Genomic DNA, 60,520 nt, shown 5'->3' on the forward strand with positions numbered 1-60,520 from the left:
GGGAACTTAGGTTGATCATAAGTTGGGGTGAGTTGATTGTTTTAGGGTTAGGAATTGATTAAAAAAACTAAATGAATAATCATGCTTTATTTAAACTAATTTGGTGTTTTATTTACAATTTAAAGTTACGTGTTGAAACGTTTAAGATCCATAGTTTAAATTTAAAGTTTAGGGTTTAAGACTATTCAAATATATCAGGATAACATTCAAATAAATATGTTTATAGTCTAAATCACACAATATGCATTTTAAATGATTTCTTTATTTAATATATGATCAATTGTTTTACAAAATAATTCTTAATAATAATAATGTTGTTGCATGAATCTTTAACTTGTATGTTTTAGTGGGTAAAGTTTTTTCTGGTATGAAATTAAATATCTATAATAAAGTTAGCATTTGGTATGAATGCACCTTCAAGTTTCTAGACCACAAAAGGTTCTTGCATGTTTGTGCTTGTCGGTTATCAACACCACAATTCATTTTATACAAAACAAAAAGAAGGTTTTTTTTATATATTTTAAGGTTGATATTCCTGTTGGTTTTTTGGCAAAGTCTCACATTGGTTGTGTATAAGGAGGAGGGGAAATTCTTTTGTTATAAATAAAATCATACTCCTCCTTACTTTAGCATCCCACAAATATAAGTCTTCTTCACTATTAAAGGCTATTTGTACTCTTTCTCTCTTTGTAATATTTCTTCTACTAGTGAAATATTATTTTAGTAGTGTTCGAGGAGGTAGGCATAAATTTTGGCCTAATCTCGTTAAATTTTGGTGTTCTCTTTATGTCTATTTAATAGCTATTGTTGGGTATAGTTGTTGTTAATTATTATCCTATTAAAATTACTTGTCTTGGTAGTTCTATCTAAGGAAAGTGGGTTTTAAGAGGGACTATTGTGACCCCTCCTCTTTCCTGGGAATCTATCTTGGTGTGATTTTTAGTACAATCGTTTTCACACTAGTCACCTAGATAATAGTTTTCAAGGTGAATTTGTTATTATTGGTGGAAATTAACCCGAATTCCACAACAATTGGTATCAGAGCTCTTGGTTTATTTTAGTATGTGGTTGCGGCTTAGGCTGATCTTCCACATCAGAAAAATTTTCCTTAGGATAATTGACATTCCGCATTGACAGCTATTAAATAGAATTTGTAGTAGAAATGGCAGACGCAATAAAAACATCCACATCGTCATCAATAGCTGTGACAAATGTTAGATTTGCAGTGGAGATTTTTGATGGCACCGGTCATTTTGGCATGTGGCAAAGTGAGGTTCTAGATGCCCTATTTCAGCAGGGTCTAGACATTTCTATTGAAGGAGAGAAACCATATGATGTTGAGGAAAAAGAATGGAAGATGATCAATAGATTGGCATGTGGTACTATTCGATCGTGTCTTTCTAGAGAGCAGAAGTATGCATTTTCTAAGGAAACTTCTGCAAGTAAATTATGGAAGGCACTGGAGGAGAAATTTTTGAAGAAAAGCGGTCAAAACAAGCTCTACATGAAAAAGATATTGTTCCACTTCAACTATGTACCAGGTACCACTATGAATGATCACATTACTAGCTTTAATCAGCTGTGACTGATCTGATGAATATGGACGTGACTTTTGAAGATGAAGATCTGGCTCTGATGTTGATGGGATCACTTCCTGATGAGTTTGAGTATCTTGAAACTACTCTACTTTATGGGAAAGTTGATGTATCTCTCAGTGAAGTAACTGCTGCCTTGTATAGTTATGAATTGAGAAAGAAAGACAAATAAGAAAACACAAGTGTCGAAGCAGAAGCTCTTGTTGTTAGAGGTCGTTCGAAGAGTCAGAATAAAGGAAGGAGAGGGAGATCGAAGTCAAAGTCCAGATTGAGCAAAGATGAATGTGTCTTTTGTCGAGAAAAAGGGCACTAGAAGAAAGAATGTCCCAGGCTAAAGAACAAAGGCAAACCTGAAAGGGGAAAGACTGTCTCAGAATCAAATATGGTCGAGTATGATGATGCAGATTCAGATTTCGCATTCGTTGCTACGCCATCAACCAGCTGTTCTAGTTCATGGCTGTTAGATTCAGCTTGTAGCCACCATATGACCCCAATAGAGAATGATTCTTTGATTTTAAAGAACTAAAAGGTGGAATTGTCTACACAGCAAATAATTCCCCTCTTGACACACTTGGGATTGGTTCAATTCGCTTGAGGAATCAGGATGGATCAATCAGAACATTAACAGGTGTCCATTATGTACCAGATTTAATGAGAAATCTCATCTCTGTGGGAACCTTAGAGTCAAAAGGTTTAGAAGTGAGGGCAAAAGATGGGATTATGAGGATTATCTCTGGTACACTGGTGATAATGAAGGGAATCCGGAAAAGAAACAATGTGTATTACTTTCTGGGTAGTACAATTGTTGGGACGACAACAGTGGCAGCTTCTACTGATGAAAAGGAGTCAGAAGCAACCAGGTTATGGCATATGCACTTGGGGCATGTTGGTGAAAAATCTTTGAAATTGCTGATAGATCAAGGATTATTGAAGGGTGCTCGGGCTTGCAAATTAGCTTTTTGAGAGCATTGCATCAAAGGGAAGAAGACGAGGGTGAAATTTGGAACAACAATCCATGATACTAAAGGTATTTTGGATTATGTTCATTCAGATGTATGGGGGTCTTCCAAGACAACTTCATTGGGAGGAACACACTATTATGTCACCTTTGTTGATGATTTTTCCCGGAGAGTTTGGGTGTATACAATGAAGACAAATGATGAGGTGCTAGGATTTTTCCTTAAATGGAAAAAGATGGTGGAGACTCAAACAGACAGAAAAATCAAATGTCTCCGTACAGACAATGGTGGAGAGTACAAAAATGATCCATTTCTAAAAGTTTGTGAAGAATAAGGTATTGTCAGACACTTCACTGTCAGATCTACACCACAACAAAATGGGGTGGCAGAGCGAATGAACTGGACATTAGTGGAGAAGGTTCGGTGTATGTTGTCTAATGCTGGGTTAGGCAAAGAATTTTGGGCTGAGGCTTTGGTCTATGCTTGTCATCTTGTCAACCGCTTACTATCGACTGTTATTAGTGGTAAAATACCATTATAGAAATGGTTTGGAGAACCTGCTACAGATTATGATTCCTTACATGTGTTTGGTTCCACTGCATACTACCATGTTAAGGAGTTAAAGCTGGATCCAAGAGCAAAGAAGGCGATCTTTATGGGGATCACCTCTGGTGTGAAAGGCTATCGTCTTTGGTGTCTAGAAAAAAGAAAATAATCTTCAGCAGGGATGTTACCTTTGATGAATCTACCATGTTGAGAAAGGTGACTTCAGAAAAATTGGAGCAGACAGATGGAAATCCCAAACAGGTGGAGTTTGAAGGAAGCAGAATTGACCCAGCCAGTAAAGAAACTGATGTTGACTCTCCTATGGTAGAAGAAGAGTCAGATGAAGAAGAGGTTCAGACCCAAGAACCTCCACAGCAACATGAATCAATTGCACTCAGAAAGGAAAAGAGGACCATTAGATAACCTGCTCGTTATGCTGATATGTTCTCTTTTGCATTACCAATTGTAATTGATGACGTTCCTGCCACTTTTAATGAAGCAGTCCAAAGTTCAGAACATAAAAAGTGGAGGATCACCATGAATGAAGAAAAGCAATCCCTTCAAAAGAATCTGACGTGGAAACTAGCTAGTCTTCCGAAGGGAAAGAAGATAATTGGGTGCAAGTGGGTATATGCAAAGAAAGATGGATTTCCTAACAAGAATAACATCCGCTACAAAGCAAGATTAGTGGCTAAAGGCTACGCTCAAACAGAGGGAGTTGATTATAATGAAGTATTTTCTCAAGTTGTAAAACATTCCTCCATCAGAATTTTGTTGGCTTTTGTAGCACAGTTGGATTTAGAACTAGTTTAGATGGATGTAAAAACTGCATTTTTACATGGAGACTTGGATGAGGAAATCTACATGACTCAGCCAGATGGATTCAAAGTTGTTGAAAAAGAAGAGATGGTGTGCAAATTAGAAAAATTGATGTACGGGTTAATGCAATCTCCAAGGCAGTGGTACAAGCGATTTGACAAGTTTATGATAGAGCAGAAGTACACAAGAAGCAAATATGATCATTGTGTGTATTTACGCAAGCTACAAGACGGATCATATATATATAATCTTCTTTATGTTGAAACTAAAGACTCAATTGAATAGGGAGTTTGAGATGAAGGATCTTGGTGAAGCGAAGAAGATTCTAGGCATGGAGATATCAAGGGATAAGAAATTGGGGAGGCTTTGTTTGTCTCAGAAAGAATATCTGAGGAAGGTACTAAAACATTTTGGCATGAATGAGAAGTCAAAACCAGTTAGTACACCTCTTGCTCCTCATTTCAAGCTCGGTGCATCCATGTCACCTAAGGATGATGCAGAACGGGAATACATGTCAAAGGTTCTGTATGCAAGTGTTGTTGGTAGCTTGATGTATGCAATGGTGTGCACGAGACCCGATATTTCACAGGCAGTTGGGGTTGTGAGCAGGTATATGCATGATCCTGGAAAGGAGCATTGGCAAGCTGTGAAATGGATTCTGCGGTATATTCTGAACACCGTAGATGTTGGTTTAGTCTTTCAGCATGACAAACAAGATGGTCATTGTGTAGTTGGGTATTGTGATTCAGACTATGCAGGTGATTTGGACAAGCGTCGATCAACTACTGGTTATGTTTTTACATTTTCAAAGGCACCAGTCAGTTGGAAGTCCACCTTACAGTCAACAGTAGCTTTGTCTACTACAGAGGCAGAGTATATGGCAGTTACAGAGGCTGTGAAGGAGGCAATTTGGCTTCAAGGGTTGCTTGGTGAATTGGGAATGGAACAGAAGCACATCAAAGTGCATTGTGACAGTCAGAGTGCTATTCATTTAGCAAAGAACCAGGTTTACCATGCAAGGATGAAGCACATCGATGTTCGATATCACTTTGTACGAGAGATTCTAAAAGAAGGTGGAGTCATAATCCAGAAGATTCGGACCACTAAGAATCCTACTGATATGTTGACAAAAGTGGTAACTGCGGTCAAGTTTAAACATTGTTTAGACTTGGTCAATATTGTTACCAATTGAAAGATGAATTTGCAGACACTACTGAAGATTGGATTTTTGAGAGATGTGTGTGGAATTTGTCAAGGTGGAGATTTGTTGGTTTTTTGGCAAAGTACCACATTGGTTGTGTATAAGGAGGAGGGGAAATTCTTTTGTTATAAATAAAGTCATACTCCTCCTTAGTTTAGCATCCCACAAATATAAGTCTTCTTCACTATTAAAGGCTATTTGTACTCTTTCTCTCTTTGTAATATTTCTTATACTAGTGAAATATTATTTTAGTAGTGTTCGAGGAGGTAGGCATAAATTTTGGCCTAACCTCGTTAAATTTTGGTGTTCTTTTTATGTCTATTTAATAGCTATTGTCGGGTATAGTTGTTGTTAATTATTGTCCTATTAAAATTACTTGTCTTGGTAGTTCTATCTAAGGAAAGTGGGTTTTAAGAGGGACCATTGTGACCCCTCCTCTTTTATGGGAATCTAGCTTGGTGTGATTTTTAGTACAATCGTTTTCACACTAATCACCTAGATAATAGTTTTCAAGGTGAATTTGTTATTATTGGTGGAAATTAACCTGAATTTCACAACAATTTCATCTAAATAATAATAATAATAATAATAATAATAATAATAATAATAATAATAATAATAATAATAATAATAATAATAATAATAATAATAATAATGGGGTTGTATAGGGATGGAGTTAGGTTAAATTAGGGATATGTTATAAAAAATAAAAATAAAAAATGAGATCTTAATGTTTTAGGAGAGTGTAATGTTTACTACTATAATCAATATTGATGATTTTGATGATTCTGTCAATATCGTGTACAATTATCAGCAATTTTCGTGTAGATGTGCGTAGTTACTAGTGATTTCATAGTTTTTTTTTTCAAAAATAAATTTAATATTTAATATTTATTTCATTTATTCAATTTAATCTTATCCTAAAGTCGTCGATATCTGTCGGCAATTTCCATGACAATCTCCTTATTTTATTTTCTTTTTCGTTTGATAGGTTAAATCTTCACATTCCATAAGTTTTTTTAATAATATGAGTGATTATAATATAATATATTTTTAATTTTTTTTATTTATTGATAATATACGTATATCCTATAAGCATAACTGTTCAAATTCATATATTCTAAAAATAATAATATTCTTTCTACTATTAAGATAAATTTATCTTCCATAAATTTTAATCACATATATAATAATATCATCAATGAATAGAATGAAAACAAAATCTGTTATGTGAAAGCTCTTTTCCCACATCGAGAAAAATCACATATTTTCATTTTTTAATAAAAATTAATAAAATAATACATGTTGGCTGAGCACACCCAGGAAAATCAACACCCTACACCTTATTGGATCCAAATCTTCTTCATGAATCTGTAACAGTTATTAAGATCAAACAAAAATAAATAAATTAAAAAAAATATCCACATGCTCTTTAAAATAATAATTGGCTTGAAACAAATTGTATATCTTTATTTGGATTCTCTATTGAGATATGGAAAATGTAACTTTTATATTCTTTATACAATACCTCTAACTATAATCTCATAGACCCTAAATCAAATAATAATTATATTTAATGTATTTAATTTTTAATCTTAAAAAACAATAATGATAACAATCATAATTAATATTGTGGAAAACTCAATTTTATTCATATTTGTATTGGATGATTTATTTGTAAAATAATATAAATGACCTATTAATAAATATTTATTTTATAAATATATATTAATTCATGATTTATAAATATTATAATTAAACATTTAGGTGTGATAGAAAAAAATAATCATCATTATTATCAACATTGCAAATATTAGTATTAATAATGTTCATATTACAAGTATCATTATTATTTTGGAAAAAAAAAGCAAATATTATTATTATTTGTTCAAACAAGTATTATAATTATTATTGTTTGTACTCAAATGACAATGCATACATCTACTATTAATAAATCAAATAATTTTAATAATATAAATTTGAATTTCGTAAAACCTAAATATAATAGGTAGAATTTATAATTGGTCTCAATGATTAAAGAGAAAGTTATTTTCTTTAGAGGTTCTGATTTCAAGTAGATGTGTTTACGAGTGTGTACGCGTTATCAATGACGTTAAGAAAGATTCTGAACATATACTATCTTGTAATCACCTTAGACTATTAAAAAAATATTATAATTATATTTTTATCTAAATTTATTTTAGTTTAAATAAAAAAATTTAATTTAAATTTGAATATATTATAACTCGAACATCATAATTGTTAAATTATATATAAAATCATTATGCAACAACTATTATTATGTATCTAGAGTGACCTCACTTATAAAGGGCAGTGTTGTTCTCCTTAAAGAATCGAATTCGAACATTTACATTTGCAGAATGTATTGTCAATAGACTAAAAAAATTCATAGATATTACCTTAAAATCAATTCATACTAAAATAAATTATATACTCCGTCTCTTTGATTATGATTATTATAAAACAACCTACCAAGTTGCCTTACATACTAAGTTTCTTTCTCAATCTTTCAGGTTTACTTCTTTTTTAGTTCTTCCTTGGCTTCTCCTTTTTCTCTCAATCCTTAGCTTTATATAAGCTTTTCGATGTTATTGCTTTGCTGCTCATATTTCCATTTTAATATCTTTATCAGTTCTTTATCGACCTTTTAAGTGCTCTTATAAACTAAGAATTTCGCCTGCTTATCACATATATATGTAGACTTGTGGGTTTCTTTAAGATTTTAAGCTGAATTTTGAACGGAAGGGATTTGGGTTGTTTCAGGAATGACAAATATTGGCGAAAAAGATGATAAATTGGATTTACCATCGGGTTTCAGGTTCCACCCAACAGATGAAGAGCTTATTTATCAATATTTGTACAAGAAATTCCTTGACATCAACTTCAGTTCAATAGCCATTGGAGAGGTGGATTTGAACAAGTCCGAGCCATGGGAATTGCCTTGTTAAGAGTTTTCGTCTTCGGTTCTTTTGTTTTTTTGGAAAAAAACTTTCCTAGATGTGTTTGTTTTCCAGGAAGATCGATTCTAAGTCTAACACTTTCTTATCTTCTGTTTGGTGTGATGGAAAACAGGGAAGGCAAAACTGGGAGAGAAAGAGTGGTATTTTTTCTGCGTTCGAGATAGGAAATACCCTACTGGTTTGAGGACGAATAGGGCCACTGATTCCGGGTATTGGAAAGCTACTGGAAAAGATAAAGAGATTTACAGAGGGAAATCACTGGTAGGGATGAAAAAAACTCTAGTTTTCTACAAAGGAAGAGCTCCTAAAGGTGTGAATTCAAATTGGGTCATGCATGAATATAGACTTGATGGCAAATTCTCAATCCACAATCTCCCTAAAACTGCCCAGGTAACTTTTACTTTTTTTCTCATTTTTTTATAAATAATTTAAAGTGTTTGTAAGATAGTATTTGTTTAGAATTTTTTTAATTAATTGATCAAGTATATACATTATACATATAATTATTTGAATCCTAATTTTAGAAAAATAATAATTTATTTTAACACCCAGATCATTAATAAATCCTTGGGATTCGAATTTAAATGTTGTTATTCAAGAGTGATGATATGAACCATTTGGCTAAAGATGGAGTTATATTTTGCAGAATGAATGGGTGATCTGCAGGGTATTCCTGAAGGGATCAGATGGGAAAAAAACCCCTATTTCAGGCCTCGTTAAGGCAAGCTCTTTCAAAAACGGCTTGCCTTCTGCTGGTTTACTACCGCCATTAATGGATTCTTCACCGTACATTAACGGCAGCAACACAACCAAACCGGTTCTTGCCGAGTCGCCGTACGTGCCCTGCTTCTCCAATCAACAAAACACAGTCGATCGTAATTTCAACAACAACAACAATCTCCACGTTCCATCGAATTCCTCCCGGGTCTTCCCACAATTGCCGGTTCCGAGCTGCTTTCACGGCGGTGATTCTCGACTCCCGGGCTCCGTTTCGGTGCAGGAACAGTCGGCGTTGAGGGCGCTGATCGAAAACCATGGATCGAACGTGAAAAGGTTTCAGGGTTTCGAAAACCCGGGAATCTCATTCGCTGTATCGAATCTGGAAACCGGGAAGGAGTCATTTGATGATCGAGACGCACCTTCTGCTTCTTCAGCCGGACCAGTGGATCTTGATTGTTTTTGGCATTACTGAAATGAAGAAGCATTTGATGAATCAAAAGGGGGGGGGGGGGGAAACTGCCAGGTCTACAAGATTAACGCTTTCTGCTACTGTTATTGTATGGTAAAGATGAGGGGTTTGAGTTGGTGCATAGATTTTTCTTAATGGAAACTCTGAATTGAAGCATAAAATTCTAGAGGTTGAGATAAATTTATATTTTAGTGAGTGAATCTTAAATTTTTGTGTTAAAATAGATTGACTGTATTTTGTTTTAAGGTTTAATTTGGTACATTAAGCTTTTGGGTAAAGCACAGGAATGATGTCTCGACTATAAGATATTATTTTTGTTTAGTCATTCGATTATTTAAAGTTACAAGATGATCTTTCGACTATAAATAGTTGATTTGTTAGGTAATTCGATTATTAAAAATTACAAAATGATCACCCGACTATTCATTATATTTCAAACTCGTCATTTTTCATTAAAAATTTAACGGTCGTCTGAGCTGGACGTTAACATGATGACTGAGATAATATTGTCGTTTAAGATTATGAGATTAGATTTTATCATATTTTAGTCAGCAGATTAACGTCCAACTCAAAATGTTGTTAAAATTTTAACGAAAAATGACGAGTTTGAAACATAATAAATAGTCGGGTGACATTTTTATAATTTTTAATAGTCAAGAGACTCAACAAAACAACTCTATATAGTCGGAGACAATTTCATAACTTTTAATAGTCTGAGACTTAACAAAACAATGCCCTATAGTCATGAGACTATTTGTGTAATTTTAGTTTTTATGATTCAATTAGGTTCATAAATTTGACTTTTAAGTTTAAATTGATTCATAAACTTCACTTTTTTTTGTATCGAGGGTGATACTTACAATAATAATTTATTTAAATCAATTTGAATCATAAATGCAAGTTTAAATACTTATGAAAATCTAAAAATTAAATTCAAATACTTAATTGAAAAAAAATATTGAATTAGCTACATTCATATAACTAGTTATATATATATGTGTGTGTTAAATTATAACTTAAAAACCAAAATTCATATATTAAAATTTATAGAATTTCTCAAATAACGCAGTTGGAAAAAAATTGTTCGAATAGGGCACTCTCGAAATTATTTCGTGAAATAGAGTGAATGTTACAGTAAACCCGAAGAAGCATTGAAGTCCAAGCGACTTACACACAAATTTGGGGGAGTGCAATGCGTCTCCCATATTTTTTCATCAATTTCATTGTTATGTAAATGTACAAAGGGTAAATTATACAACTAATCATTAAATTTTATTCTCTCTCCAAATTCACTCACTGTACTTTTAATTTTTTCAATTTAATCACTCAACTTTTATTTTACTCCTATTTTGATCACTCTACAATAACATGGATTATTTTAATCCTATTTTGATCACTCATCGACCATTGTTCAAGTTGTTATATTGAAGCCAATTTGATCCATCAGCTCTAGCATTGAATTTGTGTACCAAAGAAACCAACATCGTGCTCACATAATTTCTAATTGAAATTGGGTTTAGGTGGGAGTTATGACCCCCACTAATTTAGGGTATAATAAAAAAAATTAATTAAATGCAACTGCACTGTTTTAGACAACAATTTCAATTAGAAATTATGTGAGCACGATGGCGGTTTCTTTAGTACACAAATTCAATGCTAGAGTTGATGGATCAAATTGGCTTCCATATAACAACTTGAACAATGGTTGACGAGTGATCAAAATAGAAGTAAAACAAAAATTGAGTGATTAAATTGAAAAAATTAAAAGTACAATGAGTGAATTTGGAGAGAGTAAAGTTGGTAATTTACCCTTTGTACAAGTGAAAAAAAAATATGGGAGACGCATTGCACTCCATGCGTCTCTCATATTTTTTTCATGTACAAAGGGTAAATTACAAAATTAATCATTCAACTTTACTCTTTCTCTAAATTCACTCATTGTACTTTTAATTTTTTCAATTTAATCACTCAACTTGTGTACTAAAGGGTAATTTTTTCACTTTTTCATAAATGTACAAAGGGTATTTTTTTTTGGAGTCCAAGCATTGAATTTGTGTACTAAAGAAACCAACATCGTGCTTACATAATTTCTAATTGAAATTGTTTGTCCAAAACAATGTAGTTGCATTTAATTAATTTATTTTTATTATACCCTAAATTAGTGGGGGTCATAACTCCTACCTAAACCCAATTTCAATTAAAAATTTGTGTACTAAAGAAACCAACATCATGCTTATTATCTCCCTCTAGAATATTCTAGGTGGAGATAATAAAGTTGAATGATTAATTGTGTAATTTACCCTTTGTATTGAAAAAATATCAAATTTGTGTGTAAGTCGCTTGGACTCCAATGCGTCTTCGGATTTACTGTAGCATTCACTCTATTTCACGAAATAATTTCGAGAGTACCATATTCGAATAATTTTTTTTCAACTGCATTATTTAAGAAATTCAACCTTCATTAATTTATACATAAAAGGTTTGGCTTCTATGATTCACTAATTTCATGGTTCATGGATTTCACATTTGGAATTATTAACCTTTTTTAATTATTATGTAAGAATATGCTTATATTACTAAATTAATTTTTTTTTTTATATTTTATTTAAACATAAGTGCAAATTCAAAACAGCACGTGGAGTATTAGTTGTAGGCACGTGACAATACAATATCGCAAAACCTACTCCATGCTATATAAGTTCGTATAGTAGGATGAGGTATTAAATTCTTTAAGTAAAATTAAAGATTCGAATCCTGACGTTTGTCAATAGAGTAAACTAAGTTGGGTTGATCGTCTTTACCTCTGTAGTACTCGATTTAAATTAATTAAACAATACGCGACATGATACTTTAACCATTTTTCTAGCGGATTATGAGTTCTAAGCAACCAAGGGCTTTTGATTTTATTTTAGTTTCATCCATAATTTTTATTGGCGGATTATTATTAAATCGAAATATATTATTTTTTATCCTTTTCGATCTCCCACATTTGAATTTGGAAGGAAACACCACTGTTAGATGGAAAAAATTAAAAACTATGCTATAAAATAAAAAGAATTAAAATTAAAAAATAAAATCAATAATCAAATATATAAATTATCATAATAATAAAAAATTGGCTTAGATACAAAAATAGCATGTTTCCAAAATCTTGATTTTATTAAATTTAATATTTCCATCTAAAATTTTCTGAAAAAATCTCGTGAACCTTAATAAAGAGTATATCTCGAAATATAATTTTTAATTATATTACATTATTAAAAAATATAAAATAGGAATTATAGGAGTATTTCCAAGGGGCAAAGGGGTCAATTCCTTATAAATGGGTCCCAACATCAGCGCTTAAAGAGATTTTCTGTTTGGGTGAGCCCACAAGAGAGAAATGAGGTCGGAGTTAGGCGGCCATTTTTAACGGTCTACCCGTAATCAAATGGGCCCCACGAACGCAGCCCGCGTTTCAGGTCTTGATTTGTTGCGTCATAACCCAATGACTAGTCGCCACGTTGACATGATAGCAGTATGACCAATATTTCAATTCGAAATGATGCCGTGGACAAGCAAAAATATTTTAAGTTTTTTTATTATTAAAAGTTATAAAATAATCATTTTATTATTTATATGTTTCAAACTTATATATTATTTTTTAAAAATTAACGGTTATTTGAGTTGGTCGTTAACTTGCTAATTGAGATATGATAAAATTATATTTTAATGATATATGTTAGCACCATAGTTGCTTTCAAGCATTTTCTTGACGATATAATATTTCAAACATTGACTCGAAAATATAATGTAATAAAGAATTGATCCACAAAAGATAGTTCAAAACGATTTTAGGATCATAATTTATTATATCACAGTCAACATATTAACTGTCATCTTATGCAACCTTCAGTTTTTTAACATAAAAGACTAATTTTATAACTTTTAATAGCAGTGAGATTCAACAAAGCATTACCATATAACCGATGACTATTTTATAACTTTTAATAATCATATGACTCAACAAAATAAAACCATATAATCAATAAACCATTTATATACTCTGTCTTTTTTTTATCAGACCAAATAAGATGTACAAAAATAAATTAACACAATAATCTTGAAGGAACTTATTTATAAGTTCTATCTTAATTATCTGTCAATCTATTGATATCGCGTAAATTAAAATAAATTGATATACAAATATAAATATATATTAAGAATATAAATTATCAATATTGAATTTGAACTTAAAATTTATAAAATATCTTATATAAAAAATAAGTAATTGAGGCATACTCCGATTTCAGCTAAATTCTCGACTGTTTTCACGTAACATATTTTTAGAATGAGTTACATGCAAATGTATTTCATAGTTGGGAATGCATCTTAAGCCAACATAACTTGTGTTAGTGTAAGATAGGATGAGGTTGAAGCCTATCTCCAACTACTAATTATAGAAGCTTAATTGTCTTTTTGCAAACTTACAAGAAATGGTTTTGAATGATAAATCTTACTATTATTGACATGATTTTAAATGATTAATATTTGTTATTGTAGTGATTAAGATGATCTCATTGTTCATAAAAATATTAATTTTAAAAAATACATGAAATTTGAGATCTTCCCGAAATTAGTTGAAAACGAAAATAAGTTATTAGAAAGATGTGCATTTTATTTATATTAGGTTTTGTGGTTTGAATTTATTTTTATCTGGCTTGAAAATCTCATGGTACGACTTATTTGGTGATGCATTTGCTTAATATTTCCACGTAAATTGTTAACAATTTATCGGTGATTAAAAGCTTTCAGTTGTAAATAATGTGTATCAATATGAATAAAAAGTAATTACTTTTTTTAAAAAATAGTAAAATTCATTAACCAAGGAGAGTAAAAGAAAATATTTCATGTATGCATCTTATATAATTTTTTATATTATTAATAATTTAGATCATTAAAAAAATATCCTATGTAAATTCCCAAACTTTCAATATTAGGGTTTCGCCTCCTTCCCTCTATTTGATCTCACTTGAACCAACCTGGTAAGATTCCTAAATTCGTTAATGAATTACAATTTATTTATGTTATAATTTCGTTAAATATAGACTCTCTCTCATTTATTCCCAGGAATCAGGGGGAGAGAGTTAAAGCTTTGAAATTGTTGAAGGATATTTATATATAATTATTTTGAGAAATTTAAGTGGAAATATGGATAATGGAGAGGGAGGGGATCAGATGGAACAGTTCCATAGAAACGAAGCAATCTCAGCTGTTGCTGACGAGGGTTTTCTAGGCGAAGAAGATGATGATTATGAGGATCTTTATAATGATGTTAATGTTGGCGAAGGGTTTCTTCAATCTTTAAGAAAAAACGAAGATTTAGTGTTTAGAAATGAGGAAACTAAGGATAGTGCAAATTGGAACTATAGTGTTGGCAATAACAATAATAATATTGGTGGGAAAGTTAGGGTGCACCTGAATCTGGTGTTTCAAATCCCGGGGGTGCAGATGGTGTTGAAAGAGGGGCTTCTAGGGTTTCTTACAAGAGTCAAGGGCTCAGAGGTGATGCTTATAACGACATGAAGGGACTTAGTGCGGGTATCAGTTGTGGTGGAAGTGGGCTTAGGGTTGAATTGGCACAAGCGTCAAGTAAGTTGAATGATATGGCTGTAGAGAAGAGTAGGAATGATAACGACAATGGCTTAGTTGGTGTGGGTAGTACGGGACATCAGGGGCATGGTGTAGGGAATGTGGGGAGCGTTGAGAATGAGGGTTTGATGAGGCAAGGAGTAAGTGGTGGGAATTTGAATGTGAACGTTGGTGGTGGCAGTGGTCCTATGATTGGGAATGGCGTTGGAAATGTGAGTTTGCCTAGTGCTGTTCCTTGTTCTGCTCCTGGTGTTGGTACAAATGGGGTGGAAGTGGTGGTGGGACGATATTGTTTGTTGGGGATTTGCATTGGTGGACGACAGATGCTGAATTGAAGTCGGAGTTGTGCAAGCATGGGCCCGTGAAGGAAGTGAAGTTTTTTGATGAGAAAGCAAGTGGGAAGTCAAAAGGATAATGTCAGGTTGAGTTTTATGATCCAGCCACAGCCACATCTTGTAACCAGGGAATGAATGGACACATGTTTAATGGAAGGCCCTGTGTTGTTGCCTTTGCGTCACCATTTACTGTTAAGAAAATGGGAGAGGCTCAATTGAATCGGAACCAACAGATGGCACAGTCTGCTCTTTCACAAGCTAGGAGGGGCCCTGACGATGCTAGAGGCAAGCCCATTGGCAATAACATCCAAACCGGTGGGAATTATCAAGGTGGGGATAATAACAGAGGTTACGGGAGAGGGAACATGGGAAGAGGCAATGCTCAGGGCATGGGAAATAGGGGGCCTGTTGGTCCTATGAGGAACAGGGGTGGTGGGATGGGTGGTAGAGGTATCATGGGAAATGGTGGAAATGGTTTCGGACAGGGTATTGGTGCAGTGCCACCTCTCATGCATCCACAGTCTATGATGGGTCAAGGTTTTGGTCCTTTTTTTGGTGGAACTATAAGAAGAATGGGCAGTTATGGAGGCTTTCCTGGCACTCTAATGCCTCCCTTTTCTGGGATTATAAATTCGTTCCCTCCTGTTGGCAGTGTTGGTTTGCCTGGAGTGGCTCCTCATGTTAACCCTGCATTTTTTGGAAGAGTTATGGCCATGAATGGTACGGGGATGATGTCTGCAAGTGGTGTAGATGGGCCTAATATGGGGTGGTCAGATCACGGCATGGGAGGATGGGGTGGTGATGAGCATGGTGGTGGCAGAGCTGGAGAGTCTAGTTATGGGGAGGAAGCTGCATTTGATCGTCAACAGGGTGAGGCTAGTCATGATAGAGTAGGTTGGGAAAACCCTATGAAAGAAAAAGATAGAGTTTCAGAAAAGGAGTGGTCTGACTCATCTGAAATAAGGCATCGTATTGATAGAGAACCAGGATATGATAGGGACATGCCCGAAGAGAAGGATACGGGCCATGGTCATGATTCGTCAAGAAGAGGGCACCAGGATGATAGAGAAGTTGGCCGAGAACGTGATAGGGAGCGTGACAGGGATAGGGAGTGCTCTCGTGGTCGTGACTGCAACCGTGATAGGGAACGTGATTGAGACCAGGATCGGGACCGATATAGGGAAGACAAAGGCAAATATGCAGATCATTGTAGGTACAGGGACCGTGAACCTGAGCATGATAATGATTGGGATAGGGGACAATCATCAAAGACTCGCATCAAGTCAGGATTATCACAAGAAGAGGAACATCGCTCTAGATCTAGAGATGCTGATTATGGGAAGAGGCGATGACTTACCTCAGACTGACTTCTCTGATGCCTTCTATATCAGAATCTTTCTGTTAAACCTAATATCAATAGAAAAGAATTAGTAACTGCTGAAACCTTGGGTTCATCATTCACTTTTGATGTCTTTCTCAGCTGATTGTCTCATGGTTGTCATTTCATAGCCTTTCTTAGTATGGTCGTACATTGCCTGAATCTTCAACCCTGGAGTATGGTCTCGGTTTTTCATGGAAGAAGTAAGTTTTTTGACCATGTTTCCATCATTGTATTATACAATATTCATCCGCATAAAATTATAGTTGAATTTTCTTTTCTCTGAATTTGTGGGATTGCTGATGTTCAATATTGCTCATACATTTCTTTCTTTATAGTCATGTATCTTAATTGTTGATGATCTCAAAATGATGCTGTAGGCTAGCTAAGTTTCATGTAATGATGGTTTTTATTCATATTTTTGCTATCTTCGTCCGATTATGACTGTATACTACATCCCAAATATTGATTTGTGCAATGTTTATTGTAGTAGATCTCTTGTTTTACATACATTTCTACAGTACCTAAGAGATTTAATGTATGCGCTGAGTTGCTTTAATATGTAATTAGGGAAGTATTGGTCATTGCCCCGCATTTTATACATTGTTGATAGCGTATTCCGTCATAAGATTCTCAACTTATTTTCCTGAGATTTACTTGCAGATTTTCTTATAGGTGTTTTTTTTTGCTGTATACTTGCTTGCGTTTGTTAACCATGACGAAGCAATTGTTGTTCTGGTGTCGAGTTGAAAACTTTACTTAATCATGCATATCTCCAGTTTACTTCTGCTGCTCAAGGGAAACTACTGTGATTATACATGGTCTGTTATATTTTTTAAGAAAATGGTTCCTAATTACAACTGTTTATTTGATTTATGCTTGAAGGGTATTTAATCTTTGAGATTTGAAGCTGTCCAGTGAAAACACCGGCATCTCGGACATGAAGGATGATCTTGTTGCGAGAATTTGAGACAGTAACACATCGTTTTCCTTTTGACAGCCTCATTCATGTAGAAGTGAAAACTCATGCTTTTCTTTTCTTTTCTTTTTTTAGCATTTATGTGTTAGTTAACATTAATATGATGAAACCAAAACCGAAACTGATGTTGTGGATAATGATGTTTATAGATTGAAATCGGCGAAATCATCGGATTAATTTCCGAAACTTTAAAAGTAAGAGTTGGAATGTGATCTAATAGGGATGTAGTTTAAGGATGCTGATGCTGATGTGCATTTTCTGAAGTTCTTGAATCATCTACTTTTGTTCCTTTTTAATTATATTTTGGGGTTAGGGTTAGTTTTTAGCTTTATGGGTGAAGAGATTTGTGATTTGTTTTTGGATGAACAGATATGTAGAATATTAACCATTTGATTTGATTTGAGAATTGTATAAAAGATTTATGTAGGGAAATCCCATTTTTATTTAAAGCTTCTTTGCCTTTCTTCTGTAGATGCTTTTATTGGGATTAGTATTTTATGCATTTGTTGTTGAGTTTTTAACTTTATAGACAGTTTTTGTAGGCATAAATCTGTCCATGTTTTATTTAATTTGTTTATAATGTAAAAATGCGACAAAATTTTCAATGATCAAATTAGGTATAATGTTCTTAGAATTTTAAATTAGAGGTCATTGAGCAGTTGTGCAATTAAATCCAATTATCTTTTTAGAAGTTACAAGTATAATATAATATAAATTAGAAGTTACAAGTATAATATAATAGTGTTTATTGAATAAAAAAACCGTGATAGTTTTTAAATTTTATGATTTTTGTTAAAAAAAAACTCTACTAGCAATGTATACAATAATAAAAATATATTTTATCGAAGAGTAAATTATATCAAATGTCATTAAATATTAGGGTTATATCAATTTTATCATTGAATTTTAAAATCTTTATTCGTACTAAATTTTGATTTTGACTTGGATATAAACATTGGGTCTTTAAATCGTTAACTACGACATGGTTTTATTTCTTGTGAATTTTAGTTTACGTACAGATTTTATCACTAAACTTTAAAATGCTTCATTTTTAAGCAGTGAACTCCAGTTTACGTATCATTTTGGTCCTTGCATACCGACCAACATTGACAGTTTAGGTCTATTATAAAAGCCAAGTAACATCCAACAAGTTCAAAATTCGAGTCACTGAAAGAGAAGAAGCAAGTTTACAATCAATAGCAAAGTAAAATCCAGTTGGGATATTGTTTAATTGAGTGAAAGATGTGTTCTTTGGTGTGTTTCGGGTTGTTTTTGTAAGGGGCTTCTTTGTTTTAAACATTGTGTAATCTTTTACTTATTAATGAATTATGAGGCACTCTTTTCCTCCTTCCGCTGATTAAGGAACACCAATTGGTGTTCCGTTAATCATGAAGGGGATTTTTAACAAGACCTTAACTTCCTATAAAAAAAAATAGCAAAGTATTGGTGCTACATTACAATTACACAAAGAAAGCCTGTATCTTTTTTCTTTCTCATTTCTGAAACCTAAACAACCAATACAATTTCTTCTATGATTGGCTAATTCTCATTCTTTTTTCTCAAGGAGGAAAATATTATTTTATAAAAAAAATGACTATGTTACAAGATAAAGAATTGAATGCTTACTGTATGTGGCTAGAGCTTTTGTACACCTACACTTTTTCATGGTACAGCAGGGCTTCTTCCAGTGTTTACAGTCCCACATCCGCTCCGGAGCTGAAGGAAATACGGTAAATGAAAGGCGGAAGCTGAAAATAATTCGTCTAACATTGCCAAGTGATGGCCCGCAACACCGATTTCAGAATGACGTTAATGCTAGAAGTGCCATAGCAGTGACCTTGATAGGCTGCATTTAAGAACCTCGGCTCTGCTAGGTTGTGGTCATAACCACTCTGCTTCGAAGCTCGGTCCATCTGACATCTGCTCCGAAAGTTTCACCAATCATTCAACGGTAATGGGATTGAGCAACTTACCGTATAAAACTGTCTCCTGAAGCCTCATACAAAGTTCGAGGCCAGCAAGCTTCCAGAACAATGCCCTTGCATCATTTGCAACATCTCTGAAGGCTTTAAAATTGAACCGATACCAGAGAATGGTAGGCATCTTCAGTGAACATCCCTACAAGGCCAGCATTTCCTATCATTGAGTCGAGCTCTTCGGCACAGACATCAGCTGCCAGAGACGGGCAATATTACCTTTGTAGGAATAGAGAAATCAATCCTTGACTATTCTGCTTCTTCCGTTCCCTTGTTCTTATCCGTTTCAGCCTCCTTCTCGACTTTCTTCTGCTCCACTTCGGCCTGCTTCATATTCTCCTCGTGTGCTTTTCGAAACAACCTCACAAAATTTAAGAGTGTTGTTGTAACTGCATTGATCAAATGCAGCATCGGATACAAATAACTTAACTTCAAATCACCATATAAACTTGGTATACTATGAGGGAACATGTTAATTTAGTTTGAAATAACCGAAACCATAACTACGATGAAGGCTCTAATACATTAATATTAAACAGAATCGGAGTACAATGAAACAGATGAGAGTTGATACCAAAAAAAAAACAAAGATATTTTTGAAGATCTAACAACTTGAATATTTGATATAAAAGCCTGATTTTATTTCAACATAAAAACCAATACGACCAGATGTAAGTTGGTTGTACCAATAAGCCATTTCCTCCATTCTGACCAAATTATAAAATTCAGGAAACCATAGTTTTTTTATTTTACAAAAAAACTATACAACTACTTTCTATTGTTGTTTTTTGGAATTAATCCACTACTATCCAGTCTATTGACCAACTAATCCATATTGGGTTTACAGAGGCCTATTATGGCTGACCCTCGCAACTTAGTTTGCTCTATTCGCAAACACCAGGGTTCAAACATCTGATCTTGCTTAAAGAATCTAATACTTCATCCCACAAGACCAACTGATATTTGTTAAGTTTGGAACAACTTTTTCTTCATTTTTTCATGTTTGACTCTAAATTCAATCACATAATCGCCTTTATCCTTCCGTAGATAGCTCATTCTCATCTTTTCTTTTCCTTTTTACTTCTTCTGGAAGATTTTCCTTCGGTTTTGGCTCTAACAAGATACCGCAGTTCATTAACCATACCATGATTGATCCTTATTTCCAGATCAAAGTAAAAAAGAAATAACAATAAGGGCCCCAATTGGAGTTCGAATGTTGAAGAAAAAAGAAAGAAAGATGAATCAAAAGCCTTTTTCTAACATTCTCGTATGCACACCATAGATGACTACTCAGTTGTAAAAGTTACGAAAGGTATTACATCCACAATATACCTTGCTCAAATGGGCATCGGGTAGGATCCTCACCAAAATAGAGTGCAAGTGAATCTGCATTTTTACCCTGCCCACCATAAAGGTTAAAAAAATGATTGGAGACACAATCAAAAGAGATGGAGAACATTATATGACAGATCAAGGAAAATGTAGACAGTTGGCAAATTACCACTTCGGTGTATAGATGTGTTACAGATGCCGCCTCCGCTTCAGAACCAGAAATGAATTCTTTTAATGTCTAAAACAGAAAGAAAAAAAAAGAGAGAGAAAATGTTACAAAAATGAAGCATTACCTTGAAAAATAAAAAAGCATTTGACATGTTTGATGTAGGTCACAAGGCCATAACAAATGCTCACTCCATTGCATCAGAAAATTATTATTTCAAGCCTGGTGTTGCTTTGGAAAGGACTACTATGTATAGAACAGGCCTTGATGAACATTGTCAGAAGGAACTTTCGAATTGAAAGTATTATTTCTAACCATATTATCTTATTAATATTCCACTTTATTAGCAATAATTACTCGTGTCACAAAGCTAATGTCTTGCATCATAAACACGTAGTATGATTCTTTATTTACTAAACCCATGTTTTTGAGGTATGGCATGTTTGCATAACATTTATCTTGTTCAATTTTATAAAATAACTACACGGGCAAAGAGTGATAAAAGAAAAAAAAATGAAGCTTGTAGCCAATTCAGAATTCAGTTGGTGGTTAATATTTATTAGTATCGAGTTTTATGTTTTCAGTACTTATACATGTATATTACTATTTTATTTTGCTAAGATATACGAATGACGTATAAAGGAAAAACACTACATCTACTGATAAGAATAAACTAAGGATAGAGAATTTATTCAAGGGATCATAAATATGCCAACTGATGGTGATCAAGATCCATACGAAAGTTATATTCTACTAACTGTTTCTTATATATATAGGGTTAAGATCCGCTTAAACCTAGTGTAAAACTTTTAGTTTTATACCTTTTAAGGATCATTGGACGAGGGGAAATCAAAGGCTGAGATTAACTCATTGTTTTTCCCCCAATGAATATCTTCTGATTTCCTAGTTCCTACTGTTAATCTCAGCCTTTGATATACCCTCATCCAACGATCCTAAAAAGGTGTAAAACTAGAAAGTTTTACACAATGTAATTGGATCCTAGCTCATATATTAATATATATATATACGTTTCAAGCAATAGTCAGCTGAAATAACTACTAGCTGCAACATGAAAAGAATGCACCGAATGTGGTATGTGTACGGAAAAAAAGAGAGAAAAGAATAAGGCTTAGTTTGGGTTAGGCATAACGAAAAACAACTTTGAATGCATATTCTTAAAAGAGCTTAAACAACAAGGTAAAAGTTGTTTAGTGAACTTTTTCCTTACATATGACATTTGTTTGTTGGGCCTAAAGAATTATAAAATAATTTTTTTTAAATATTATCTTAAAATATTATCTTAGGCCTATGTTACTCGGACCCAGGTATGTGTCAGATACAAGTATGTACAAGGCACGTGTATGGTTAGATTTTTCTAATTTTTCCCCCATATATTTGGAGGATCCTTGGAGCTCATATTCAAGTGTCTAACATGGGTAATTCAAAATATTGAAGAGTTCGAGCAACGTAATCTTAGGAATTTAGCGAGGCTATCATTTCAATTAATAAACATGATTTAGACCGTAAGATTTTATTAGTTAACCAAGTTTATTATTTATCAAGTATTCATTATCCAGATACTACCATCTATGTATGTTAAAAAATAAAAGCAATGAAACAACCATGTACCTTACGAAAAACATCAGAAACAGGACCTTCATTTTCTGAGGCAGCCAACTCCTGCTTAACCTTTTCTAATCCCTTAACTATAGCTTGCATTTCTTCTGCTAAAACTTTTAAGTGTATCTGCAAGGACGCAAGCCTTCAAACTAAACATAGTATTACCCAACTACGAACTCAAATGCTAAAAAGACTGATGTAAACCTTAGCTGCAGCTTCAAGGCTAACAAAATCAAGGTGAACATCTAATAGTGTTGGATTCTTTTCAGCTAGGACCTAAGCCACAATGAACATAGTTGAGACTTGATTCAAATCAACCATTTCTGTTTGCATTAGAAACAAGCCTCCAGTAGTAAAGTAACATATGAACGGGGTGTAGAACATAATCCAGAAAATTCTTAAAGAAACAGAATGATCTTACTTAAACCAAAGAGAAAAAATAGTAACCAAACCTTGCAAAGATAATGCATTAGCGTCATCTTGCTGGAAGCAGCACGTGTATCTGTGAGCTTTAGAAGACTGTCCAACTTAAACCCCACAGCAGAACCTGTATATAAGAAATTATTTGAAACCTCATATTAAGGAACAGGCAGCAGTTAAAGAGTATTCTCTTCCTCAAAACTGAATTGTTGATCAGCGTTAAATGCATACAAAAACCGACATCTGGAACTAGTAGTTGTAGCTTTGGCAAAAAGAAAAGGAACTAGCAGCATAACAATGAATGAAGAATTGATTGACGCTAGCTAGCTTCGTCTAAAAATCCAAAATGAAAGACATAAATGTGGACATTGGGCATTAAAGGTTATAACTGCCAACGTTACAGAAACAGAACAGCATGTTAAAGAAACTAGAAATAAGTTGGAAATTAAATTATAAATAGTATTCTGAGAAGAAAAAGGTGGTTTTTACCAGTTGAACCGATTTTTGATGGCACTACCAGTGTTGGAGAATCTCATGGAATTTTTAGTTGGAAACATGGTAGTACTCTAAATCTCCTATTATTTACCTATAATTGTTCCTCTTTTGTAGGCATAGACTGATTTTTTGGAAAAGAATCCTGATTTCTTTCCTAGAATAGCTATTGCACCATGTATAAATAGAGGAACATAGTTATCACTTGGAATAAGAAACAGTAAAGATTTCTACATGGTATCCAAGCCAGGTATTCTAGAAAACTTTTCTCCATTCATTTACAACCTTCATTGCTGAAACCTTAGCCTATGAAAACTTATCAGCCTTCATTGCTAAACGTTAATCCAGAAAAACTCTTTGCCTTCATTGTAGAATATCACCTGAAAAATGGATGAAATCCAAAATAATTCCTCAAACCCTCTCGGAAACAGTCAATCAAATGGGGAATCACAGAATTTGAATTGCACTTATCGTCTCCATGGGTAGCCTCCAGATGCAGTAGACAAGGGAGGGCAGAGAAAACAACAGGTTCTTTTCACCAATTTTGAAAATTCAAGCCAAAAGTAGACAGGAAGTGAAGCAAAGACGATGAAGTTGTTGATAAGGAAAGATACCAAAAGCTAGTAGGGAAGATTTACTTGTCACATGCTTAACCAGATATAGAATATGTTGCAAGTGTGATAAGCTAGTTCATGCATTCAGTATCTCAAATCTACACCTAGAGATGGTATTATGTTTAGGAAGAATATAAATCAAATTGTTGAAGCCTATATATATGCGGATTGGGAAAGTTCTAACACTAATAAGAGATTAACTACCAAGTATTGTATTCTTTTTTGGGAACTTAGTGGCATGGGAGAGTAAGAAACAGAAAGTGGTGGCAGAATCAAGTGAAGAGGCAAAGTTTAGCGCTATGACCCAAGGCATTTATGAACTCTTGCGGTTAAAGATTATCTTGGATGATCTTAAGGTTAAATGGATTGGGCCAATGAAGTTGTATTGTGACAACAAGTTGACTATTAATATCACCCAAGTTTAAAGCGATGACCCAAGGCATTTATGAACTCTTGCGGTTAAAGATTATCTTGGATGATCTTAAGGTTAAATGGATTGGGCCAATGAAGTTGTATTGTGACAACAAGTTGACTATTAATATCACCCACATTCCAATTCAGCATGATAGAACCAAACATATTGAAAAAGACCCAACATGTTATAAAGAACTTAGAAAGCGAATTAATTCGCATACCCTATATTCCTACGCACGGGCAGATGGAAGACATACTAAGGGGTTAGCCAATGCTTCATTTCAAGAGATAACCAGCAAGCTAGGAATGGAGACACCAGCTTGATGGGGAGTGCTGGAGAAGGGTTCTTTAGCCGTAAATCTCCTATTATTTAGTTATAACTGTTCCAGATTAGTAAGGATAAACATATTTGTAGACACAAACTGATTTGTGAGATAAGCTAATTTATGGGATTGGATCCTGATTTGTATTTTATCTTGTATAAATCGAGGCACATAGCTACCATTTGGAATAAGAAACAGTAAAGATATCTTCAATAAGATATGAAAAGCATAGTTTCAACACCATATCTGTGCCTTAGGTAAACACCAAGGATTTTGAATTTAAGGAACAAGAATGCTGCTCAAAATGTTGTAACATAATCTCACATGCGACTCTGCAGGTAAACACCAAAGCAAGTACCATTAAAATGTATGGGTCCAGACAAACATCGCAGTAATACATTATATGTGGTTTAGCTACTAAATCTCTTCCCTGAATAATAGTTTATAAGCTGCAGTTCTAGCATCAAAGACTGAAGCCAAAAGGAAAATTGAATGTCACTTACCCCGTGCAGTTCCTTGGTTCAATATGTTTCCTAGATAGAGAATTTTCTTCATGATTTCCTTCAATTTATCCGAATTGCGTACCTAAATAACCAATACAAAAGTAGTCAGATAAGAACAAATAAACACTATAGTCATCAGCAATGTTAGCTATATACCTCATCGCATGCAGAGTTTACAGCTTCTAAGCTCCTTCTAAATTCAGATATCTGAAGGAGGTAAAACATGTAAGAACAGAGGTCAAACAGGTGATTCAATAAAATAAAAAGGAGAAACAATAAAGAGATTAATTATTAAACAACTGTAAGTTTATCAATCAGAACTATGGAGATACCGCCAAACCTGAGTTCGGAACTGTATCTTGAAAGAAAACACTCTCATTTTTGACTCTACTCGTGGCACTTTCATCAGCTCCAAAAAGTACTGAACATGAAAGATCAAAACCCGCTTCAGGTTTAGAAGTTGTTATAAAGATGGATCAAATGAAAGATGCCATTGGAGAAGCATCCAGGAGCCAGTTGTTTTAGATAGAGTTTCTTCATAAAAGGGGAAAGAAGAAAATTGTTATCTTGTATTTGCTACAATGCAATATGGTAAATCATTGTTCTCCAGAGCTTTAACTATCTTCTTACAGTTGGATACTAAAATCTAGTACTATAGAACATCATCTGTCCTTTCTTTCCTTTATACCCATTTTGAAAAGCTAACTCTAACAGAACAGAGAAATAAAAATCAATAGCCTCTTGCAGTTCCAGTCAGTGATGTCATTTTAATAAAAAAGTAGGAGCACAGCACAGGAGAATTTTAAAGGTACTTCTTCCCTGAAACATCTTTCTATCTCTCTTCCTCACAAAAGCCACTAAGTCGAAAGAACGCAAACAGCTCACTCTACTAAATGTACAACTATATACACTCTTGCTAGACCACAGTTCTTCCCATATGCAAATAGGTAGAGAACTAGTTTATATCTCTCAGAATAAGAATAAACCGATAAGTAAACAAAATGAAAGTTTAACAGAGAAATGTGATCTACAATCAAATACATAAGTAATGATCCCTCTGTTTGAACCACATCACTGAACCTTGAGTTAAATCTTAACTGTATTGATGTTCATGAACAATTAACATCACTGAAAAAATTTCGCTAATGTTACCATCTTCATTGAGGAATTATCAGGCATCAATTGTTTCAAAAATATAGTAGGGAAATAAAGTAGTAACTATCAGAAATACCATCTTCAATTTGGATTACATGTCCTCGTAAAAAAGGCAAGAAGATAAAAACAAATAATTCCTTCGATATCAATTACTATCTTTAAACCATAACTTGAAAAGAAATTTTCATGGCTAAAATGCCTCTTTAAGTATAATACCAAAGGGTCTTAGAAAGTAAAAATTCTCCAAATTGAGAAAATATTTCTTAAATATTGAAAATATACACTTAATATATCAAGAAACAGAAGAGGACACAGTTAAACAAGTGGTATAAATTCATACATATATAGTCTCTCTACATTAAATTAGGGAAGAGAGGAAAATAGAAGGAACTCTATTTTATTTTATTATTTTTTTTTGGGGGGGGGGGGGTGTTGGTATATGAGTTTTGCAGTGTTCCCCTCACTCCCTTAAAAGCTGACTCAAAAGAAAGCAGTAATTCAATCATTCAAAGAGAATAACCCAGGAATATGTATTTCGTTATCATACCAAAGAATCTCAGTTTAAAAGAAGATTCTTCAACTGAATGGGCATAATGCAGTAATTCAATCAATCATTCAAAAAGGAAGCATGCACCAAGCAGTGAACCAAATGCTCTGGGGAAAAGATATTAGCAGGTCACAATTCACAAGAACATGAAGACAAAGACTTCTTTTCACAAAGAGAATATTTAACATGTCAATGGTAATGAACCATCTACGAGCCCACCCACTAAGGAACTCAAGTGTAAAAGATGATATGGTTAGATAGAAAAAAACAGACCTGTTCACACTTCCCTAGAGTCTCCTTGTCACCAGTGTAGTTCTAAAAAAATGAAAAGAGGGTAAATCATAATCAAAGTGAAAAGAGGGTAAATCATAATCAAAGAAGACAAACTTCTAGTGGTAAAGGGATTCTTATACAATGTAAAAATAAATTTTAAACAACTTATTTACAATACTGAATCTAGATATACTCATGCACTAAAGATTCACCTTGAGAAGTTCCATTTCCTCTTTAGTTGGACAAAATTTTATGAGATTTTCCACTTGATCAACATCTAATACTGTATCATCCATTGCTAGCACTGCAGCCTGATAAATACATGAAGCTGCATATAGTAAGTTATGAAATAAAAACCGAAAATCTTTGGTTAAAACTAAGGCAAGAAAGGAGGAGAGAAGAAGAGAGAGGAGATCGAAAAGGAAAATCCTATTTTCCTCCATGCCTCCATTAATTCAGGTATAGCATGACAAATGACAATCCTAATAATTTGCATTTACACCAAAATTGTTACTGCAGAAGAAGCTAACGACTCTAAGGAGACCACACCTATGAAACTTAAGTGCAATTGTGCAACCACTAGCAAAACAACAAGAACCAAAAAACCCTCTTGTTTTGTTCACATATATTCCAGGGTAAACTTCCATGTTCCATGTAAGTGGAACACCATAGGTACACGTTCCCTAGTTATCTAAGAGAAAATACTAATAAATGCAAGAAAATGACCATATCCAGCTTACCATCATTTCAGGAAGTGGGATTTTAACTTTTGTGAGCATAATTTCAGTGTTGTTGGCCCTCCTCAAGTCAATCTATGATGTGATAACAAAATCTGTTAGCTGTGATATTAGAGAAGGGGGAGATAATTATTATTATGATGGTCTTATAATGTTAAAGCAATTGAAAGATGGGCATTATAATTAATATGAACCACAAAACAATGATTAGAACGCCTTTCTCCCACAGATAAGTAGTAACCTACACTAAAAAATTAAAAATTCTCAATTTCCAAAACTGCAGACTTTGTAGCCACTCAAGTTATAAGGTGATTCAAGTAATAGTACCACGACCACCTATAAAGAAACTTAGATGAATAGTTTTTTCAGAAAAAATGAAATTACAGATTACCAAGTGGACTTTGTCAGTTTTTGATCCACCTGAGTTGCCTTTCCCTTTACCCCCACGAGAACGTTTAGGAACAACAGCAGTGAAAAGTCTCTCAAGTTCTGATACATCAAATTCTGGAGCACTAGGAGAAATAAGGAAAAGGTAAGTGAATACAAAAGGGAAATTAATAAATGTAAAAGTCTAATGCAAACATAAAATCATGGAGCATTAGGATAAATATTGGGTCAGGAATTTCTCTATAGAAGTACACTACAGAAAAGCTACATCAATATCAGAAGATATATTACATTTGAGGCTCTCCATGTCTTTGCAATTCCTCCCATAAGCTTCCTTTTATTGCCCTTGAGACTTTGCTCCAGTGTAAAGGCTTTAAGGAAGATTTCCTAGTTGTCATAGCTCCTGAACGAGATAGCCCACGCCCTCTTCCTCTAGCGCTAGGAGGAGGAGGTGGCGGTCCGCCGCCAGGAGCTCCAGGTGGTGCTGGAGGGCCAGGAGCTCCACCTCCAGGAGGTGGCGGTGGAGGTGGCGCTCTGCTTCCAGGAGGTGGCGGTGGAGGTGGCGCTGTGCTTCCAGGAGGTGGCGGAGGAGGTGGCGCTCCGCTCCCAGGAGGTGGCGGAGGAGGTGGCGGTGGAGATGTTGCTCTGCTTCCGGGAGGTAGCTCTCCACTTCCAAGAGGTGGCGGTGGAGGTGGTGGTGGAGGAGTTCCATGCATAAGAGACGACGTTGGTGCTACAATTTCATGAGCAGGCAGAGATGGCATTCCAGACAATTGGTGAGGGGGTGGAGGGGTTTCAAATGTTGGGGGTGTGACACTAGACATTGACGGGGGTGGAGAAGGTGGGGTATTAGACATCAAGGGGGACGGTGGAGGTGGAGGAGGTGGGGCACTAGAAACTGATTGAGGAGGTGGAGAAGAAGGTTGAGGAGGTACGACACCAGTCGTTAAAGAGAGTGGTGAAGGTGGATGCGGAAATGGGGTACTAGACATCAATGAAGGAAGAGGTAGAGCACTAGAAACTAACGGGGGTAATGGGGATGGGACACTAGACACCAATGGGGGTGGTGCAGATGGAGGTGGAGTTGGAGGTGGGGCAGTAGTCGTCGGAGAGGGTGGTGGTGGAGGAGGAAAGGGGGCACTAGACACCGATGGGGGTATGGGAGATGAAGGAGGAGGAGGTGAGGCACTAATCGTTGAAGAGGGGGGTAAAGGTGGAAGAGAAAGGGAGGCACCGGACATAGGTGGGGAACTAGGCACCAATTGGGGTGATGGAGATGTATGTGGAGGAATGGGAGGAGGTGTAGTATTAGACATTAATGGGGGTGGTGGAGGTGAAGGTGAGGCATTAGTCGTCGAAGAGAGTGGTGAAGGTAGGGGAGGAAGTGGGGCACTACATATTGATGGGGGTGGTGGAGATGAAGGTGGGACACTAATCGTCGAAAAGGGTGGTGAAAATGAAGGAAATGGGGCGCTATATATTGATGAGGGTTGTGGAAGAGGTGGGGCACTAGACATTGATGGGGATGATGGAGGTGAAGGAGGAAGTGGGGAGCTAGACATTGATGTGGGTGGTAGGGGAGGAAGAGATGAAGCTCTAGATATTGAGGGGGGAGTTAGAGAATGGGCGCTAGACATCAATGGAGGTGGTGGAGATGCAAAAGGAAGTGGGCAAGTAGAAATTGATAGGGATGATAGAGATGAAGTGGTAGACACTAATAGGGGTGATAAAGGTGAAGAAGGGAGGGGACTATACATCGATGAGAGTGGTGCAAGTAGAGGGGATAGACAACTAGGCATTGGTAAGGGTAGTTGAGAATGTCCATACGCAATTCCTTGTAAAAAAGGTGGTGGCAATGGTGGTGGTGAAGAAGCTACTTGAAGAAGAGGCATTGGCGGTGGTAGAGGTATAGGAGCCAAAGAATGATATTGAAAAGGTGGCAATGGTGGTAGGGATGGGGGTGGCAAAGGTCCATGTCCAGTGGGCACTGGTGGTGGGAGGGAGGGTGGTAGTGGAGATGGAGAATCACACAATGGAGGGGCTAGGGGTAGAGAAGGTGCTGATAGCACTTCATGCATGGTGGATGGAGATATAGCACATTTAATTGGTGCGGTGGGAGGGGGTTGTGGATGAAAAGAAGGTTCATTACTAGGCTGTGATGTACCCAATGATCTGACAAAAGATGGATGAGGAGGGGTTGGAGGTGGAGAATGTAGTGCAGTACAGGCTAAAGAATACCTAGACTTCCGGGATGATGAAGGTTGTGGAGGAAGCAAAAGCAGTGTGGTAGTCTGAGAAACAGATAATGGAGGAGAGGGAAGCAGCAGAGGACCTGACACTGGAGATTGTGCAACCATCCCAATAGTATTTACATTTGTTGTTGTGCAAGGTGGAAGGCAAGGAGGTGATGCTGCGAAAGGCATTCTAGAAACATCTCCAGGAGGTAGGGAAGGTAGTATAGATGTAGTTTCCTGCAAAGATTGTGAAACCAAGAGAGAAGGTCTTGGTGGAGATGGGGAAGGAGGAGGAAGAGGAGGAGCAGGTGGTGGTGATGGTTGTGGATTGCTAGGTGGAATATACACCGATTGTTGTAGACCAGGCAACGATGTTGGAATTATTGGAGTGGTAGATATTTCTTTCGAAGAGTCTGAAGCCTTTACACGGTCAACCTTCTGACTTTTTTGCCTGAATAAAACATCCTTTGAAATCATAGCTCCCGTAGAAACCTTTAGATTGGAACCAGACTTCGATTTCCTCAAAGCAGTAGTACCGGAAAGTGCAGGTGGTGCACTACTATGTCTTGATGGTGGATATGATACATGCATCGAATTTGCATAAGAGCCTTTGTTAGGAGGGATCCATCGAGATATGGCATTTGGCTTTGCTTGTCTTGCAGGATGGCCCTGAAGTTCTAGTTGTTTGCTCTTTGGTTTCACCAGAGCAGAATCTGAAGCTGGTTTTGGGAACAGCCCACCCCATTTCTTTGAAGCAGGCAAAAACTTCTCAGGTTTAGGTTTGGAAATATCAGTTTCCAACCTTTGCTTCTTCAGTGGAACAATGTCTTCTCTATTGACTATATCTTCCACGTATTCCAACTTTCCAAGCACATCTTCTGTCACCTTATTGGTTTCTCTATCCCTCAACAGGCCGGTAGTAAAATCCACTGAACCAACCTTAAAGTCTCCTTCATCAACTGCTATGTCCTTCACAACATTAGTGTCAGAATTCATCTTCTTATGTAATTTGTAATTCACATCATCCACAGCTATGTCCTTCACTGCATCTATACTAGAATCAACCTTGACATCCTGTTTTTTGATCCCATCATTTATGGCACATTCTTGAAATCTATGAGGATCTACACCCTCCCTCCGGACATCTTTCTGCTCTAACTTGTTGTAATGAACTTTCAAACTGTCATCATCCACCTTTCCGTCCAGTGCATCAACTGCATTGCTGAAGATCTCTTCCACCTCAAAAAATTCCTCTGGTGAGCCACTTTCAATCTCATTCCCATTTTCCCTTGTTGTGACTCTGGTGAGATGTGGGACAACTGAATCAGGGTCCATAAACTTTACCTGATACAGACATGAGTATGTATTCAACTCCTACAGGCTTAAAAATTAATTTTAAACAAAGTCATCACAGAATAATAAATTAACCTACCTCTGCTGAAAATTCCTCTGGAAATTGATCCCTGGCATCCCACAACACATCAACTTCATCATGGTTGAATTTTAAAATATTTCCTCGAACAAACGCCGTGTGAAACATAATTCTGAATATTATCTCTTCAAGTACCAAATCTTCATTTAAATGGACGCACTCAAGCACAACATCTCCCTGAATATGACAATGAGCATCGATTTTCACCAATGCACACTCTTCCTGCAGATAAGCCTTATTAGAACATCCCAAATTTTGGTCTATTATCTTTCAATTTCAATTTTGTAACTTGCGCATCACCTTTTGGAAGTAGCGAACTTGTTTTTTTGACTTGGAAGTTGAAAACAGAAGCTTAGAACTTGTACTGGCTGGTGTTTTGGGGTCCGATCCATAGACATGTATAACCGGCCTGCACCCATCTCCCCCTTCAAAACGGGGAAGAGCTCTAAGAATTATGCAATCCAAAAATATAGGTGTATATGCGGGAGGCCAATCAATACTTGAATTTCTTCTAGAAATATAATGCAGATATCTCAAATGAGAAGGCTGGGGGTTCAAAGGGCACAGAAGCTTGAGAAGGTCCCTAGAAGCTTGCTTGTAGACCATTTCAAGAGTCTTCTGCTCACCACTATATTGTTTTCGATATAACAGAAGACTGGAAAGCATGAAAGCAAGTACCGGCCATCCTCCTCTTTCACAGTTCATCAAAAGCACATTCTGCTGCCCTCCCGATGATAACCAGCTTTCACAAGATTGAAGGAAGTTATGAATCATTTCAAGTGGCAGCAGCGGGCACCCCTCATATCGCCGCGGATAGTCCATAATAGTCATGTTGTACTTGTTTAAAATGTCTGAAATTCGGCTCTGCCCATCCCCCTCTCTGAAATTAAACACCACGAATGAAGCTTCTGGAAAGTAGTCCTGTAGCTGTGCCACAATGCTATCCATATACGCTTTGAAGTTGTCTTCTTCCATAACATTCGCAGTGAAGCAACAATCAAATACTGCAAAACAACCAGCACAAGAATTGAATCAAATCAGCAATGATTATTAACCATATGCCTCCATATATACATGTCTCTGTATGTGTAAGTATAATATTGTAACTTGTAAGTTTTAACTGTAAGGTTCATTACAAATGCTCACCAAAGGGAGTTCAATAATTTTCCTAACATGGAGAAAAGCAAACTACAGTTCGAAACAGAAATATTTACATCAAAAATTGTATCCGAAACTTGTATGCATTAATAAAACAGAGATAGCACATCAGCTTCTAAGCTCCAAGTGATTTGTTACAAAGTTCAATAGCAAATTAATTCAATAGTTCTGCTTTAAGGTGATAAATCCCCCCAATTCTCCCCAGCAACCATGAAAAGAAACTTAATAATAAAAAAAAACCAGGAAAAGAAACAAGCTAAAAACCCCTCAAAGAGTTTCTTTATTGTAATAAATACCCCAAAGTTAATCAACAGAACCCAAAAAAACATGTAAATAAGCAGTGCATTGTCCAAATAAATGAATATAAATAAGAAAATATGGATAAGAAATTTGATTCCCAGGAAATTCAAAAACTGTATCCATCGGCATTCCTCTTTCTGTGATAGAATGAATACGGTTTCCACATTTTAAAGCTGAAATGAACAACAAATAAGAACAACAAAAAAAAGAGTTACCGTAGACACGTTCGGATATCTCGAGAAGCCGATCAGGTGGCTTCCGGTAAAACAATCGTCTGAACAGCGCCATCAGATGGCGCTGTTACTACCGTTATAGGATTCAAAACCCTTTCTTCCTATCACCACGAATAGGATCACATTTCTCTTTAAACAAACCCGCCACGGATTCAGGTTCTCAAATTCAATTATAAGTGACCCAACTCCGATGTAAATTCAACACGAATTTTTTCCCCGTCAATGCCCTTCTTCAAAACACGCCAAATTGTCCAAATGCATGAAGATTTCTTACCACCGAATTAAAAAACAACACAATTTTCCCGTCAATGTCATCACCAGAACAGACCAAAATATTAAAATAAATGAGGATTTCTTGCCGTAGAATTATTAACAATTTCAATTCCTTTTCCAATACATAAATGAAACAGCAAACTAGAATGAGATAGAGAGGCAGAGAAAGACAGAAAATGAAATGCGGAGGGAAAGTTTGGCGCATAGAAAATTCATAAACAAATTTAAGAAAGAAGTAAGAAAGAAGTGACAGTATGTAATGAAAATGAGGATTATAATGAAGATTTTTTTTAAAGAGAAAACAGATTAAACAATTTGGAGTTGAAAACAAATTCTGGTGATATGTTATTTGAGTTTTGTTTGTTCTAAGAGGAAAAAAATTGAAAGGAAAAAGAGAAGTATTGAAAATGAGAAAGAAAATACTTGGAAAGTTGAACCGGCTTTTTTAAATTCTATATTGCTATTATTAAAATTTTAGACTTTATGGAATAATATTATTTTTTATTTTCTTAAATTTTAATTCTTAATGTAGTTGTGATATTTTTTTACAAAAATAAATAAATAATCACGCAAGATATCTTAAACCATGACCTCTATTTTAATTTGATTCTTAAACTTTAACATATTTTATATCAATCCTCAAATTATGATCTATATTTTAAATTGATCCTTAAACTTTAAAATATTATATATCAGTCTTCAAACTAACAGTATCATTCTATTTTTTTATCCTTTTATTAATGTGCCATAACTTTATTGATTAACTTTTTTTTAAAGATCAAATGATCTGGTGTAACTTAAAAAAAATTACAAGACCTTCAAAAATAGATTAATTTTTTAGAAGGTTGTAGGTTCAATTCTCATAACTTTTAAAATAAAATTAAATATTTTAGAAAGTTATGAGTTCAATTTGTGACCTTGAAAAGTTAGTAGAGGTAATATAGTACATTAATGGAAGATCAAAATGAAATGACAAGAATAGTTTGAGGATTTATATAAAATGCTTCAAAAAAATAGGGGAAAATGATCATTTATGCAAACGATGAGGGGGTAATTTTATCATTATACCATAAAAAATACTTTAAAGTTTAGAGAATAAATTAGAATGAGATCATAGTTTAAGAATTAATATAGAATGTTTCAAAGTTTAAGGACTAATTTATAATGAAGATCATAATTTAAGGACATCTTATGCAACTAATTCTATTTAAACATATAAATTTTTTATTAATATGATGGAATTACAAGATAGTAACTGTTCGAAAAACTTTTAACAATTTGATGATAAACGTTCATACATCTTTATAAACATCTGTTCGAACTTAAAACCTTTCGAAAGTATTTTATTATTTTATTAATGTTTAGTTGCCATCGTATCATTCACACGCCACCAACCAAAATCATTTACTATTTTTTTACCATTATTATTTTTAATTGTAATTGAACTTTAAAAATAATAAGATTCCAACAGTTCTTCTTGTATGTCGATTCGTATATCATTTCACGTATACTTTATATTATTTTTTTATAATTTTAAAATTATTAATTAACTTTATTAAAAGTAATAATATTACACAACATAATGTTATAGTCATTGTCCTCGCTGAAAAATAAAAAGCAATTTTACTTAAAATAAAAATTAAATTAACAAAAAATATAAACATTAAAGACTAATTTGTAATTATGATCTCCATTAAATTCAAACCAATAATTATATAATTCGTGTAACAATGGAATATGATATACTTGTACTCGTAATATAGTCAGACCTCAAATATATGTATTTAGAGATAATTCAACTTTCAATCTCTAACCTTGATAATTTTTCAATCAATCCCTAAACTTTATTCTGATACATATACTTAACAACTTCTTCCATTTTAGTCCTTTTGACATGGAACACTATCAAAAGAACTAAAAAGACAAATTCCAGTTCAAAGACTAATGTTGTCCAAAATAAAGTTTAAAGACTAAATTGAAAAAATTGTGAAGTTTAATGATTAAAAGTCGACTTAGCCCATAGTTTCGTGATCTAGCTCCGAATATATTCCAGATAGTAGTCGAACTGAAATTTATAATGATTAATTCTGATTATAATCTATACGAACATGAATAACTTATAATCATAATTATACCTTATAACTTCAAAAAATACCCCACAAAACAAAACGTGGTAAGAAAAAATCTTGCAAGAAAATAAGTATCCATAGCACAAAAAGGAACTAGTAATATTGTTTTTCCTTCTTTTTTTCTACCAAGACCCAAAAATAAAAACATGAAAACAGCATTTACTACTACCAAAGTCTTAATTTTTGGCTCCATTTAAGTTTTCGCAATAAATGAATCTGAAATTTACTTAGGACCAATGTCCTTGAGAGCACAGATCTGCTCTTCCCCCATTGCAGACATAACAGACACAACCAGATCTTTCCCATCAGCAAAACCATCCTTGATCTGCACTCACCAAAACAATCATGAATGTAAATGATTAAACTGCCACCTTCATGATACTGAAAAGCAATTGACATTTCCATGTTTGGAAGGGTATTAGTCGTATGCACAAATGTCAGATCAGCTACTAGTCATGGAGATATATAAACATATAAGCACCAGGTAAAACAAAGACAGAAGAATAAACAGTTTTGGCTAGTTTAAACATGTGAAAAAAGGGTCATATCACCCAATCAGAATATGGTGTTCAATCAGGTTCCTAAGTCCTAAAATCAAGAGGCCAGGAACGTTCTTGTGCACAAGTTTAAACTCGCTCTTCTTTGTGCAGGAGACTGCAAACAGTGCTGCCAATGTAGCCCCAGCTGAAGGAGCAAATAGCACAACATAAGCCCATTGGGCCTCACAATTTTGTCCACAAAAGATGCTCAAAGATTCTGCCAATACTTTGTATCCAATGTTGAACAGTGAACACAAACACTCAAATGATACGAGGTTCATGGGTCCTATATACGATGATGACTACAGGCGAATAGAAAACAAGTAGCCAACCTTAGATACAGGCAAAAGGCTTTGTTGTTCATTCAAATCACTAAATTGAATAACGACATCTACTCGGTATCAAAAGACTGATTTGTCAAAAAAATGAAAAATAGTTAACTTACCTGTTTCAACAAGTTCTCATCTGTTGGGAGTCTCAGATCATCCTTTGTGTCTCCACTGTCAGTCAGCAAACTCACCTGAAATATTTAACAAGTTGGGAAGAAAAAAACAGACGACTGCACACAAACATGAAAGCAAAAACGGAACCAAAACAAACTTACAAATCCATCCTCAGAAATATCGATCAATTGATAATCAGTGCGATTAACATGTGGGACCTGTTACAACCAAAAGACAAAAAAAATCAATTCAATGCAATTACATAACAGATTAGAAATTTAAATAGTGAATGACAAAAACAATAGCAATCAGTGGAGTAAGTTTATAATTTCATACATCACAGTTATGAGAAGACGGAACAATATCTTCAAGCTTCTTAGCAGTGAAGATGTCAATTGCAACAAAATGACACTTCGCGTGGCCGTGCTTCCCGGTCTTGGAGGTTGAAACTTCGACAACCTGGCCAACGCCATACAAGTCAACAACAATTGAGTTCAGCTAAAAATGCAAATAATTCTAAATAACCATACGGTGCAAATAAAAAATAAACCAAACAACAAATAATTCATCACATTCCAACAAACACCATCGGATTGCTCATAATAAGAAGATTCGTCAAAAAATCCTAATTTCTTAAAACTGAAGTTCTAGATTAGTTTGGTTGTATTCCTGTTTTTCTAATTTGCGTTTGATTTAACACAAGTTATTATAAATTCAAAGAAAATACTAAAATATATTATCATATTCGATTTTTAAAAAATTTTCAAGCCAAAATGAAGAACCAAACAAAGTACAAAAATACCGATTATCCAAAAAAACAAATAGATCTCAACCACCAAAATCTCATCTAGAAATTATAAACAAATCTCAAAAATCCTAAACCAAAAAGGTAATTCAGAGGATCAAAATCAGGGATCCTTTAAAAAGAGAGAACCTTGCAGGGTCGGCCTTTGATGACGATATAGCCGTTCTTGCGAATGGTTCCGGCCTGTTGAGGGTATGTCTTGGAGGCACCGGCGTCGGCTTTGGACTCGAAATGATGCTCTTCGTCAGACATTATCGTGTTTCAAAAAACTCTTTTTTTTTTCCTTGTTCGAGTGTGTAGCAAAAAGCAGAGTGGGGGCTAAGCAGATGTGCGGGATTTTATGAAGTTAATGAATTCTTAAATACTGTGGAAGTAGGGTTTCCGATTTGTTAGAATTGAAAATTTTATTGATTTAATTTAAAACAAAATAAATATTTTTACATAGACTCGCACCTCACAATACTAAACTGATAATTAAAAAAAAAACTAATAAAAGACTTGAAGAATGAGATCTGACTCTAGACATTATAGGGGAAATTAATATTTAAAATTAATGGTAAATGTCAACTATATAGTGATGATAATTTTATTATAGGATGAATTTTGATATGACCCTATTTTATAAAATAATTTTTTTAGAAAAATTAAACTTAGATCTAATTCAGTTTATGTTAATTTTTTAATATGATTTGAGATAATAATATAATATTATATATATTTTAAAGCAGTTGATATGATATCGTTTTTTATATTTTTTAATTATTCTTTATTATATATATATAAGGTTAAGATTCATTTACACAATGTAAAACTTTTTAGTTTTACATAAATTTAGGAATATTGGATGAATGAAAATAGATGTATAAGATTAAAAGTAGGAAATGAGAATATAATCACTAGGAAAAAAAACAAGGAGTTAATCTCAACCATCTATTTTTACTCATCCAATGTTCCTACTTTTATGTAAAACTACAAAGTTTTAAATTGTATCGGCTTAAATAGATTTATGTGAATTTTAACTCCAAAATTCAAATCAGTTTTTATGTCAAATTGAATCTTCTTTAATTTAGATCGAATCAAATAAACGATAAAAAAAATATAATATTTCAATCAAATTCAAATATACTAAAACCCAGACCCAATTCAATCTATTATTATATCAAACTATACAGAATCATATAAATATCAATATATTGTAATATCAAAATAAAAAATATTAATTTAATTTATGGTGCAACAATATGTAACTTCGGTTTGAAAATGTATTTGGACAATGGGTGTAAATGAATTAAATTAGAACGAATTAAGCTATATTCACATTCATTTAAATTTTTAGTATCGTGTCCATATTCGTTTAATTGATTTTGAAAGTATTTGCATTCATTTGTGAAAATGTTCATTTAACACTTGCAAACATATTCATTTAACGGTTGTGATTATATCCACTAATGTTAGTTTAATGTTCAACAACCAACCCTCTATTTCTACTCTTTTATTGGCAAACAAAAGAAAATTGGTGAAATTACAGTCCTTAAATTTCTTAAATTTCATAATTTAAACTCCAAAATTCACATTATATTCAATTTAGTCCCTATCTTCACTAATATATTATGTAAAAAGATAAAATGAAAATAAAAACCGAATAAACAAACTCATAAATGAACCGATAAATGAACTTGTTAGTGAACATAAACGAATCAAAAACACCTATGTTAGTGTTATTTCGTTTATTAAATAAACATAAATTTTTGTTCATATTCTTTTATTTTAACTTAATAAAAAATATAAACAAACAATTCGTCAAAAATTATGTTCATTTACACCCTTAACATTGGACAAAAGCATATTTGACAAACGGATTTCAAACTCATAGAACGCAAAAGCATGAAAACGTACAGAAGTTTGATGTGAACGAGTTCAGAGGTCGAGTTGTTGAATTATACTCAGATAAATATTTTCATCATTGAATTTTCAAATAATTAAATTCATTAAATTATTGTAAAATAACTATTAAATTTATCAATGTATTATAAAATAGTCATTAAATCTATTAATTTTTTTAACTTATAATATTACAATGGTCATTTTATAATGGTGGTTCGATAAATTTAATGATAGTTTATAAATTTTAGAAGTTCAAAAATGATTGTTTGAGCATATAGCTCGTATACTTCATCAAACCATTTTCCCCAAAAAAGAAGGTAGTTCACAACAAATAGCTTGGAAAAAAGCCTAGTGAATCAGTAATCATGAATAAAATCTCCACAAAATGTAGCAGTTATTTAGGGTTTATGACTTACCACTGTGAATTTAAGATGGCAAAGGCCTGTAAATGTCAAATATGATGAGTTCAGTTTCGTGTTAGTTAACTCACAGTTCCTTCATTGGAGATACCAGCTGAAAAGAACTGCTCAGCTCTGTTGATGAAGCTGCTCGAGAATCTAGAGTATAACATCAGTGAAGTCCCCAAAACCGGAAGGTTATTGTCATGTCTAATAGTAGTTTCTTCACAAATTTTTGTTGATCTACTCTCTCTTTGGTTTCTCATCTTGCCGATTTTCAGGCCATTTCCTACACTGCGTCCCTTTCCCCCCGATATCCTTGTGTTTCTGGTGTTGTATCGGCCAGATCTTAGAGGAACATCGCCCTGAGATCTTCTCAAATCAGAACCCTGGTGGTTACACTCATTTGGATCGTCTGGTAAGAGAATTTCCGGGTTTGAATTGGATGATCTGACGGTTGGTAAGATATTTCTGCAAGATCTTAGCAAGGACAGTAGCATATCCATACTTAGTTCCTGCTGAACTACATCCTTATTCTGTTCACAGCCATAACAGGCCGCAAGAAGTGTCCCTGCCAAGACCGGCATCAATTCTGGGTCGCTGAAGAACACGAAAGGCAGATCACACACCTGTTCCCTTCGAGCTCAACTGTTAGCTTCTCTAATAGCAACTAAAGATAAGAGAGAGAAAACTGTGAAGAGATCACTGACCTTGTGAAGAATTGTGGGACTTTTACCCCATCGAAGAACAGCTTGATTCCCGGAGTGGAACAAGGCGAAATAACCAAGAAGCAGCAGAGATTCAAGTAGAAGCAAACCAATCTGAGATGAAATTGATAGCGTAAGTTAAGAAAATGATCTTTGAGACTAAATTTCTCAAAGTTGACTTCTTTGGAATAGTACGATTCCTTGTATAAGTTTTAACCCATGCATGCATTTACTGAAAGATAGCCATTACAGAAAAAGTACAGGATGGGGATATTGTATAAAATTTTGGAATTGATACTGGCTATGTGTATGAATCTTGTCGGTTTTGCATGCATTACGGTAACATGCACATAATCAATCACCTGATCATTTGCTGCTTTCCATTTGCTCGTGCAAAATGAAAGAAGGAAACTCATCAGGTGGAAGAACTCCATTTTCAGGTCCGGCCTTGCCTGGGGATAAAAAGGGATCAAATCAGTTTTTTGTTTTCTGGCATATATCAAAATCAGCATAAACATGAGGAGAATCACATTGTTTAGCTAAAACCGCTATCATAAGTATCATCAACCAATATCCAATACATGAAATTTACTCACCAGCATTCCTTGTATATATGTAATATCCAATAGCGCCAAATTATTCAGAACCTTCAGTACTCCTGTTGCCACATCTTCAAAATTAGATGGAAGGGCATTTGATGCCTGAAACAGAATCGACAATTAATTATAAAAATAGCATCTCCAATATTCTAGTAGAAGACTCTTTTCTTAAACAACCACAAATTAGCCATTTTCCCAACATGTGGCTCTGTTCTACAAATATTGACCACATTATCTATTCAAAAGCATACCCTTAGTACGATCCTGATACCAAATATTTCATAGTATAACAAGTTAGAATTAATAAAATGAGGTCTCATCTAACCATGAAAAGACAATAGTAAGAACTGCTCAAACCAAAATTAATCTTCAGAAAAAAAAAGCAGCTCTGTTTTGGTCTCCCTTTTTCTAGCTCGAAAAGTATAGAGCAAAAGACAATACTGAATATAACCTGAACCAAAGTGGTGGAAGTTTAAAAGTTTCCATAAAAGAATCTTATTTGATTCCATGACATAAAATAAAAGAAAAGGAAAAGGAACTTTTCAAAAGGTGGTCAAGTTACCTGCTCAGAAGGTAACTTATTGTTTGCTTGAAGTAGCACACTTGTCAACAAGGAAGGAAGAGTGACTAATCCAGTTTCGGATATAGCAGAAAGAAGGAATGTCACTGGTTGTTTCACGCTTGATATGTTTTCGTTCAATTTCTCCTCCCTGGCAGTTATGATGGCTTTCTCTTCCTTTTGCTCAACTAGAATTTTCTGTGATGCATCTGTAACATCTACCTTGGAAATGCTGAGATTGATCAACTCGACTGAACTATCATTGTTATCTATTCTACGTGGTTCATCTAATGGTCTATCCTCTGGTACATCAGATAGCGGTGCCATTATGCTACCACTTGGCGCACATAATTGAGGTGTATTGTCTCCAGGGTTGATATTTCCAAAGGAACATCTAGAATCCGCAGATGCTGTAATCTTAGTATCTTGACTTTCAGTACCCAGTTCCATTTCAATATGTAAAGATTCCCAATTGATGCAACTCTTTCCGGGACTGGATGTCAAAACCACCAGTAGATGGATACTCAAAAGAATAGATGAAGGGAATGGGAATCCTTCAACCTGAGGCCTGTCATATAAAGCAAAGAGATCTCTGAACCGGTGAATAACTTGGTAGGCAACTAATAACTCAAGCAAGCCATCCCGCATTTGGAGTTGGCGTTCATCAGAGCTTATATGACCAATAATTGAGGAGACAGCCCATAAAAAACCATCCAGTACTTCGGACACTGATTCAAAATTTTCAAGAGAAGTTTTGCATGAGAGAGAGTTGCTGCTTCCGGGGAGATTTAAGGATGCAGCAATCTTTATATAGTTCTCAAGTGCCGCCGACAGCATGGGAATCATAGGAGGCAAAAGATTCTGAGCAAGAAAATAACTCTGGTTCACAGGAGTCGATAACACCACCCTCAGAAGTTTTAAAAGATGTATTGTCACTTGACAAGCTTCAGGTTTCGATGAATGTGAAGCCGGAAGGGCCGAAGCAATAAAATCAAGCAGACCAGCTTGGCGAGAAGCATGAAGCTCAGGTTCCTTTCCCTCCAGAAACTAATTCACAATGAAATTTTCATAAGAATAAGTTAGAAAGATAGCATCAATCCCCACCCACCATTTCAATGCTAGTTGCAGATTGAATAAAAGAACTTATGTATAGCTACCATATTTTATTAAAGAAAATGGTTGACCATAACATGTAGTTGAAAAAGACATGAATAAACTAAAAGTAGATTCGTATAATTTTAATCCTCTCTTATTAAAAAAAAATCCTCTCAACCATCAAAAGAGTGCATTGAATATCCCCTAGAATGATTGACAGAAAATATTCTGAATCCTGGAAATTCCTTTAAGATTCATAATACCCATAAAGAAAACATCTCAAGTTGGTACCATCATAACCGCAGTACAAGTTATGATCCTAATTTTTTTTAATAGTGGCCTAAAAATGGCATACCTTGATCATTTCTGCAGTAATTAACCCTATACTTGAGGCTCCTTCTTTTCTTGCTTGACGAAGTTTCTGAAGTTCTTGAAGCCACCTCCCAATTTTCGCTCTTGCAGTTCCCACAGCTGTTCTATATCCAATACCAGTATTTTCAGGAGCAGCAGGAGGTTCAAAAATTTCAAACTTCAGAGCCATAAGTCTTTGTCGAATTCTTTTAATCCTTCGCTTCAATGAGTGTTGCAAAGCACTATTGCCTGTTGCAAGTGCAGAATTTCCTAAAATAGAACTGCCATTTGCTTGACAATCCTCAACACCGTTGGTTGGTGTAGATCTGCCCTGGCTTTCCTTATTAATGGATCGACGCATTAAAGGTGAAGACTGATCCCTAAAATCCATAGAAGCTCTCTCCCGTATTTGTTCAAGGTAAAATTTACGACGTTGCTCACTTTCACGTAGTTTTTCAGCTAATTTCTGGGCAAGAAGTTCAGCTTCCTCTTGCTGAGCTTTAGCTCTTTCCTCCCTCCTCCGAAGCTGCTCTACGGCTCTAGCCTCTCTGGCTGCACTTGATGCTTTCCGTTCTTCTTCCCTTCTCAATTGAGCATCCTCCTTTTTCTTCTGTATCTCGGCAAGACGTTGCAGCTTTTCAGCTTCAATGAGCTTTCTGCGTTCTATAACAGCTTCCTCTCTAGCCATATCTTCTTTCTGCTTACTTTTCATCACTTGAAGTTTTTCAGCTCTTCTCAACTCTGAATCTTGCAGTTTCTGGCGTAACGTGATCTTTTTATTTTCTTCATTTAATGAAGTAATAAAACGAACCTCATTAACTTTACTGCTTTCATCACCAGCTCTCCTCACAACTTCTGCAAGAAAAGCTTCATGCCGTGATTCACTACGTTGCTGACGGGAATACATTCCCTCTCGTAACTTCATAGTCCGAACAGCCTGCCATTCATTGACTCGAATGAGTTTCTCTGAGGTACGCTGAAGTTTTTGAACTCTTTCATTCTCCAATTCACTTCGGATCCTCATCGCCCGTGCATGTTTTTCCTCTGCTTCCTTCTTTAAATCCACAGGAGTTTTCTTCTTCTTCTCGGGGGACATTAGCTTGTCGTGCAAAGAACGTAAACGTTCAGCACTTTTCTTGCCAATTCCAGGTGAGTATGATACCCGTGAAGAAACACGGAAAGGAGACGCAAGTATGTCTTCCCAGTTCCTTTTCTCCTTCCATGCATCCATGGGTTTCCATGAAGCAGCATTTCTCTTATCCTTGTCCTTTTCAGGAGGAATTTGCCTCTTAATCTGATCCAAACTTTTAGATTTTTTTTCAACAACATTTTCTGTTAATGTTTTGTCTTTCCTAGAAAGCAGCTTCTCAGTTTCAGACCCAAGATATTCTCTCCTACTCTTTCCAGCAACAGATGCAGTAGGATTGTCCTTCAGAAATGGCCTAGATGAAGCAACATCAGAAGAGATATAGTTCTTTGGAGGGTCACGACCATTTTGAACAGAGTTTAATTTGCCATACTTGCCTGGTTCAATGCTTCGTTTCTCTCCATATAGGTTCCGTTGAGTAAGATCTGAACCTCCACTTAGTTTTCTTGACTTTATCCCCAGCTCTTTATCATTGGATGTTACATCAGACAGCGTAACTGACTTCTTCAAATTATCACCAGATATCGAAGCACAATTGGAATTGTCCTGCCCCAGGGATTTCATACTGTTACGTGATAGTTGGGTAGCTCGCTCTTGTTGAATTTTTTTAAAAGCCTCTAGGGATGAAGACAGTATCTCCGCTCGGTGAGGTGAAGTTGTCATTCTACGAACCTGCATCCAAGAGGAAGTATCGATAGTGTTCCATATGAGATGGCTAAATGGAATGAAAATGACATTAGAGAACCATCAAATTTAGCACACGCGTATATGCATTTGTGTCTACTAGCTTAACCTACTGCAGGTCATCTTCCAATACCATGGTTTAGATCCAAACCCTAACTCTACCCCAGCCCCCGACACACACACATATATTCCAGGCTCCACAACTCCAAAAGCTCTTTTATCTTTTTTCAATTTCAGTCGAGTAGACACGTGTAAGAAGAGATAAAATGAACTCTAATAAGTACATGTCATATAGAAAGGTGCACACCATGAATTTTAAGTTCCAACAGAAGTAAAATGTAGGCTCGAGGATTATTCCAAAAGAATGATATAAATTGCCATTAATCTGATCAAAAACTCCAAGCAATAATATGGGGAAAATAAAAATAAAATAGGCGCTAAGCATCCTTACCTCCCAGGAAAGCGCATGTGGTCTTCTGTGGTCACTCTTTAAAGTAATTGGCAAATCATCAACCGATTGAAAAGAGGACTTTTTCACATCCTCAAACTCTTGCACTCTTGCACTTAATTCTTTGAAGTCAGAAGCAGCCTCTTCAAGAACAAGGATGGCCTCTTTCATCTGCTCCACATCACATTCAAGTTCACAAAGAAGATAAAGTTCATCCACTGCCCTATTAAGATTCTCAAAAAGGAAACACCAAAGCCGTTCCCTAAACCTTTCTTTGCTTTCTCCGGCATCACCTTCTCCGATAGCAGTTATAAGTTGAGCATTTGACAGATCAGATTTTCTACCATCTTCTATACAATCTGTAATTGATTCTCTCAAAGTTTCCGGTCCACTGTTCTCAGGGGGAAGTGACACAGCATCCAGTGAAACTATCTCGATGCTTGAATCACTATCTACAATAGGTTCTTCAGATGTTTTTGGCTTGTCAACCTCCAACGAGACATCAGGTTTAACCGCTGCTCCAGAGGCTTGAGGAGATAGAAAGCTACAATCTACTTGATTATTCACTATTGTTTTGATGTGTCCGGTATGTATTTCCTTGAAACCATCATCTGCAGAAATTATTTTTTCGTTGTCAATCTCTTGTTCCAAAACTCCTGAAGATATTTCACTTATCCCTTTACATTTTTCTTCCATTATTTCACCCTTAGGAGTCAATGGAGATACCAACCAAGAATGACTGTCTTCATCCATGGATGCTTCTACTGTGTTTTCTTGGAGGTTGGTGCATGAAATTGAATTACTAGTGTTCTCATTCTTCGAACAACCAGGCACATTATCATCACCTATATCACCAAACTTGATTTCAGCTCCCACATTGTTTACATGGTGTACTACCAGCACATTGTCTTCTAAATCACCCCACTTGATTTTGTGAACTGTATGTGGTTTATCCTTTGATAGAACTTTTGGGTTATTTGTGCAGCTACCATTAGCATTTTCGACAAAAGAAGAGGGGGAGGGGGAGCCTTCACAATCTTGCTTAAGAACACATTTATCAAGATAACACGCATTCTTTTCATCTTCATTTGACTCAGCAGTTGACTTTGCAAGACCACCCTGGCTATTTACACCTGAATTCCCTGCAGATGATTGAGACAGAGATCTATCTTTTCCTTGCACAGATCCACCATTCTTGTTTAACAACTGTTGACCTCTCATCAAGTTATAGCCATTTTTGGCTGAAAATCCCCCACCCCAACTTTGCACGGAAAACTTTGAGCTGCTTCTGTGTTTCTGAGAAAGAAGGAAAACAAACACTAACAAATAACAACACTTGACGTCGACATAATTATGTGGTAGTCTTTGGAGACACGTTTAGAATATTAAGTTAGTTTTCTAAAATTATTTTGGTTAACTCAACAGACCTACAAGCACATCTAGAAGGACTATCTGATGATATCAGAAAAAGGAAGATGGATCATCTCCATATGCCAGAAATACCAATAACATAACACTGAAAGTTTGACATCAAGAACAAAGTTAAGAAAAATGAAGCCCTGGGTTGCAATGGAAGGCAAAACATGGACAAGACAAGATGAATACCTTGTTCAAGCAATGTTTCCAAACTTTTTGTGTGAATAAAATAAAATTTTAAGTCCAAGACTCCCGCTCTATTTTTTAACATAAACATTCACCTTTGTATTATTGTAAATTGTTTTTCGTTAGAATCACACGAAAACTTATGAAACATATTTCCCTCAATCTGATATAGACCCAAATAATTCGTAATTGTACAATAGTTAAATGATCCATTAGCAAAGTGACGGACTCTTACTTCCCAGTGATCAAGGATCAAACCATAAGAACCTCGAATATCAAACTAATAATAATAATTTGACAATCAAACAATTTTATTTTCGAAGCTAAATAAAGGACATATCACCCATAATCTAACCTTAAAATCAATCTTAACTCAGAAATCAGCAATAAATATACATAAAGAAATTGCTTAGCAAATTGCCAGGCTGCTGATAAAAAGTACAACAATTCAAAACTAATTTTCTTTCCATACTAAAATCGAAATCAGATAGGATAGCTCAAAGCAGCAATCAAACTGAATTCAGCTAATAAAATGATGAGAGAAAATACTCCCATTCCCCCACTTTTCCACTTTTCCTAGTAACTAAACAAATAATAAGCTCAAAAAGGAAACAAAAACAACCAAATTATGACAATGCGAAAGGGGGTTTAGCAATATCGAAACGAGAAAATAACACCTTTTTCACTTCAAACCATCCCGAGCCTTGATCATCCACTGATTCTCCACTGTTCTCCATCATCTCCAAGCAATAAAAACCCCACAGTAGCCTCTGAAAATAAGAACTTAACAACAAAAGGAATATAATTGATCATAAAAAAAACCCTTAGTGTTACAGCAGGAGGGGAAAAAGGGAAAAATATTTTTATTTGTACAGAAAAAATATCAACTTCGTTAAACAAGCACAGTCAACAAGATCAAATAAAATAGGGTAAACTACTGGTTTTACAAAAATAGTGGGTGATAGAACCGATCAGCGGAAAAGGTAAACCTAAAATGCGAATTGAAAGAAATCGCGAGTAAATTACGACAAAATAATCGTAATATTTGAAGGAAATATTGGGATTTTTTTTTAAAAGGAAATGGGGATTTTTCAAGTTTTTCTGTTCTTTTATTTTTCCATTTCATGGGCCGGTTTGAGCCCAATCGTAATTTTGCTCTTTTATCTAAGTCGGAACCAAAATCGAATATATAAATGATTTATTTTATTATTTAAAATAAAATGTTGTATATTAATATATATATTTTTAAAATATTATTAAAATAACTCAAATATAATGGGATATCTTTGCTTGAAAACTGAAATTTGTAACGAAACTAATACTTTATTTGAATTTAATTATAAAATGTATATTGTTATATTCTTTAATATTTTATTTTTATAATAAAAAAATGGATTGGACAAATCTTTAGTTAATTCGATATAAATTTAATTTAATATTAATATTTTGTTTTTATTTTAATTTAACAATATAACATATGCAAAATATTAATATAAAAGTTTTTAAAAGTTTTAATGTTATTTAAATAATTAAATAAATATTTTAATCGACTAAACTAAAATATGAAAAGTTCAAACCGGTACTCAACCGACCATAAGCACATCTATTACCCGCCAACAAGATAGTTGTAAATAGTGTTTCATTAAATGGAAATATAATAAAAGAAAGAAAAAGTGTGATAAAAGCAAAGACAAAAGTAGTAGGAAAAAACCACCACCAAAATTAGAAGAGAAAATAACTTCAGTGATCGAAAATATCTTACAATATACGAATTTAACTCTCTTTTTTTGATTTGCCAAAATGACCAACAAATTCGTAACGCGAACTCTAATTTCCAATTTCGCAACGCGAATATGTAAATCGCATTGCGATTTTCCAAATTCGCTTTTCCAAATTCGCAACGCGAATTTGTAAATCGCAACGCATAAGTCAAATTCGCAACGAGATAGTCAAATTCACAACGCGATAGTTAAATGTTTTTATGCGAAACACAATATTAATTTCGCTACACAAATGTAAACAATATTATCGCAAATCATCTCTAACCTAAAACCCTAAATCACAACTCAGTCTCATCTCCATCTCTCACTCTCTACGGCGACATCCGTCCCCATCTCCGATGAAATTCGTCTATCTCCATCTCTCAGAGCAACCCTCACAACCATTCACGGTCAGAAATGGAAAATCAACCACCGAGGGTTAGTTTTTTAAATCTCTTATTTTTATTTTGAAATTTTTGTATTATTATTAGATTTTTCTTATATTGATGATAAATTTACTGGTAATTTCAATATATATAGATTAACCATTTCACTGAGATTGCTTAGTAAATTCATTCGGTTGCTGTCAATACTGCTAAACTGTTTAGTCTTTAACCCTGTGAAGTTAGTATTTGTCTTTGTTTTGTCTTTTTGTTGAAGAAACCCTAAATCACAACGCCAAATTCACAACGCGAAAATGTTTCGCGTTGCGAATTTCATTTTCGCGTTGTGAATTTAAGTTTCAGAAACTTCTTTTATTCTGCAAATTGAAACTTGAATGAATTGCATTACTTCAACAAAAAAAACAAAGACAAATACTAACTTCACAGTGTTGCTAATTTAAGTTTCAAGAATAAACTACAACTCTTTATGTTGTCCTTGAACCTGCACTAAACATATATGTTGTCCTTTAAAATGTTTATATAAGTGCTTACTTCTCGAATGTTATCTGATGCATTTTGTGAACTATGATGGAATAATGACTTAGGTGAATACCGTGCTAGTTTGAAACATATTTGGCTTTGTTTTCACAGTTTAATATCATGTCTGTTTATAGTGTATAATAAGGAGTTTTTAGTATATCTAACTGTATGTTTATTGTTTTTGTAAAAAAAAAATTCGGCTGCATTGACCTTAAGGAATAAATTAAGCCTAACTACTAAAATTGCGTCGACACTTACACCTCTACAAAGAAAATTGTTTGAGGATACTTGCTTCGGGTCATGGCTGAAAGTGCAACATACGGGTGGAAATGCTATGTTGACACATTTGTTTCTTCAGACCATGACTAACGATCTACCCGAGGGGATACAACGTGGTGATGAGGAGATATGGTTTCATTTTCCTCCGACACATACTTGTTTTGGGCGGGAGGATTTTTGCTTAATCACTGGTCTACGCTTTGGACAAGATGATGTAGGTCAGTACACTAGTCATATCGCCCGCCCATCATGGTTATCTCGGGTTTTTCCTGAGCTGGCAAAGTCGAAGCCGAGTTTACACGTCGACAACTTGAAGAGATTATTTGATAAAGATGGTTTTACTCAGATGGATGACCTTGATGTTGTCCGAGTATGCCATTTATTACTTTTGCATGCCGACTTTTTAGGCAAAGAGGGCAGACAACCTATCTCCGAGGACCTAATATTATTGATATATGACCTAAATGCATGGAACCTGTTTCCGTGGGGTTCATATCTATGGAAAGCTACCTGGAAGAAGTTGTCGTCTGCCTTTGAGGACCGAAAAAGTTTGTGGGGCAATGGTTCTAAATACAGTTTGACAGGCTTTACTTGGGCCTTTAAGGTAATAATTTCTATATAATGTTTCCAAAATTATAATTAATTATTTAACAATTACTAATGTTTGTAGATTTGGATATTTGAGGTTTTCCCCAGCATGCAGACATATGCGATAAAAAGATCAAATGATATTCCTAGGGCTATTACCTGGAAGAGGATCCGCATGTTGGATTGGGAAGAGTTACTCCCATATACGACGATGAATGATGTAAGTTAACACACAAATAATACCATATATAAACAAGTTATTACTAGTACAAGTTTAACTTTGTTTGAGTTTTTATATTGTTAGGAGGCCAACTATCCATTACAGAGGCTGACACCCACAGAGGCTGAGCTTGCCACTGATTGGTGGCAAGCTAGTAAGAGGTTTTTTTATGGGACGGATGATGAGTACCCCCTACTTCGAGAGCCATCACCTGATCGGGCCGATTCTACAGCTCGACACCTGGAGCCATCACCTGATCGAGCCTCTTCTCCACCTCCACCATCACCTATTCCATCACATCATCGAGTCTCTTTTCCACCATCACCTCATGATAGGCGACCGGCAAAGAGGCCACGATATTTATCTCCCTGTTCTCCACCTCCACGGGATAAGTTAGGGGAATTACGTGATGAGGTCGGTGCTTTACGTCATGAGGTTGGTACTTTATGTGAAGATAATGGTGCATGGCGTGATGAGGTTCAATCTTTACGTGATGAGGTGGATTTTTTACGCGATGACAATGGTGCGCTACGCGGTGAGGTATCTACTTTACGTGATGAGGTTGTCACTCTACGCGAGATTGTTTTATTGTTGCAAAATGAGGTTCATACTCTACGCAATGAGGTAAATTTGTTTAATACTATACTAAAAATGCAAATAACCTTTTTTTGGCATTATTTATTTATTTATTTACTGATTTATGTATTAATTTATTTTCAGTGGCCTGATAAGGTAGATGCTTTACGTCGGGTTTTTCTTGTACGATGGGGTTCAAGCATCAGACGTCGTGCACGTGCCATTACGTCTCCGTTCACCCCACTAGTACCAAGACTCCGTAAGAATAAGCTCGATGCACCTATCATCATTCAAGAGACGCCTCCTATTGTTCAAGAGGCTCCTCTCATCATCGAAGAAGCCCCTCCCACCGTTCAAGAGGCCCCTGTCATCGTTCAAGAGGTCTCGACCGTCGTTCAAGAGCCCGATTCACATGGCGTCATATGTCAACATATTGATAAACCCCCTCCCGTGCCCGATATGATGGGTGCGAGTTGGCTTTCGTATGTGTTACCGACTAGTACCATTCCTCAGTAGGAGAGAGAAACACTATCGAAAATAATTACGGATAATACCGTTTAGGCTAAGACCGCAATTGATTTTTATCTACATGAGCGGAGCAAGGGGTGTTATTATGACCTATGCCAAATCGACGATGCTTTTCAATTGTTTCTTGACCAGTCTTGGTGGGGTATTTTATTAGGGGTTGAAGATAATGGCTATCTAGAAGGGGTGGTAAGTCTTATATTCTTCTTATATGGCATTTTGATTAATTTTTTTAAAATTATTAATAAATTCACTAATATATTTATTTTTTTATAAAACAACATATTGATGCATGGGTGTCACGTCTTCTAATAATAAGGAAATTAAGGAAAAGAAATATTCGATGGACTATTATGCCGACGTCTTTTCACGCAGCTCACTTGAAGGATCAGAGAGATGCTTCATATACGTTGGGTAATGGAAAAGCTAAACTTTATCCTGTGTGGTGGGAGGTCGATAAGGTTAGTATTTATTTTTTTGAATATTTTAAAGGTTTTCATAAATTTTATTTGATGTGCGCAATTATTTATGATTGCAGGTGTTTATCCCTGTTTTGGAACGTCGTCATTGGCTTCTCGTTGAGCTTCAGCTCCCATCCCTGAAGACAATGGTATATGACAGCATGTTGAATTACATATCATTGTCTGATTTGAGAGATATTATTACAAAGGGATGAAGCGATCATTTGCCTAAATACTTGGATGCGATTGATTATTGGACAAATTCTGGAAACAATAAGCCAAATAAGTTCAAAATTACAATGATCAGAGACGAGACTGCGCCACAACAAACGCAGGGAGCCAGAGGGGATTGTGGTTCTCTCGTATGCTTGTGCTTGGAACGTTTGACGACAGGAAGTAAACAGTATCTACCTCCCACAGATAGAGATAGAGGTGCAGTAGCTTTTGTTTTCGGCATTATATGGTCAGACCGATATATACGAGATGCTGCCTACCTACATCCGCGTACTGAAAGTGTGCATAAACAATTGGTAAGTTTGAACAAGTGTTAACATATATACTCTTTAATTGGTTTGAAAATATTTGGTTAAGTACCTAGAATTCAGTAATTTGTTGTTTGTTGATTTTAGATGTGTAGAAAGTATTGTTTGAGCAAATGTTTGGTTTCTGCAGGTTAATCCTGAAATGAGTTGCGTGAAATTGATGTATTTGTGCATAAACAACAGTCTGAGGTACACTTTTTTTGCTTTGTTTAATTGAATTTTACATTGAAAGTTGATTTGTTTAATTGATGAGAAAATAAGATTTATTTTTTGATTAATTTATTTGCAAAAGTTTATTTGTAAAAGTTGATTTGTTTAATTTGATGTGTAAATAAGAATTATTTTTTTGCTTGTTTAATTGATTTGTAAAAGTTGATTTGTTGTTTCTAAAAAATTCAATATGCATTATGTTTGAAGGCAAAAAAGACTTGTTGAAGGTACAAATTCGCAATGCGATAGTCAAATTCGCAACGCGATTTTCGGTTTGCGAATTTGACTTTCGCGTTGATCGCAACATACAACATCAAGGTATATACAACTAGAGGTGAGTATACGGGCTACCCGCCCGTTTAGCCCGCGGGTTTTGACGGTGCGGGCTTAAACGGAGCGGGCTTAAAAGCCCGCATTCATAAATAATTTTGAATTTTAAGGCCCGCGGCCCGTCCATTTAACCCGCGGGCTAAACGGGCTTACCCACGACCCGTTTAATAAAAATAATTTTAAATGCTTTAAATGTAATAAAAAATAATGTTTTAACTTACTGCACCTTTAAAAATGATCGAGCAACTTGAAAAGGAAGGTAGCACCGTCAAAATAATAAATAATATTTAAATTTTATTTTAAATAGCCGAAAATGATTATAAAATAATATTTTTTTTAATTTTTTAATCATTAATATATATATATAATGATATAATTACTTAAACTCAAATTAAAAAAACAATATTCACTTGTGTCACCAAATTGAAAAAAAAATAAAACAATAACCACATTATACTTTTATAAAACAAGATTATTCAAGGCTATAATATGAAGACACAGAAGTGTCTGAAAGCAGAAATTCAAATATAAAAATTCAACAAAGTCAAACATTATACAAATCTAACAAGAAAGTTGTCAAGTGTTCCTAATAATTGTATTTTATGGATACTTTAGAGAAATACTAAGACATAATATGAAAATATAAAATAAAATACTTACAGTATAAGAGTAAATTTGAAAAATATAGTTATACTAAAATTGATAAAATATAAGTCATTAATTTGTTAAAATATATTTATTTTTTAAAAGTCTTTAAAAGTTGAAAAGTATATTTTCAATTTTTTCTTTTACTTTTTTTCTTATTTTTAATCCAAATAATATGTGTCATGTGATATATTATTAGAATATCACGTGACTTTTTATAATTAAAGAACAAAATGGATAACATACTTCATAAAAAAATAAAGGTCAAAATTAAATAAAAAATCTTTAAATACCAAAATGATAATGATGTATATTTAAATGAAAAAAATATCAAGCAACGGTAAAATTATGACAAACACCCTAATAAATTTAAGAACTACAATAGTTATAAGTAACATCATATTTATAGGTAATTTATTTTCTTTTTCTATAAAATTCTTTAAGTTTATTTTCTCTAAAATTTTATAAATTTTAAATTAAGCGGGCTTTAGCAGGTTTAACGGGTAGCCCGCGGTTATACCCATTAAACCCGCGGGTTTAACGATCCGGGCTAAAAAGCCCGCAATTTAAACGATCTTTAATTTTTGGGGCCTGAAGCCCGCACGGGTCGCGGGTTAAACGGGTAGCCCGCGGGCCTTAGCCCATATACCCAGCTCTATATACAACATCAAACACATTCCAAGCTATAAATACAAGCTAAGGACACTTGAAGAAGCAAGAGAACAAACATCCAAACAATCAAACACAAGAGAAAATCCCAACATGATAACAACTGAACAGATCATAGCAATGTTCAAACTCAAGTTGTAGATTTTGATTTCCTTTTGCTTGGCACCATATGAGATTTGGATTTTGATTTCCTTTTGCTTGGCACCATATGAGCTTTGGATTTTGATAAGCATCGGAAGCATTTCAGACTTATTATTTTTGTTATTATTACAAGTTGTAGCCCTCAATTATCAGGATTTTTAGTTGTCATTTGTTGCATTTCTCGTATACCACCTAGATCATACGCCCGAAACATTTCTGACGCTTTAAAGTTGACCAAAAATTACGATGGTCGGGATTTCCCTCGCGTTTAAAGTTGAAAAAAAAACAATGGAAATTAGGAATAATCAATGATAACATGCATATTGGCTTGGGCTAATATTTATAGTGGAGCCGAAATTTATATTGAAATTCAAACTCAAATTGAAATTGAAATTTAAACTCCAATTACATATGAAATGAATTTGAAATGCAGTGTTAAATTGAACATGAAAATTGCATAATTTATTCATATTGTTCAAGTAACATGCTTTATGAACCATCAAGCTAAAATACAATATTGATTGAGTTTAAAGCTGAGTTGTGAGTTGACGGGGTTGTCACACTTGTCACATGGTTAGAATAAAGTACTAACATGAAAGAGATAGATTGTTTTGTTATACACAACCCATCTCTTCTGAATGAAAATATACATACAATATAATCAAACCAAAACATAAATACACAACAAATTTATACATAACAATGATCAAATAATGTACCCACAAAAATGAAATTAATCCGATGAAAAAGGGTTATTTCTAACGAAGTCTGGAACATTATTTTCCAAATAATATACCCATAACAATGTTCAAATAATGTACAACATGAAAGTTAAATTCACAAAGCGAAAGTCAAATTCGCAACACGAAATAAGCGTTGCGATAGTCAAATTCGCAACGCGATTTTTGGTTTGTGAATTTAACTTTCGCGTTGATCGCAACATACAACATCAAGTTATATACAACATCAAACACATTCCAAGCTATAAATACAAGCTAAGGACACTTGAAGAAGCAAGAGAACAACTATCCAAACAATCAAACACAATAGAAAATCCCAACATGATAACAACTGAACATATCATAGCAATGTTCAAACTCAAGTTACTAATGAATGTCTAACTGAAAATGTATGCATTCACACAAAAAATACACATAATATAACGTTTGCATTTAAAAATCACCTAAGTTAATAAGTCCCAAAAGGTGAAGCCGGTTGTGATTGCGATTTTGATTTTGATTGCGATTTTGATTTCCTTTTGCTTGGCACCATATGAACTTTGGAGTTTGATGAGGATCCATTTTTTGGTAGAGGAAAAGATGATTGTGATGGCACTGGTGATCCACAGGTCAACCTTGTATGACCACTTTCCTTGCACCGACTACATGTCGATATCCTCTTCTCTTCACCCTTAGACGGTATACGATCGTGATTTTTTGGTCGGCCATGTAGCCTGTTGTCCATGATTGGTGGCAAAACTGTTTGTAAGTCATATAGTATGTCCCACTCAGAAGGATGTGGACATGGGTAGACAATCTTGGCATAAGTCTGTCGATATACTTCTATAGTGTAGCAATCCATAGCGTATGCCTTGAATCATCTTGGTTTAGATGAAGAGCAACTTTTATAACATGGCCACACGGATAACTAGATATTTTTCATTTCTTACAACTACACGTCTTTGCATTTAGATCGACAAGCCCATTTAAGTTATTATCCAATACTTCAAACAAAGTGTTTGAACATGGTTCAACTCTCCATGACGTTTACTTCACAACATGTTTCGTTATCTTTTTTTCAGTCCATGGTGTAACACGACGTTCCAATGTTCCTGTAAATTTAAATAAATAATACTTAGTAAAATATATGATAAGTTACGAATTTAAAGAAATAATACATGCATGGTTTCTTTTCTTGTAGTACTACTGTTGAATAGAGGCTCGAAAAAACTCCATTAACATAGTAATGGGTAATTTTCGGGAATGACGACTTAGAGCGTTGATTGATTATGCACTATTAGACGTCATGAAACCATATCTTGCTCCAAGTTGATGTACTCTTGACCATCTTTCAAACCCGACATATTCTAGTGTTTGAGCACATTGAGGCAAAACACGTATTAAACAATTTATATGCTTATTAAAATCCACTTCCCAATAAGCTTTTACAGCCTTCCAGTATGTCCATTTGTGATCTTTTATACCAGCATACCTTGATTTTAGATTTCTGTACAAATGAACACCACAAAGTCCATGAAAAGCATCTGGGAAACACCTTCTAACAACGTTGTCAATTGAGTTTGCCTTATCGGATATGATTGTCAGATTGCTAATAGGACCTATGCAATCCCTAAGATGCCCCATAAACCATGTCCATGAATCAGAGGTTTCAGATTTGTCAACCCGTAAGCTATTGGCAGTATCTCATTGTTAGCATCTATGGCTACTGCTAATAAGTTTACTCCAAGGTATCGACTTTTCAAATGTGTTCCGTCAACTATAATAACTGGGCGCATGCAAGTAATAAACGAACGAATCTACAAAATCATATACACAAGAAATATAATCATTTAAATGTGAAATGCATGCAACTAACAAAAATGAGTTAACAAAATTATAATTATTTACTAACCGCAGCACCAATGGCGATAAACAGCAACTCAAAACGTCCATCTCTATCTGTTTTGATATGAGTTACCGACCCAGGATTTTTCAGCTTTAAATTGTGACAATAAGCCGTCAGTTGGGCAAACGATGCTTCTGGCGACCCCCTCAACAATTCCAAGGCATAACATTTGGCTCTCAAAGCTTGAGAATATGAGATACTAATCTTGAACCGAGCATTCATGTCAGTCATAATTTCATATCCCCGATATACCATTCCATTCAAAAACATTAACTCAGCCAGAAATGCACCCAACACCTTTTTGTTTGCCTGTTTATTGTGAGGAAAAACTTGGGTTCTTGAACATGTATGTTTATCAATAAAAGTCCTAGCTTGAAACATTTCACAATCTTTTATCCTCTTTACAATCATACGCCACTCACAGTTTTTGTCAATCATACACCTTGTTTCGAAATGATCTTTGTTTGATTTGTTAACTTTTAGTTGATAGCCATCTTCCACACATTTTGTATACAAAGCTATCTTCAAGTCTTCCTTTGTATCAAAACAATCATCTTTCTTGATACGAATAACTTTTGTGTAACAATCAACTGCTATCTTTACCAACTCTTCTACCGGTATCTGAAGTAATTCTGGCATATTCCAGTTATACTCCCGTGGCATTTTCTTCTTTTTTCTTTCTTCGGGGACTTCTTATTCTTCTTTTTCTTTTTCTTCTTCAGGGTTATATGAATTACAGAATGGATGTTCAACATGTTCATTCACAGTCGTAACTTCCTCCTCATTATCATCAATAACATCTTCCTCGGCATCGGCTGTTTCATCATCAAAATTCGGGTATTGGTCAATATCAAAATCATTACATGCATGGTCTGTTTCTTCTTCCATCACATCATCAAAATCCGAGTATTGACCAAGATCAAAGTCCGGGTATTGACCAAAATCAAATTTCGAATACTGACTAGTACTCACAATTTTTTCTGTTGGCTTATAATCGTCTAACTGGTCAATACGAAAACCGGAATTTGGTGCTGAAAGTTGATTGGGATTTGGATTATAAAAAGGTTGTGGGTTTTGAGATTGTGTTTGATATTGTGTTTGGTATTGGAAATGTAGTGAAACAAAATTTGCTTGGTGATGAACTTGTGGTGGAACCATTAAATTTTGGGTTGAAGAACTTAGTTGATTACTACCCGCTACTGACCCAACTTCACTACTTCTAGGTTCAACAACATACAATGTAACATCATCTTCTTGTGAAACACTAATGTAAGCAATGAATCGTTCAACATCTTTATTGTCGGTTAACAAATAAACTTTACCTTTTCTCTGATAAGATAGCCTAAATCCACTTAGAGGCTCTAAATTCAATTTCTTTGCAACACGTAACATTAGAGTTTCATAAGTTAACTTTTTAATGATAGTTTTAGTTGAAGATTCATGGGTAAAGGCACATATTGTAAAACACTATGAACATTCTCCCATGACCCTCCAAAACACAAATCTATACAAACATGATCAACATTAGATGATTTCATTCTACAAATTGTAAATTAATTTACTAAACAAACGAGCTATAAACTAGATATCATCACTAACTTAGAGAAAAACATACCTTTATTAAGTTGATAGTTGATAATTTAGGAGAGAAATCATTGAAAAATTATATAGAATTAAAATTATGTAAAAAAAAATAGAGATGGGGAAGGATGTCGTTGGATATAGGAACGGATGTCGCCGGAGAGAGTGATAGATGGAGATGAAATGAATTGCGATTTAGGGATTTAGGTTATGAGTTGCTGCTGTTGCGTTGTTATATACCCAAAACATTTGTGTTGCGAAACTAAAACCTGTTGCGAATTTGAAATTCCGCGTTGCGAATTTGAAATTCCGCGTTGCGAATTTGAAATTCCGCGTTGCGAATTTGACTTTGTGTTGCGAATTTGAGTATCGCGTTTCGAATTTGAATTCTGTGTTACGATTTACAAATTCGAGTTGCGATTTACATATTCGCGTTGCGATTTACATATTTGCGTTGCGAAATTAGAAACTGGGTTGCGAAATTGGAAACTGGATTGCGAAATTGGAGTTCGTGTTGCGAATTTGTTGGTCATTTTGGCAAATCCAAAAAAAGTTGGTTAAATTCGTATATTATAAGATATTTTTGGTCACATAGATTATTTTCTCAAATTATAATACATGTGATTCAATGTATGCTCTACCTAATACGGCGAAATTACACAAATATCACAGTAAAAATTAAATATTAGAATAATATTAATTCTCAGCTAATTATTAAATTGACACAATATGATATCGCGTACGATAAAAGTTCATCCAATCAAACATTTTTTTAATAATGTGATTAATTATGTCTTTATTTAAAATGTCTACAGTTTGAGTTTTATTTAATTACGGACTATTAAAATAAAAT

General features: G+C 34.7%; 4 protein-coding genes and 1 pseudogene across 5 annotated transcripts; 2 read left to right on the top strand and 3 right to left on the bottom strand.

The window, feature by feature from the left end:
* The first annotated feature begins 7,906 nt into the window (after positions 1 to 7,906).
* LOC120141003 (NAC domain-containing protein 79-like) lies at positions 7,907 to 9,460 on the top strand. The gene is made up of 3 exons (XM_039155965.1): positions 7,907 to 8,084; positions 8,214 to 8,491; positions 8,748 to 9,460. Exons 1-3 carry the CDS (start codon positions 7,907 to 7,909, stop codon positions 9,291 to 9,293), a joined length of 1,002 nt encoding a protein of 333 aa, XP_039011896.1. The 3' UTR covers positions 9,294 to 9,460.
* A 5,391-nt stretch (positions 9,461 to 14,851) lies between these two features.
* On the top strand, positions 14,852 to 17,885 carry LOC120140926 (annotated as a pseudogene).
* Positions 17,886 to 19,281: 1,396 nt separating this feature from the next.
* On the bottom strand, positions 19,282 to 34,424 carry LOC120140928 (formin-like protein 14). The gene is made up of 18 exons (XM_039155915.1): positions 33,912 to 34,424; positions 32,539 to 33,242; positions 32,239 to 32,460; positions 29,582 to 32,150; positions 28,864 to 29,212; positions 28,577 to 28,697; positions 28,189 to 28,260; positions 27,661 to 27,759; positions 27,449 to 27,490; positions 25,814 to 25,894; positions 25,630 to 25,680; positions 25,474 to 25,555; positions 23,160 to 23,254; positions 22,912 to 22,983; positions 22,717 to 22,833; positions 21,091 to 21,159; positions 20,922 to 20,988; positions 19,282 to 19,978 (listed from the first exon to the last, which is right to left on the bottom strand). The coding sequence occupies exons 1-18, from the start codon at positions 33,982 to 33,984 to the stop codon at positions 19,839 to 19,841; spliced, it is 5,025 nt and encodes a 1,674-aa protein (XP_039011846.1). The 5' UTR covers positions 33,985 to 34,424; the 3' UTR covers positions 19,282 to 19,838.
* Positions 34,425 to 36,389: 1,965 nt separating this feature from the next.
* LOC120141004 (eukaryotic translation initiation factor 5A-2-like) lies at positions 36,390 to 38,459 on the bottom strand. Its single transcript, XM_039155966.1, has 5 exons — positions 38,248 to 38,459; positions 37,650 to 37,772; positions 37,475 to 37,531; positions 37,316 to 37,390; positions 36,390 to 36,656 (listed from the first exon to the last, which is right to left on the bottom strand). The coding sequence occupies exons 1-5, from the start codon at positions 38,368 to 38,370 to the stop codon at positions 36,555 to 36,557; spliced, it is 480 nt and encodes a 159-aa protein (XP_039011897.1). The 5' UTR covers positions 38,371 to 38,459; the 3' UTR covers positions 36,390 to 36,554.
* A 1,855-nt stretch (positions 38,460 to 40,314) lies between these two features.
* Positions 40,315 to 48,659, bottom strand: LOC120141002. 2 transcript variants are annotated; one of them, XM_039155964.1, is made up of 9 exons: positions 48,582 to 48,659; positions 48,270 to 48,362; positions 45,994 to 47,286; positions 43,716 to 45,530; positions 42,269 to 43,312; positions 41,704 to 41,808; positions 41,470 to 41,559; positions 41,111 to 41,221; positions 40,315 to 41,029 (listed from the first exon to the last, which is right to left on the bottom strand). In XM_039155964.1, the coding sequence occupies exons 2-9, from the start codon at positions 48,330 to 48,332 to the stop codon at positions 40,484 to 40,486; spliced, it is 5,067 nt and encodes a 1,688-aa protein (XP_039011895.1). In that variant the 5' UTR covers positions 48,333 to 48,362; positions 48,582 to 48,659; the 3' UTR covers positions 40,315 to 40,483. The 2 variants fall into 2 exon arrangements, with proteins under 2 accessions (XP_039011895.1, XP_039011894.1); XM_039155963.1 differs by lacking the exon at positions 48,582 to 48,659 and having other exon boundaries at positions 48,270 to 48,512.
* Positions 48,660 to 60,520: the final 11,861 nt, after the last annotated feature.

This window comes from Hibiscus syriacus, unplaced genomic scaffold (assembly GCF_006381635.1).
Source record: "Hibiscus syriacus cultivar Baekdansim isolate YM2019G1 unplaced genomic scaffold, ASM638163v2 tig00110788_pilon, whole genome shotgun sequence".
NCBI lineage: Eukaryota > Viridiplantae > Streptophyta > Magnoliopsida > Malvales > Malvaceae > Hibiscus > Hibiscus syriacus.

What these genes read in the sequence shown, in the direction of transcription:
- LOC120141003 (XM_039155965.1), top strand. Translation starts at nt 7,907, where the DNA reads ATGACAAATATTGGCGAAAAAGATGATAAATTGGATTTACCATCGGGT. An exon ending in CGAGCCATGGGAATTGCCTT is followed by an intron (nt 8,085 to 8,213) that starts GTTAAGAGTTTT and finishes GATGGAAAACAG; the next exon opens with GGAAGGCAAAACTGGGAGAG. An exon ending in ATCTCCCTAAAACTGCCCAG is followed by an intron (nt 8,492 to 8,747) that starts GTAACTTTTACT and finishes TATATTTTGCAG; the next exon opens with AATGAATGGGTGATCTGCAG.
- LOC120140928 (XM_039155915.1), bottom strand. Translation starts at nt 33,984, where the DNA reads ATGGCGCTGTTCAGACGATTGTTTTACCGGAAGCCACCTGATCGGCTT. An exon ending in AGACATGGAGAGCCTCAAAT is followed by an intron (nt 28,698 to 28,863) that starts GTAATATATCTT and finishes TATTTCTCCTAG; the next exon opens with TGCTCCAGAATTTGATGTAT. An exon ending in TTTCTGATGTTTTTCGTAAG is followed by an intron (nt 21,160 to 22,716) that starts GTACATGGTTGT and finishes TTTCTGTTTTAG; the next exon opens with ACATTAAAAGAATTCATTTC.
- LOC120141004 (XM_039155966.1), bottom strand. Translation starts at nt 38,370, where the DNA reads ATGTCTGACGAAGAGCATCATTTCGAGTCCAAAGCCGACGCCGGTGCC. An exon ending in TCAAAGGCCGACCCTGCAAG is followed by an intron (nt 37,773 to 38,247) that starts GTTCTCTCTTTT and finishes GGCGTTGGCCAG; the next exon opens with GTTGTCGAAGTTTCAACCTC. An exon ending in ATGAGAACTTGTTGAAACAG is followed by an intron (nt 36,657 to 37,315) that starts GTAAGTTAACTA and finishes TGGTGAGTGCAG; the next exon opens with ATCAAGGATGGTTTTGCTGA.
- LOC120141002 (XM_039155964.1), bottom strand. Translation starts at nt 48,332, where the DNA reads ATGATGGAGAACAGTGGAGAATCAGTGGATGATCAAGGCTCGGGATGG. An exon ending in GATGGTTTGAAGTGAAAAAG is followed by an intron (nt 47,287 to 48,269) that starts GTGTTATTTTCT and finishes CTTCTTTCTCAG; the next exon opens with AAACACAGAAGCAGCTCAAA. An exon ending in CATATATACAAGGAATGCTG is followed by an intron (nt 41,560 to 41,703) that starts GTGAGTAAATTT and finishes TTTTATCCCCAG; the next exon opens with GCAAGGCCGGACCTGAAAAT.